The sequence below is a fragment of the Ursus maritimus genome, unplaced genomic scaffold (assembly GCF_017311325.1).
Source record: "Ursus maritimus isolate PB19 unplaced genomic scaffold, ASM1731132v1 scaffold_4, whole genome shotgun sequence".
NCBI lineage: Eukaryota > Metazoa > Chordata > Mammalia > Carnivora > Ursidae > Ursus > Ursus maritimus.
Genome location: NW_024426552.1, coordinates 16,317,566 through 16,389,654, shown reverse-complemented (window position 1 = coordinate 16,389,654; position 72,089 = coordinate 16,317,566). Strand labels below are relative to the sequence as shown.

Genomic DNA, 72,089 nt, shown 5'->3' with positions numbered 1-72,089 from the left:
CTATGTTCACCTAGAGGAATTTCTTCATATTTAAATAAATACAGATCTGCCTTCTTCATGAAGTGCCCCTGATTCAGTCAGAAAGAACTTCTCACTCTTTCTTCAAAACCCTTATCGATCTATTTTTGACATCTCCCATGAAGACTCCTATAGTTTAACTGTTATTGTAAGTTTATACATCGTGTCTCTCTCAATACAATATCAAGGTTGTGAGATGGGAGAATAGATCTTCATGCAGGGTGCTTTAGTTTTCTTTGCTGTATAACAAATTACCACAAATAGAATGGCTTAAAACAATTCCCACTTAATATCATATGGTTTCAGTGGGTCAGGAATCAAAGCATAGCTTGGTTGGTCCTCTTCTCAGGGATGCACAGGATGCCCTCAAGGTATCGGCTGGGCTTGGCATCTTATCTGAGATGATGGATAGTCTTTTACATTCACTTAGTCAGCAGAAGAATTTCTCTCTTGTGATTATGACTAGAAGCCTTCAGCTCCTAGAGGTCTCCTGCCATTTCTAACCACATGGCCTTATCCTCAATGACTATTTGCTTCTTCAAGGATAACAGGAAGCCTTCTTTTGTTCCTAATGTCTATGTCTTCCTTTACCAAACTCAACTGATTATATCTGTCCCACTCAAAGTAATCACCCCTTTGATCAACGTACAGTCAACTGATTAGGGACCTTAACTGCATTTACAAAATCTCATCACCTTTGCCCTATAATGTAACATAATCACAATAGTTATATCCCACAATCTTTGTCATACTCTGCTTAGAAATAAAATTACAAGTCTAACCGACATTCAATAAGAGAAGATTATACAAAGGTGTGAGCCGTTAGGTTTTATTTTAGGATTATATTTACCACAAAGGCCTATTTAGCCTAATGCTTCATTAATAAATGGCTTTGAATTATTGGATAATAATTGCAAAATTTACAAAGCAGCATTATGGTATTTTTTGTAATAAGTTAAAACATTTTATACATGGCAAATAGAAGCTTTTCGTAACTGAACATATTTAAAAAAAAACAAGTAAACAAAAATCTTTGTGAGCTTAAATGGATTCTATCACTCAAGTGCCACTTTTTTAAATGAATGGAGAGTTATGGCAAAACCAAAAGGATTTTAAAGCAAGCTGATGCTTAATAAAGGCTCTGTTCTAAGTATGATGTGGAATCACTCTATTTCATCTTCCAGCCTGCATTGCACAGGTGGGAGCAGTACAACGGACCCCACCCTGCCCTTTTTTGTGTGTTAGGAAAGCTACCATCTCTAAGGAATACTATTGCTAGTCATTTAGTGTTGTAATTTTTTCTCCATGTGAACATCATTCCATAAAGACTTCTAATTTTATTTCATAAGGAAAAGCACTTGATTTCTGAAAAGTTGACATGTTTTCAAATGTTAAGGCTATTAGTCACAAGCACACTGAGCCAAAGGAGCAACCAAGAGAAGAATTAGGTGCCTGTACAGGTGAAATAGTGAAACATCATAAAATGTTTGAAAATTAAACATCATAATGTTTGAAATTAAAACATCATAAAATGTTTGAAAAGAATTCTACTTCTGCTCACATTCTTTAAGGGACACAAACCACTCCACCTAATCCTTTTGGTTGTCATTCCAATTGATCAAGTTCTACAAGTCTGTGTAAGTTAGGACTACAGAATATAGACCCCTTCTGACCTTCTATTGCTATGAATTCTGTCTTAGCATTCCATTCTTAAAGAGAATTAAGGCTTTAAGTGGCTGGAAGTGACCAGTAGTGGCTTTATTGTGGTCTAATGGCATCGAGGTAGAAGAAACAGCAAATTTACAAAAATAAAACCAACTCTTCTATTTGTGAATAACAGAATCACTTTCTACAGAAACAAGATAGACCAAATTATATCGAAGTCATAGCATTTAAAAAGATGTTCAATCTACCTCCATGCTGAGGAATTAAAGACATTGCTGTCAGGTATAAAGCTGAAAGTCCTAGAACTGTACTGCTTACTAGTTTTGTAGAAGATCTTAAGGATACTTGGGCTCTAAGTCATATTGGATCTATTTATGAAACCTTCAGATCAGTCTTATGAGTGGTATTCAGTTAAATTGTATGGTTCAACTGATTGAATCTCCATCTTCAGAAACCTGAAGCATAGAGATGTTCAAGATATGAGTGATTTCTGAAAATTGAGAGTACTGGCAGTTCCTGGACCTCAAGAATTTAAAGAAAATATTGACTAACCATTTGCTATACACATGTAAACTTGTATAAAATCTTATTTCACCCTTCCTTCCGAATGAAATAAGAAGATAAATTAGAGGACATTTTACCATTTTACTTAACCCCAAAAAACTCCAGGTAGTTTCTCTCATGAAGATTACATTTCAGATGAAATTACTGATATCTTGAGGGGAGTGAAAATTCTCTGTAACTCTTCCTGCAGATATTTCATTTCCTAAGCAGTGATATTCATGTGTGCTGTGTCCCACATACACCCATTTCCCTTCTTGGCACAGGGCTTTACTGTGGCTGGATGAGGACATGTGACTATGTGACTATGTCTTGACAACAAACCTGGAGCACAAGTGATACAGGTCATTTCTAGGGTGGTAGGAGGCTAAGAGCTCTCTTTTATTCAGGCTTGGCTACCAGTAATATTTGAGACACTAAAACACTGAGGTGAGTATGGTCACCCTTCCTCTAGCATGCAATGAACATTAGCTTACACAGGAAATAGGTGTCTTAAGTCGCTCAAGATATTGAAGATACTTATTATTGCAGCATGAGGCAAACGAACCTGGCTGACGCAATTATTTATAGCAGAAACTTAAAGATTATTGTTAATAATTCTGATAATGGTGATGGCTTGGAGAAATAAAGACATGAAATATATTACATGTCTTACACATGCATGAGTCATACTAAAAAGCACCTAAGTGTTCTCCCAAGATTATAAATGTTGGACTGATAAAGTTCTGTCTTAACATAATCAATTGAAACTAAAAATCCATTAAATTCATCAACAACTTAGGCTCCTTTTAAATTTTCTTTACTCTTTCTGACATTAAAAAAAAGTGGATGAACATAATGATCTTTAGCACAGATTTAAATGGGACACAATATTTACTTAAACATATTAAAGTATATCACATATTAACAGAAATTGAAGTTTCATTTATATTAACATTGTTAGAATAATATTAAATATACCAATTCTCATGAAGCTATTCCATTCTTTGGAGTGCTATTATAGATTCTAAGTCGATTGTATAGTGATAAAAGATAAAATGAAACTGTTGAATAGAGCAAGAAAGATGTTTCAATAAGTCATATTACCTGAACCAATTTTGAAATAAATAAACTTCCTGGTGTCTTCAATGTCAGATTTCCTTCTCTTGATTCATTTGAAATTAGGTCTTCTTGAAATTGTAAAACTAGAATCCACAGCATGAATGAAATTCTTACAAAATGATATTGAAAATGTTATTTATGTCAAAATTTTACTATTTTTATTCAAATGCATCAGAAAATTTTATGTATGCATTTTTTTCAAAGGTTCCTGGCTTTATTGATAAAGTATTCTGAATGTCTATGAAAAGTATATAGATGTATATAAAAATAATAAATTTTCCTTTTAAATTGAAAGTCTTGGCTCCTTGCTTATTAGGAATTCAAGAGGAGTATATTTTCTCAGACCATGTGAAGTTTAATGCCTGGATTATTACAAATCAAAATGATACCACTTACGTACTACAACTCAGTAAAACAGAGGACAATAATAATATAATGCAAGTATTTTGAACACTTTTATGTTTATTTTTAGAATATTTTGATCTTGTAAGAAATCAGTAATCAACTAAAATTTATTTTGTGATTCCACACCTTTTTATACATTAGAGTACATGTCACAATTTATTTATATTTCATTATCTGAGTATTTAGAGGTCTCTGTGCTATACCATGAGCTGCTTTATGTCAATGACAATGTTATTTTAATTTTTTAATCCCTAAATCAAGTACTGTTGGATAACACTTTTTATTTATAAGCATTCAATGAAGTCTGTATAAAGAAAGATAAACCCTGAGGTTTCTTCCCTAGAATCTTATGACTAAAGTGTCTAGCCTTTCAGAAGGGCATACCATGTAGAAATGACCTTGCATTGTGGAAATAGGAGAAGTTATAATGGTCAGTAATGCATGGTTTCTGCTCAATTAGTACTTAAAATCTAGCAAGGAAGCAAATTTTTAATTTAAGTCTATGAGCTAATATGATAAGCCCTTTAATATAATGGTGTACTGAAAAGTTTGAAATTCAGAGAAAAGAGCAGCTAATTATTGCTTAAGTACTGAGAGAAGGCTTTATGGAACAAAGGGTTTTGCATTAAGCTTTATTTTTTTTAAAGATTTTATTTATTTGTCAGAGCAAGAAAGAGCACATGAACAAGCAGGGAGAACAGCAGGCAGAGGGAGAAAGCTGCTCCCCAATGAGCAAGGAGCCTGATGCAGGACTCGATCCCAGGACTCTGGAATCATGACCTGAGCCGAAGACAGATGCTTAACCAACTGAGTCATGCAGGTGTCCCTGAACTGAGCTCTAAAGAATTGTGTGGGAAATGTTCAAAAGAGAATGTTTAGTTTAGACATAGGGAAAAACATACACAAAGGTATAGAGGTGTGAGCATGGCAAGTCCCACCATACTCATTATTAACCTCATAGCTCTGTAGTTTGGTTATGTTTGTAGGGATTGAAAAGGAACAAAGAGCAGTGAACAATGAGGCTTCAGCACTGGTACGAAGTGGAAATGTGAAGGGCCTTATATTCACATTGTGGAAACATAATTTTTAACTCTGCAGACAGTTCTACATTTTAGGAAGATTATCCCTGTGAGAGTAAAGAAGTCGTTGAATGTGGTGAACTTAGATGCACAAAACACTAACTAGAAAACTGCTAAGTGTTTAGGTGAGAGAGGAGAACCAAAACTAAGGCAGAGAAAGCAGGAACTAATTGGATGTGTAGTTTCGTCCTCAAAGATTGGATCAAGGAAAAAAATCAAGAAGAATAGTCCAAGTGATTCAAAGGGAAAGTTTGGGCAACTCACTATACCATGAGAAGAAGACATTTTTTACTAGGAATGCCTATAACTTTTCCAAATAAAGTTAGATTGTGGGAATTTTGTAGAGGGTCAGAATAATAAAAAGTGAAGAATACTGACCTGACAAGTCTAACAAGTGCCATTGTCCCGTGAGTGTTGAGATGAAATTTTTAAGAGTGAAGGGTGTGAAAACATTTCCTAATTGACAATAGTAACCCTAAAGCTCATTCAGAGATCTAAGTGACCAAATTGATGAAGAGCTAACCACCCTTCCCAAGGAGACATTCTCAAGTTTTCTGTGCACCTCATTATTTTGTCATTTTCTGTAAAATCTAAGATGCTTTGCCAAAGATAGTGACTATTCCATTGCCACTTGTACCCACACTAAATGTATAATCTGTAATGATTAAGTCTTAGTAGAGTTTAATGGATATGTTGTGGTATTTAGTACAATGAGAAAACCTGGTAATAAAAAGAAAAGAAAAGAAAAAAACTTGGAAGATAAAATTTGGAACACCTTTTAAGTACTTAAACTGAAATTGAATGGAACTTTGATAAAATGCATAGCTGCATTGGTCATGAAGCTTGACCACCAGGTGCTAAGGCCAAAAAAGTTCCCCTCAACTTGGATGACCTACATCATCTACTCATGTAGACAATATTAGAATATTAACAAACATCATTTTCTTCTTTTTCTAAATTGAGAAAACTTTTTTTTATAAAATCATATTACTAAGGCATGCAGTGTATTTTTCAAAATCTACTGAGGGAAAAAAGTGAAAATAATAACCAAAAAAATGCTCTGAAGAATGATTAGAAGTCAGTAAAAGAATAATTATGTAACATATCCTACCCATGAATCAAAAATAATAAAAGTAGAAAATATTTATTAAGCACTTACTGTATATCGTTTAATATGTAATGCACTTGAGACACAGAAATTAAACAAGACTCTGTGAGATCAGTATTTACATGAGTGGTTTCATCATTTCATGATTTTACATAATCTAACATGAGATATGTGCACGTTTTTGCAGATTTTGCAGTATACATGAATTTGTCTTACAAATCCAACCTCATTCAAAGACTACAATTTTTACTTGAAAGAATGTTCAAAAATGTTACTTTCATTTGAAAGCATTTCTGTTAAATTAATAAATGGCATAATCTCATATCTAAATTCAATCTGTAATTTTATGGATTACATATGAAATAAACATATTACTTGCAGCTATTCTGTTAGGACTAATGTATATTACTTTATGGAGAAAAGCATTGTTGCATATTCATCCACAGTGATTAATTTGGTTATTTATTGGCAATTTTTAAAATAGTGACTGTGAAGCCTATCTCAAAGTATAATTTTTAAAAACATGAGAATAGTTTAAGGTTATATTCTACATCAATTCTATTTCAACATAATATTTGATCTGTACTTTTGGAGGTGAATCAAAAGCGAACTTCCTCTAATAAGCTAACTTAGATGAAATTCTAAAAATATTCCTTTAAGACTGTATATTACATTTTCCTTTTTTTTCTTTAACAGTTATTGAATTTTGGGTTAAAATTTTATCCTTTTGGTGTGAATGAAGAGATAGTTTTCACATAAGAACATGGAATATCTTTCGCTTATGAAAATATTTTAAAGTAAATTTGCTAATCCAAAGTTAAAGAGGTATATTTTAATAATAGTGAAATATGAATTAATGAGAATAACACTATGTTCTAGAGTTTGAATTCAGACTGTGCTAATGTAATTTGTTTAATACTGAAGTCAGTAATTTCAAATATTTTTTACAGAAAAAAAAGCATAAGTGTCCGATTACATGCAGTGTTTCAGACAATAGGTACTCTTCTTAATGTTTATCCATAGCTGAGTTCATGGAATTTAATCTATCTAGTAAGAACAAATCTTATAAACAAAAAAAATACAACAAAATTAATTCCCATATTTATAAAACATTCCATGAGTGACTATTATGTACTAAGACTTTTCCTAACCAATATAGCAATAAAGGTGATATTAGGCTTGAAAAAATAAATAAGCTTGAATAAAACATTATTCCTACAAATTTACAAGACATGGGAGAAGAACTTTATGGAGGTGAATTCATGGCAGTAACATTATCTTGTGATGTCAATTGCCATAGCAAATATCTATGAAAGCCACAAGAAAATTAGTGGTTTGGTAATAGTGAACGTCCATTTATCAATTAGAGTGTTATTAATGGTTCTACTTCTGTAAAAAAAAAAGTTATGGGATGATATAAAGCTATACAATTGTCTTAACTTGGCCTCTTTAGAAGCTGCAGAAAGAACATGACACAAATATTTCACTTTATATTCTTATAAAGAAGCAGAAGTAAAGGAACGGGAAGAGTAAACAAGGAAGGAAGACAAGCTAATGAAGGGTGAATTACTGAGTTAGTTACTATTGTTGGCAAATGGGATTAATTGTGCTACTAACCCTTTGAGGAACTCTGTAGAACATACCTCAGAACTGTTCTCCTAAACAATGGGGAGGATGGGCTTTTATTTCCTGATTTTGGGTTTCACATTAGTTGAGTTTTGTTCTCAGAGGCTCTAACTTCCTAGCATTTTCTGGCTGTGCCTACTCGAAAACTAAGCCTTTTTGAGCTTCCAAAAACATTGCATTACACTCACTGGAAGATCATTAGAAAATTGAATGCGAATAAACACCATGGTTTCACTGAAACTGGTGGACGAAGGAAGTGTGGCCCTGGGTACCAGGCAAGGTCTGTTACTATAATCCTGTTTAATGATTACATTTATTGTGGCCATTAAAAGTCATTTCAGGTATTACTTTATGAAATAAATAATATTCTTAAAAGCTACTATATTTGAAAGTTAAAACCAAGTTTTTAACATTATATGTCTCAAGTTTTATTTTCAACCTCTGTGACCCATATTATATATTAAAGTAAAAACTCAATTAATAAAGGAGTAACATTCCAATGACAAATACATTTTTTCAAACACAGCAAATCAAAACATATCTAGTCTAGTGTCCTAGAGGGCATTTTAGAGTATTAAATGAAGGGAAAAGAAAGAAACATAATGGTAAAAAATATATCATTAAATACACATTAAAATTTTTAAACACACTAAAATGTATCCCCCAAAAGTTGACAGAGCACTCTTAAAATATAAGGGGGGGGGGGAGCTGCATTATCATTTGGGAAGATGGAGAGAGGGACCAGAGAAAGATTGGTTCTCCTTGTGTTGAGGTCAGGGTGAGGGGGTTTCAAGTATTAAACAAACTCAAAACAGAAATTTGAATTCAGCCACTATCAGTTTGCACCAATCTCCCCAGGAAAGCACTGACCTGCCTAGGGAGTGAGGAGGAAAGACCCCTGAAATGGAAGAACCATAACATCATATATGTAACCCTTAAAATAAAATAAAATGAAGTTTTCTTTGAAGTTAACTATATTAGCAATTCTTAATTTTAGTTGACTTTCTGTCTTCAAAATATCTCTTATTTGGTTTGATACTTCTTTACAAATGTAAAAGATCTGTCATTTTATCATTAAATTTATTTCCTTGCAGGGTAAACACCACACACAAATGTGAATGAGCTACAAATAGAGTATAATTGGTTACCTAGATCCACTATGTCCAGATGTGAAAAGGTGAAATGAGACTAAAGAATCCTAAGATGACATCAAAAAGGAATATTCAGAAAGAAGAGGTTGCAAACAAAGGTTAACATTAAATCTTTAATATGTTACACTAAAGTTGACTTTAGAATCATGGATGATCTGAACCAAGAACTTCATTTGAAAGATGATAAAAAGAAGAAACACTAGGAGAAAAGATTATCAGGATCTTACATGTGAGTGTAGCTCAAACCAACACCAGATCCCAAAACCCCTTTTTCTTAACAGTATTCTACCTTCAATTTAACCAGGAGTGATAGACATCTTTCTGGGTGCATAATTTATCCACCCCTCCATCTCTCACTCTAGCAGTTATTGCTAATGCTTTTCTCTATCAATTAAACAAGATGATAAGTTTTTTTTCAAATTTTTATTTTTTAAGTATAGTTGATTAAAATAGTAGGTTTATTTCTAACATTAATACTTTGATTTATATATTACCTTTATTTCTTTGTTTTAAGTTTTTATTTAAATTCCAGGTAGTTAACATACAGTGTAATGTTAGTTTCAGGTATACTATGTTGTGATTCCACACTTCTATCCATCACCTGGTGCTCATCACAACAGGTGGACGGACTACTAAATTCCCATCACCTATTTCCACCATCCTCCACCCAGCTTCCCTCTGGGAACCACCAGCTTGTTCTCTATAGTTAAGCCTGTTTCTTGGTTTGCCCCTCTCTCTCTCTTTTTCCCCATTTGCTCATTTGTTTTGTTTTTTATATTTTACATATGAGTGAAATCGCATGGTATTTGTCTTTCTCTGACTCATTTTGCTCAGCATTATAGTCTCTAGCTCTATTTGTGTCCTTGCAAATGGAAAGATTTCATTCTTTTTTATATATATATTTATATATATATTTATATTATATAAATATAATATATATAAATATATATTTATTAAATTTATTTTATATATATATATATATATATATATATATATATATCTCTTTCCAAAATTGGGTATTGTAGATAATGCTGTTATAAACCCTGGGCACATTCACTTTCCTTTCTTATATAATTTCATATAAGATTGCTATCTCTGCAAATTATTATAAAGTAAGCATTCCTATTCTCATTTTTTGAATGGTGTACAATAAGTGAACAGCAGATAGGAGCTAGAACCACCACTGTGTAACTACTAAGACAGGCCCTTTATACTTTTTAATTGCACAATAATATAAGGTCTTATGGTGTCTTTTACTTTCCCCTGTCCCATTGACCCCTAAACACATTATTTAAAAGAACTATTTTTCACGTCTTTCCTAATAAGGGTTATTTATAATGTCAACACCTGCTTATTTATGCTAGAGGCTAAATCAGAACTTAGGGTTAATTTGGAGCACTTCCTGTCATCTTAGTGGTGGGGTGCCTTTCTCGAAGACAGAATAAGGCAACTTTTGATTCCAACTCTGCATACTGGGTAGTAGCTAATGATTTATTTTTGTGCCCCAGCTCCCAAAAGGAGGCTGGAGAACAGTGGAGCTGTTGTTTCTGACATCAGTGGTTTTGGCAATTATAGCATAAGAGAGAGAAATGGTCACAAGTTGAAAACACAAGCCAGTTTGCCCTTTTAAATACAGTTGCAATAAAAGAATTCACCTATTAATAATAATAAAGTGAGCCTAAAGTTAAAATTGTTTTTATAGCTTGATCTTGATATTAGTATTCTCTAAAGGAATGTTTTCCATATCATTCGCCAAAGCATTCTTTTCAAACATACTAAAACTTCCCTGTTAATTAACTTACGTATTTCCCCAATGACATTGAAGGGCTCCTGCTCAAAACTGGAGATGGGTAACAAGTTTGTATTGGTGAAAATGAAGTTTCACTGTTTAAAATATAATTTCAAAGACTATATGGGGAAATGATAAAAGTTTATATTAAAGGAATAGTTAAATAAAATTCTTTCAAGTGTGTTTTCTATTTTCTGGTTAACTTTAAAATAATATTTAAAAGTTAATGCAAAACTATGGTTTTTACTTTACTATATAATCTTACTCTTGGCCTAGAAATTGGTAAATGCTGATGAAATATAAAAATCATGTCTTGTTCTGTTGAGTTAGCCTTGGCTTCACAGCAGTGGTTTGCATAAGTAGTTGGAAGTGTACACTTTTCTTTTCCCCTAAATCTGAGGTCACTATTCAGCCCAACTAACTAAATTTAATGTACAAACCTGTATTTAACTGTTAACACCTAAATATACAGCTGAGTTTTCAGCCATCTAACAGTAAATATTAACTTCCCAAACAATTGGCCTTAACATCATGTTTTGAAACCAGAAAGAATAAAAACAGATTTTTTATTTAAGATCTTTTAATCAATATCCAGTGATAGCTTGTTTGAGAAAACCCAGATTCTGACAGTTCTTTAATATTATGTTCCATATGTAACTGAAAAACTTCATATTAATTGACAGAAATGTGTAAGTCCAAATGGACCTAATGAGAAAATTATAATTTAATGCCTTAATTGACAATTTAAAATAATTTTACTTAACCAAAATACTAGGTTTAGAAAAGTCTATTCTAGAAACAAAGAAAAACATAAGTTGTTTGGGTTTCTGATTTATTCTAGTCCTGCAATAAGTTGAATAATCTTCTATGCAACACTGGACCTCTGGAGGGCCAACAGAGCTCCTCTAAGTGAGAATGACTTATTTCAAATAAATTAATCCTACATGGATACAATCTGTACACACACAATTTGTGAACGTTTTTTAAAAAAGATTTTATCTATTTATTTATGTTTATTTTTTAATGATTTTTATTTTTATTTATTTATTTTTTAAAAGATTGTGTCTATTTATTTGAGAGAGAGAGAGAGATAGCGAGAGAGAGCATGAAAAGGGAGGAGAGGGAGAAGCAGAGAGCCCAGTGAGCAGAGAGCCCAATGCGGTGCTCAATTCCAGGGCCCCAGGATCAGGACCTGAGCCAAAGGCACACACCTAACCATCTAAGCTACCCAGGTGCCCAATTTGTGAACTTTGTGCTGATATTAGATACTAGAACAAATAGCACGTTATGAACTATCTGTCCAGTGTGAATGCCTTCATGGAAAAATTTGTCTGGAGCAATGTCTGAAACTGGGATTATCTCTATCATTTGAGATGCTAGGAAACTTCTGGGTGATTGCTGCTTTTGTGTTTTTTGGGGGGATGGGCTGTTGTGTCTCATGATTGGTAATGAGACTTACTGCTTGATCTGCAGATTTAGAACACATCAGAATACAAATTTTATGGTGATAAGATCCATTTTTTTAAGTGAGATATTTGACATTTGTTGAGCCAAATTAAACATTGATGAATCAACTATTGAAGGAAAAAAAGTGTATGAATGGTTTATACCTCGAATCTTGGGATTCCACCCTGGATATATCTCTAGATTTGTCTGCCCAAACACTGTATTTGTTGCTGCTAATGTGTCTCCTTGTCTTTTCCCATCAATTATTATCTTAATATTAGCAAATCTTTGATTTTCAGAAAGTCTATCATTAACCTGGTCATCATTATTTCTATCCTCATTTTATTTATTTTTCTATCCTCATTTCAAAAACTGGGGTTTTCATTGATAGTCATTGAATAAACACTTGTTAAAAACTTACCATATTTCAAACCCATTTCAAAGGAGATTCACAATGGAAAATATTGACTAATGAAGAAGGCATAGGGTCCTAAGGTATAGGGAGGCCCCCAGACTCTACTGTGGTAAGGGACTACATCTTTTGAGAAACAATAGGCTTCCAGTAGGGGGTTGGGATTTTCTTTTTGTATCCCCCCTTCTCCTTTTCTGCCTATACTTCAAAATTGAAATAATGACCAAAAATGGCAGAAATTGAAACTTAATTCTACAAAAAATAGCACTTAAAAAGAAGCTTCTATAGAACCTTTATTGAAACTAAGTGGCTGAACACAACCCAAATAGTTCTACTTAGAAATTAAGAGACAGATATGCTTCTGTATCTTGGTAACAGATGTCTACAGTTAACAGTTGACGTGACATGAATTGTACTTTCAGTTACTTCAGTGATGGAGTCTCCATCTTTTAAAGATTATTCTACGTTGGCACCTTCACACTAACTTGGCCTTGCTCCTCTAAATGTCCTTGGCTCAGTAATGTTTTACAATAAACTTCTAAGCCAATGCAGGCAGAATCTTGGCTTCTATGGAACCTGCCTCTGCCCACTTCAGGATATGTGTTATAATAAGCAGATGTACTGTTTTTTCTTTATTAATAATTTAACATATTCTTTCATGTTAATGAAACCTCAAAGTTTTAATTCAACTCATTTTGTAGAGTAAACTCCAGTTTGTTTAAACACCTTTTATACCTGGGAAGTTGGCTTGTCTTTAAAAGCAGAAGAAAAAAAGAAAAAAGAGCAAGAACTAGGTACAAAGGACTAAAATTACAACATTGAAATTAAGTACCCTAGCTTTTGGATAATATACTCTCTGTAATTTTTTTTAGGGAGGAATAGTCCCTCTTCCAATAACATGTATTATTGAATGATAGTTTTATGTAGTGTATTCCTTGAGATTTTTCCTTAGTCATGTTAGCAGTGAAAAAAATTAAATGTTAAATGACTGACTACTTGTTTAACATTTCATTTTCACTGTTTTATTTCTCTATACCCACTTAATCTCACTTTACCTTTTCTATCAACAAGACAATCCCCTTACTTAATGGAACTCCCAAGTATTAAATTTCTCTTTATGTCAACTAATTTTATGCACAAATGTAAACTCAGAAATACATACCACAGTTAGTTGTCATTTAAATCATGTTTGAATTATCAGACTATTCTTCTGTCTTACTGAATATGCATCAAATGATCCTGGACTTTGCAGTGAGGGTGTCTGGGCATCACAAATGTGCCAAGACCTGAGGGTTCTAAGGTCTGTGCAGTTGGAGAAAGCCGAAGCTGCCCCAAACCAATTATTGACCTCTTCTTACCAGAGAATATAAAGGAGCATGACGAACGCAAGAGTGGTCTGCTGTCCTAGCTTGTGAACTAAAGTTACCTAGGAAACTTTTAACATTTCCTAATGCTGAGTCCTATCTCCAAAGATTCTGAAAATTGCTCCTAAATTTATTAAGAAATATAATACTTGGAATACTCTCAGATGTATATTAAGTGTATTCACTTTGGGGAAGAATATTAAGGAAAGAATAAATCCTTTATTGTTATGCATTGAAATTAAAAGACAACTTCTATTTAGTGCTATTTTAGGCAATTTGATATTTTAAAGGGAGACTTGAAGATGGGGATAATCTGACTACATTTATAAACTTGGTATCCATGGTTAGTTTTATTTCTACAAAGAGTTAATCAGGGTTACCATTCCTGAAACTAGAAAGTGACTCTACTTCTGTGATTTGTAAGTACTAAGCATTTTTAATTCACTTCTATAGGATGAGAAAGTATAAATTAATAAAGATGAAATACAAGTCCCTGAGTCCACTTGGAGTATCTGTTATACTATATAAAGATGTACAGAAATGTACTAAAAATTTAAGGACAAATAATAAAAAAAACTGTTTTAACACTTGAAACTTGGTCAAAGATTGGTTAACATGGCCTTTCCATGTCATATTGGAGCACTGTTTAACAGTATTATTTAAATTTTCTAGAGAACTATGCATTTGACTTTGAAATTAACTATTTGATCAGAGACGAGACACTGTGAAAGTACATATGAACTTGGAGACTTCTGCCCAGAAAAGTATATATTGCTAAAGACTATGTATTAATGCTCGTTAGGACATTAGCCAATTTGCAAGTATCATGGTAGTCATATTCTAAGATTCTTTTCTCAAAATGCCTGTAAATATCCACTTCTTCAAAATACTCTTTAATCCATCTTTATCAACATACTGGTTCCCTTATTAATCAGTTAAATACATTTTTAACACATGCCCAGTAGATAGACATTATTTATAAACATGTAAAAGTGAAAATGATAGTTCTTAAAAATCAACATATAATATACATAGACATTTGAAAGAATATAATCTATTTAATTCATTTCTTTTTTAGTGCATTACTAAAAGCATGTTAGGTATATGTGCATGGGTATCTTATTTTTCATGCATTTCAAGCTCATTTTCAGCATGAATTTATCATTTTTATACAATACAATAGATTTTTCAGTCGCAAAGATGAGGGAGGAATCTTGCAGTCCTACTTGATAACTGATTTCTTTTATGCACATCTAAGAGAAACATTGCCAGGATCAGACAATAAACAATCAGTCAATTAGTACATCCATGGTTCTGCTTCAGGAGAACTAGAACAGTGGCCCAGATCAAGCAGGGAGTCAGAAGCAGGTGATTCATGACCTGCCTCATTTGGGAGTGGAGGGGAAAGCATTGTTTGACTGGGATCTCTACTATATTGAAAGCAGTATATTGAAATAAGTTTAAAAATATGTCCAGGGTCCTACCTGTTAAATTCATTGGCCTTTTGAACATTTTTCTTGAAGTGTTTCATGAGATGCAAGTACTCTTCCTTTTACAACCTCTACTCCCTGACCTTTCTTACATTTGTCTATCTTTGTTCTCCACCTACCTCTTCGCATGGCAGTAATCCCTATTTTGTGTCTCCATGCTCCCCTTCTGTTCTCTATATTGGTGGGGACCATCACAACGTCATGATCATCATCACCCTAGCTACCCCTAAAGAGCCCATGGTTGCGCTAGACCCTTTAAATATACTAAATTGATGGTTGACATGTCACTGCAAGATACACATATACATGTGAGTCTGAGTGTGTGTGAAACCCATCTTAGATGAGATAACAAGCTTGGAGAGATTAAACCACATGCTCCAGAGCACATTGAGAAGTGACTACTGCCCTATGACTCACAGAGGCTTCACAAAGGGGCCTGCTAAGGCCGTGCTTCTTAAATTTTAACATCCGTACTGGTAACTTTCAGATCTTGTTAAAACACAGATTCTGCTTCACTAAATTCAGGAGGCTGCCTGATATTCTACATTCCCAGCAAGCTTCTTCATGAAATGACTACTGCTGGTCTGTAGACCACACTTTATTTTTATTTATTTATTTATTTTAAAGATTTTATTTATTTATTTGACAGAGACAGATAGTCAGTGAGAGAGGAAACCCAGGCAGGGGGAGTGGGAGAGGAAGAAGCAGGCTCCCAGCGGAGGAGCCTGATGTGGGGCTCGATCCTAGAACGCCAGGATCACGCCCTGAGCCGAAGGCAGACGCTTAACGACTGAGCCACCCAGGAACACCCGTAGAACACACTTTAAAGTAGCAAGGTGCAGGGTAAAGATAGATGAGAAAAATTGCCTACGATTCAAACTTGAAGTATTCAGGAGCACACTGTTGTTAAGAGTTACTTGATCTTGGTTGGCACATTGTCAAAGATTTGAAAAGATCAAGAGTGTCTTGGAAGGTGTGCAATAAAGGGTTAATTCAGCATACCCAGGGAGTCCCAAACCCGGCACATTCTGAAGGTCTTCAGGACTGTCCCTTGACCTATGAGCTCTAGGAACATCCTGCCTGATAAGAGTCTTTGTACACCTGAGACTTTAGACCACACCAGATAGTTTATGCTAACAATGTTTATGCCAACAGTGTGATTTACTAGGAACATCTGTTTCTGTGTGCTGGGGCTTGGCTCCCTGATGTATCAATGCGACTTTTGTTGGGAGGTAGGGAGGCTGGAAATTGAGTAGCTATGGGCGCTCTCTACAAACATGCTGAAGCCCCCATAAAGCCTTAGACACCAAGGTGGAGGTCAGCCTCCTGGTTGTCAACGGTTCACACATGTTGTCACACATCACTGCAAAGAGAGTTAAGTGCCATCATAAGGTTCCACTAAGAGGACAGCTGGAAGGTCACATCTGGTTTCTTCTATTTGCTTTGCTGATTTTAATCTGTATTCTTTCATTGTAATAAACTATAACAGAAAAAACAGCATTTCTGAGCCATGCGGGTTCTTCTAGTGAATCATCAAAACTGAGGGCAGATTTAGAGATCCCCACACAGAATGCACATATTTGAAAAAGGAAAAAAATGGCTGTAACAGACACTGTTGATAACTTGCACTCTATCCCCGGGGTCCACTGGGTATACCTGAAATTCACCTGTATGTAGCTCATTGACAGCTTTCCATCTCATGCCTGCATCTTTCTGATTCTGGGTTTATAAACTTCTACCAGTTTATTAGTGCTGCTCAGTCTCAGGCAGGAGCAAAGAGCATGTTACGGAAAGGGGCTTAATGTCTCTTAGGTAACCTTTAACCAGTGGAAGATGAGAGTAGATAGGGAAATGTTCCAGTCTCCTTCTCCATGACACAATTTTGAAGTATGTTCTAGATGGACCCAGCAAGAGTAAGCACATAACAATGATCATTCACTCACATTGGCTTTTCTCCATTCTTTGTCTCACTTTCTCCACTTTCACTAATGCTTTCTGAGATTAATTTATGAATAAATACCTGCCCCCAAGTCTTTGTCTCAGAGTCAGCTTTAGACGGAACCCAAAACGTGGGCACTGGGTGTCACAGTCAGTTAAGCATCTGACACTTGATTTTTGGCTCAGGTCATGATTTCAGGGTTGTGAGATCGAGCCCCATGTTGGGCTCTGCACTAGGCGTGGAGCCTGCTTGAGTCTTTCTCTCTCTGCCCTGCCCCCCCACACACACTTGCACTCATGTGGGCTCTCTCTCTCTCATTCTCTCTCTCAAAAAAAGAAGAAACCCAAAACTAATTCAATAGTAATGGTAGTTTTGCAACTGGGCCGAGGGGAATCTGATTCCGAAGAAAGGGTATGTACCTACCTTAATGACGCCAATGGGAGAAGATTGCTTAATTAGGTAAATACCAAAAAGTAACATTGCTGGATTGTGTATAGGAAGCATATGTTTCGTTTTGTAATAAACTGCCAAACCATCTTTTACTTGGGCTGTGCCAATTGGCATTCCCACTAGCAATGAATGAGAGTTCCTGTTGCTCTACATCCTCGCCAGCATTTGGTGGCATCAGTGTTCTGGATTCGGGCCATTCTAATAGGTGTGCACCAGTATCTTGTTTTAATTTGCATTTCCTTCATGATATATTATGTGGAGCATCTTCTCATATGCTCATTTGCATATCTTCTTTGGTGAGGAACCTGTTAAGGTCTTTGGCCCATTTTTAATTCAGGATTTTTTCTTATTGTGAGTTTTAAAAGTTCTCTTATATTTCAGATAAGAGTCTTTTACTAAATGACTCTCACAAATATTTTTTTTTTCTCATACTGTGACTAGTCTTCTCATTCTCTTGACATTGTCTTCCACAGAATAGAAATTTTCAATTTTAATGAAGTGCAGCTCATCGGTTCTTTCATGGATTGTGCCTTTGGTGTTGTATCTGTAATTTTTTAAACTGAAAACAACCGTCAAATAATTTTTATATTACTTCACATATGGTTTAAGAACATTACAACGTTATATTTCTATTCTTCTTTCTACAGTTGTTAGTTCTTTGTTCTCTTGTTATCATATATTTTTTCTTCTCTATATTATAAACCTTGTAATACATTATTAGTTTTGCTATAGAGGTCAATTGCCTTTTAACACTATTTGAAAATAAGAAAAATCTCTTTTATATTTATTATTTCCAATATTCCTCATTCCTTTGTAAAAATCTATCCTTTTATCTCCTGTTATTTTCTTCTTATGTATCATTTCTTCTAGTGTATGTGTACTTGTGATGAAATCTGTCACCTTTGTTGAAAAAATGGCTTTATTTGACTTTATTTAAAATTTTTCATTTATTTTTTAATATTTTTATTTGAATAGATTTCAAGATTAACTTGTATGTTTGCTCATTTTGCTTTGAGTACCAAAATGTTGCTCTATCATTTAATGACATGAATGTTTATGATGAGAAGTATTTATTATATTAGTTTCTTTGTCAATAACATGTCTTTTTTTTTCTCATTTTTAAATGTTTTCTCTTTGTAACTAGGTTTCTCTAATTTGGTCACTATATTGATGCTGCTTGGAGGCCACAGTGTTTTTGTTTCTTGTTTTTTGTTTTCTGGTGGCTTACAGTTTTATCACGTGTGACAAAATCTCAACCTCTGCTATTACAAATACTGTTTGACCTCTGCCATTTTCTGAGATTACAGGTATTGTTAATCTGTTTGATACTGTTTTAAGGGCATTGATTTTTTTGGTTTATTTTATATATATATTTTTTTCTTTGTGCTAGATACTGGTGGTGACTACTGCTAGTTGTTCATATTCACTACTATTCTCTTCTATTGTTTAATCAACTACAATATTATCCAGTGTGTTTTTCTTTCCAGATATTATGCATTTTCTCTCTAAGTGTTCCAGTTGAATCTTTTTTTATCTTTCAGTCCCCTGCTCATAATATTTATGCTTTCTTTTAACATTTGTGTATTTTATAGTATATATAATAGCTGACAGATGTAACTTCTATTTCTTTTTTGCTAATTCAGTCATCTCTGTCATTTCTTCGTCTGTTTCTATCAGTTGATTTTTCTTGTCATGGATCATTTTTTCCTGCTTCTTTTCATTTCTGGTGATTTTTTAGTGTATATTGGTCATTTTGAATTTTGTGCTGTTGAGTGAAGGATTTCATTCTACTTCCTTAAAGAGAGATGGATTTTATTCTTATATGCAATAAAGGCACTTGGGATAAGTTGAATGATTTTTGTGCCTTGCCTGTAAGCTTGGTGGGTTCAGAGCAGCCTTGATTCTGAAGCTAATTTGTTACACTAGTTAGGTGTAATTCTTCTGAGAGCTCGACTTGATAATCAGTGTATCTGCCACATGTCTTTCCTTCTGGCCGGAGCAAAGGTGAAATCTTCCCAGGCCAATTGAGCTCCAGGAATTCCTTTGGCTTATTGCTTTTGATGGTTCTTTTCCTCTCTCATGCAGGCACAGATTAGTACTCACCCGAAGACTCCAGGGGATGTCTCTGTAGATCTCCACAGTTCTCTTTCTGAAGGCTCTTCCCTGCGTTAGTCTGTTTGCATATATTCAAGTGCCTTGGCTTCCCTAGACTTTGATCTCTGGCTCTTACGTTCAGCCAATCATGCTACTTCCTTTTGAATTTCACATCACTGTGCAGCAGGCTGCAAACAGCTTTCAGAAAGTAAACTGGCACAATCGAGGGTATAGCTTCTGATTTCCCACCTCTAATACATCACAGTCTTGTGCTGTCTGTTGTTTAATGCATGAAAACAGTTGGCACATATACTTTTTCCTGAATTTCTATACCCTCACAAGACTTCAGTGATATTGGAAGTCTCAGTGACTTGCTTCGACTGCCTACATGCCAACTGTGTCATTTCTTTATTCCTCAAATCTAGTAATTAAATCAAGGTCAGTCTCGGTGTTGACCATTATCTATATTTTTTTCTCTTAAAAGTAGCGTGCTAGTTTTATCTATAGATTCAGGTGTCCCTTCTTTTCTTAAAAATTTTCAATAGGTAATGTTTTCATTGTAAGTGCTTATTCCTGTTCTTTAAAACACCAATTCCTATTCTTCAAAACACCAGATGTTAAGTCTCCATTTTCATGTTTTAATATCTACCAGCATCTTATTAACCATCGCTATGCTTTTGTCATTTTTTTCTTTACTTTTTTTGATGAAGATTAATTTTTATGGATGATTATGTTGTACTTTGAGGATTGTGCACACTCTCTCCCTGCTCGAGTCAGTTGATTTTGAGAAAATGTGCTTTCACGCTGAGAATTCATCTTGTCTAATGAGTGATGTGTACATAGAGATTTGCCCTCATCTTGCTTCTCTTGGCCTTTTTTTATTCTGTTGTTTGCTGTGCTACAACCCTGTGGATGGATGGGATGCCATGAAAAATGTAAAGTCTGTGTAAACCACGTAACAGCAGGACAGCCTATTATGACTGAACATTTTCTTTTTCTCTAGCTTTATTGAGATTTAATTGACAAACAAAATTTATATATGTTTAAAGTGTACAACATGATGTTTGAATATACATATACATTGTGACAGGATTACCACAATTGAGCTACTTAACATACCCAGCATCTCACATGGTTTCTTTTGTGTGTGTGTGGTGAAAATACATAACTACTCTCTTATCAAATTTCAAAGATAATAAAAAGTACAAAAGATAACAGATGTTGGTGAGGATGTGGAGATAAGGGAACCCTTGCGCACTTGGTGGTGGAATGTAAATCCGTATGGAGCATTATGGAAAACAGCATGAAGGATCTTCCGAAAATTAAAAATAGAGCTACCACATGATCTGATTATCCCACTTCTGAGTAGATATCCAAAGGCAATGAAATCAGCATACTGCAGAGATACCTGCACTCCCAAGTTCATTTCAGCATATTCACAATAACCAAGATACGGAAATAATCGAAGTGTCCAACGAAGGATGTGGTATTTACAAATCATGAGATGTAATGTGAGATTTACATTCAGTGGAATATTATTCAGCTTTAAAACACAGAAAAGTTTCCCATTTACAACAACATTACTGAAGCCGGAGGACATTATGCTAAGCGAAATAAGCCAAACACAAAAAGGCAATGACTATGTGATGCCACCTATATGTGGAATCTAAAAAAGTGAAACACATAAAAACAGAGTCGAGTGATAGTTCTCAGGGGCTGGAGAGAGGGGGTAAATGGGAAACGTCATTCAAAGGGTATAAAGCTTCAGTTACACAAGATAAATAAATTCTGGATATCTAATATGCAGTAGGGTGACTATAATTAATATTACCATATCATATATTTGAAAGTTTGTCATTTTAATTCCATTTTGTGTGGTTTCTTCTATCTATTCACCATGTTTTTGGTTATAGTTTCTGGTGTTATGGTTTCTATGAATTTCTTTCCTGTAATTCCTTAATATTTTTACTTAAAGTTCTTTTTTAAAAGTTTTTATTTAAATTCCAGTTATTAACATACAGCATAATAATAGTTTCAGGTGTACCATATAGTGATTCCACACTTCTATACAACATCCAGTGCTCATCACAACAGGTGCATTCCTTAATCCTCATCACTTATTTTGCCCATCCCTCCCACCAGCCTCCCCTCTGACAACCATCAGTTTGCTCTCTCTAGTTAAGAGTCTGTTTCTTGGTTTGCCTCCCTCTCTCTTTTGTTTTGTTCATTTGTTTTGTTTCTTAAATTTCACATATCAGTGAAATCATATTGTATTTGTCTTTCTCTGACTGACTTATTTCACTGACCATAATACTCTTTAGCTCCACCCATGTCTTTGCAAATGGCAAGATTTCATTTTTAATGGCTCTGTACTATTCCATTATATATATATATATATAATAATTTTTTTAATCCATTCATCAGTCAATGGACACTTGGGCTATTTCATAATTTGGCTATTGTAGATAAAGCTGCTATAAACATTGGGGTGATTCCATTATATATCTATATAGATAGATAGATAGATAGATGGATATAGATATAGATACATAATCCATTCATCAGTCAATGGACACTTGGGCTATTTCATAATTTGGCTATTATAGATAACACTGCTATAAACATTGAGGTGATTTATCCCTCTGAATTAGTATTTTTGTATTCTTTGGGTAAATACCTAGTAGGCAATTGATGGATCATAGGGTAGTTCTATTTTTAACTTTTTGAGGGAACTCCTTACCATTTTCCAGAGTGGCTATACCAGTTTCATTCCCATCAATAGTGAAAGAGGGTTCTCCTTCCTCTAAATCCTCACCAACACCTGTTGTTTCTTGTGTCACTGATTTTAACCATTCTGACAGGTATGTGGTGATATCTCATTGTAGTTTGGGTTTGTATTTCCCTGATGATGAATGATGCTCAAACATCTTTTCACGTGTCTGTTGGCCATCTGTACGTCTTCTTTGGAAAAATGTCTGTTCATATCTTCTGCCCATTTTTGGATTATTTGTTTTGGGGGTGTTGAATTTCATAAATTCTTTATACACTTAGAATATTAACCCTTTATCAGATATGTCATTTGCAAATATCCTCTCCATAAGTGGCCTTTTAGTTTTGTTGATCATTTCCTTCACTGTACAGCTTTTTATTTTGCTTTTTATTTTGATGAAGCCCCAACAGTTTATTTTTGCTTTTATTTCCTTTCCTCCAGAGTCACATCTGGAAAGAAGTTGCTAGGGCCAATGTCAAAGAGGTTACTGCTTGTATTCTCCTCTAGGATTTTTATGGTTTCAAGTCTCACATGTAGGTCTTTATGTCCATTTTGAATTTATTTTTGTGTTCAGTGCAAGAAAGTGGTCCAGTTTCATTCTTTTGCATGTGACTGTCCAGTTTTCCCAACACCATTTGTTGAAGAGACTATCTTTTTCCCATTGGATATTCTTTCCTACTTGTAGAATATTAATTGACCAAATGGTCAATGTCAGTTAACTTCAGGGTTTTCTATTCTGTTCAATTAATCTATGTCTATTTTTGTACCAGTACCATACAGTTTTGATCACTACAGCTTTGTAATATAACTTGAAGTCTAGAATTGTGATACCTCCAGCTTTACTTTTCTTTTTCAACATTAATTTTCCTATTCTGGGTCTTATCTGGTTCCATACAAATTTTAGGATTGTTTGTTCTTGCTCTGTGAAAAATGCTGGTGGTATTTTGATACGGATTGAACTAAATGTGCAGATTGTTTTGGGTAATATAGACATTTTAACAATATTTGTTCTTCCAATCTGTGAGAATGGAATGTTTTCCCATTTCTTTGTGTCGCCTTCAATTTTTTTCATCAGCGTTTTATAATTTGCACAGTAGAGGTCTTTCTCCTCTTCGGTTAGTCTTATTCCTAGGTATATTATTTGTTGTCATTGTTGTAGTTTCAAGTAACATGGACTGTTAATTGATCTATGGATAAGAACTACTCAGTGCAGGTCAGTAACCAGGTCAGCCCCTACTCTGTTAGAGTGATGTCCTGTAGAGTCTTCAGGACCTAAGTTAACAGGCTATTTGCATGATTTCATGTCATCTACAGTACTAAGAAAACGAGGCGCTATATCAGTTTAGATGAAATGCACTGCTGGCAGTCAAATCCAGTCCCTTATATCCCATATTTTTTCTACAGCTCTCCTACTTTGTTGATGTAAGCTTTCATGGCATCTTCCTTGGAAGTCCCTTTCAGCTGATTCCAGGCATCCCACTTGGCCTTGCCTTTGAGATCCAACAGCCCAGGCCATTCTGTCTTTAGGTCACCCACAGTTGCTTGTTTGTAGTGGCTGTAGATGAACAATATCGCATCATCTGCTGGTTTGCAAGGATTCCAGAGAGTCCACAGAGGCAGCAAGGAGCAGGGAGCAATAGCCGATGATGTGACTCAGGTATCTTATTGTTTTTGGTGCAACAGTAGATGGGATTGATTCCTTAATTTTCTTTCTGTTTCTTCATTATTGGTGTATAAAAATACAATAGATTTCTGTACATTGATTTTGTATCCTGTAACTTTACTAAATTTGTGTATCAGTTCTAGCATTTTTTTTTGGTGGAGTCTTTTGGGTTTTCTATATAGAGTATCATATCATCATATCATCTGCAAATAGTGAAAATTTTACTTCTTCCTTACCAAATGGAATGCCTTTTATTTCTTTTTATTATCCGATTGCTGTGGCTAGGACTTCCAATACTATGTTAAATAACAGTGGTGAGAGTGGACATTGTTGTGTCTTTCCTAACTCTCAGGAAAATGGGGAAAAGTCTCCCAGTTTTTCCCCTTTGAGGATGATATTAGCTGTGGGTTTTTCATATATGTCTTTAATTATGTTGAGGTATGTTTGTTTCCTCTAATCCTACTTTGTTGAGGGTTTTTTTTTTTAATCATGAATGGTTGTGGTACTTTGTCAATTGTTTTTTTCTGCATCTATTTAAGTGATTTGTATCTTTTCTTTTATTAATATTGTATCACGTTGATTGATTTGCAAATTCTGAACCACGCCTTGCAACGCAGGAATAATTTCCACTTGATTGCGGTGAATGATCTACTTAATGAATTGTTGGATTTAGTTTGCTAATATTCTATTGAGAATTTTTGCATCCATGTTCATCAGGGATATTGGCCTGTAGTTCTCTTTTCTAGTAGAGTCTTTATCTGGTTTTTATATCAGGATAATGCTGGGCTCTTAGAATGAATTTGGAAGTTTTCCTTACTTTTCTATTTTTTGGAATAGTTTGAGAAGAATAGGTATTAACTCTTCTTTAAATGTTCTGTAGAATTCACCTGTGAAGCCATCTGGCCCTGGACTTTAGTTTGTTGGGAATTTTTCGATTGTTGATTCCATTTCTTTTCTGGTTATCAGTCTATTCAGGTTTTCTGTTTCTTCTTGTTTCAGTTTTGGAAGTTCATATGTTTATAGGAATTTATCCATTTCTTCTAGGTTGTCCAATTTGTTGGCATATAGTTTTAGATAATATGCTCTTATAACTGCATTTCTGTGGTGTTAGTTGTTATTTCTCCTCTCTCATTTGTGATTTTATTTACTTGGGTCCTTTCACTTTTCTTTTTGATAAGTCGGGCTAGATGTGTATCGATTTTATTGATCTTTTTAAAGAACCAGCTCCTGGTTTCACTGAACTGTTCTATTGCTTTTTTGGTTTCTATATCATTTATTTCTGTTCTATTCTTTATTATTTCCTTCCTTCTATTGGCTTTAGGCTTCATTTGTTTTTCTTTTTATAGCTCCATTAAGTGTAAGTTTAGATTGTTTATTTGAGATTTTTCTTACCTCTTGAGAGAAACTTACATTGCTCTATACTTCCCTTTTAAGACTACTTTTGCTACATCCCAAAGGTTTTGGACCATGTGTTTTCATTTTCATTTGTTTCCATGTATTTTTAAATTTCTTCTTTGATTTCCTGGTTGATCCATTGTTTAGTAGCATGTTTTTAGCCTCCATGTATTTATGGTCTTTCCAAATTTTTCCTTGTGGTTGACTTCTAGTTTCAGAGCATTGTGGTCAGAAAAGGTGCATGGTATGATTTCAATCTTTTTGTATTTGTTGGGGCCTGTTTTGTGAGCTAAAATGTGATCTGTTCTGGAGAATGTTCCATGTGCATTAGAACAGAATGTGTATTCTGCTGTTTTAGGGTGGAGTGTTCTAAATGCGTCTGCTAAGTCCACCTGGTCCAGTGTGTCTTTCAAAACCAGTGTTTCCTTGTTTATTTTCTGTTTAGATGACCTGTCCATTGATGTAAGTGGGGTATGAAAGTCCCCTACTATTATTGTGTTATTATTAATTAGTTCCTTTATGTTTCCTAATATATATATATTCCCATGTTGGGTGAATATATATATATATTCCCATGTTGGGTGAATAAATATTTACACTTGTTATATCTTCTTGTTGGATTGTGCCCTTTGTGATTACATAATACCCTTCTTTGTCTCTTTTTACAGTCTTTGTTTGAAAGTCTAGTTTGCCCAATATAAGTATTATTATTCCAGCTTTCTTTTGACATCCATTTGCATCATAAATGTTTCTCCACCCCCTCACTTTCAATCTGAAGGTGTCTATCAGTCTAAAATGAGACAGCAAATAAATGGGTCTTTTTTTTTAATCCATTCTGGCATGCTATGTCTTTTAATTGGAGTGTGTAATCCACTTACAGTCAAAGTAATTATTGATTGATATGTATTCATTGTCATTTTATTACTTGTTTTGTTATTGTTTCTGGAGATTTTCTCTGATCCTTTCTTGTCCTTGTCACTTTTGGTGTCTCCTTTTAACTCAAAGAGTCCCCTTTAATATTTCTTGTAGTGTTGGTTTAGTGGTCATGAACTCCTTTAGTTTTTGTTTGTCTGGGAAACTCTTTATCTCTCCTTCTATTCTGAATGATACGCATACTGGGTAGAGTATTGTTGGCTGAAGGTTTTTCCCAGTCAATACTTTGAATATATCATGCCACTCCCTTCGGGCTTGCCAAGTTTCTGTTGAGAAATCTCCAGCTAGCCTTATGGGTTTTCCCTTGTAAGTCAAGGACTTCTTTTGTTAGAATAGATATAGGTATTACCTAAGGGATACTTCAGGGAAGGGTGGTATGGGTATTGCAGTTTATATCATCTTTTATCTAGGTTTCTGTTATGGAATACTATCTCACTAATTTTTCTACACAGGGCAAATGCCTACTATTAGCATTCACTTTTCCAGAGATATTGTGACTCAGATTTAGTTTCCTGGGGCTATAGGATATTTGCACTATCAACTGTGAGTTAATGCTTTTCCTCTTCCTTTTACTTCTCTTTACCTCAGTGAGTTTCTTTCTTCTTAGAGCCCAGTGTATCTGAAATAAAAATGGTACATCAGCCTGGATTCTCCTTCGACTTCAATTTCCTTCCACTTTATGGTTACACAACACTGAGTTACTCTACAATGGCTTTCCTTCTTTCACCGTTACCAAACCATTCCATAAGATGTTATCATTTTAAGAAAAATTTTTTGAGTTACACTTCCCAGAATAGAGATAATGACATTTGGCAAAATGTTCATTCTGAAGATACATATAATATGAATGTGAAAGCATGGGGTTCCTGGGTGGTTCAGTTGATTAAACATCTGCCTTCAGCTCAGGTCATGATCCCAAGGACCTGGGATCAAGCCCTACATCAGGCTCAGCAGGAAGTCGGCTTTTCCCTCTCCTTCTGCCCCTCCCTCTTCCCACGCTCTCTCTCTCTCTCAAATAAATAAATAAAATCTTAAGAAAAAAAAATGAATGTGAAAGCACTCGGATCCTCCTTGTTTTACTTAAGATATCAGAATATTTGGCAAGGTTGCTCCACAGTTTGTGGTTTTGGGGTTATAATTCTTTCTCTGAAGATGTTATCTTTTCTTTTTCTAGTTTTGTTTTTGCCGTCAGTAAGTTTTAATAGAGAAGCAAGAGGTAAAATGCTTTATTCAATGCCTTATAGTGTCCATGTTTCTGAACACTCATTTTGAGATTAAATAATAATTGTAAATGTATGTGATTCATTTTCTACCCTTTTTTCTAGTCATTTGAATACATGAAAACCAAGTATAAATTTTTTTTTTTTAAAGATTTTATTTATTTATGTGACAGAGAGACAGCCAGAGTTAGAGGGAAGACAGCAGGGGGAGTGGGAGGGAAGAAGCAGGCTCACAGCGGAGGAGCCCGATGTGGGACTCGATCCCGGTACGCTGGGATCACGCCCTGAGCCGAAGGCAGACGCTTTAACGACTGCGCTACCCAGGCGCCCCAAGTATAAATTTTCTGAACAATAAATCAAATCATTTGTTGATGTTCTGATTCCTATAATTCTATCTTCCAGCCTACCTCCACTTCCTATGACAACTACATGAATGTGAAACAAATGATTGACTAAAATTTTAAAAATAAAAATAAGTGGTTTTAAAAAATAAAAATAAATAAAAAATAAAAATAGGCAGTCTAAAAATTTTGTTGGGATAAATAGCTAAAGATTTTAAAAACTGAGTTTTCAATTTGTTTAAAAAGAAAAGGGTTTGAGAAAGCATAAATTTTGCTATTTTCAAGATTAATTTATATCTCCATAGATTTCTTATTTATATGTATAACATTAAAGTAAAACTTATTTCAGGGCTATCATGTTGAAACCATTTACATTTGTGTGTGTGTGCGGCGGGGGGGGGGGAATGTGATTCTTTTTTCCTAGAAAAATAGTTAATGAAGAGGAAATAAAAAATGAAATAAGGAAATCTTCATAAATCATAGTATAAATTCATGTCATGAGTGATTCAAATCAAGCACTACACAGGAGAGAGAGAACTGATTCATCCAGCTCAGAAATATTTGAAGAAGGAATTTGAAAAGGTCCTTGCAAAGCACATTTTGTGTGGATTGATGAAGACGTCTGGGCTTGCATGAAAGTTATAAACAAAGGCACAAAAGAATCAAGTTGAACAAAGGAAGAAAAAATGAGCAGAGGTTGACAGGCTACTGAACATGTATCTCACTCATATAATTTTCTTTGAATTATCTAAGCACATGAATAGTTTTTTTCATAGATTATAAACACCTCAAGCAACATGTCTCAAGTAGGGATTACCTATATCTAAGTGTATTTAAGATGCAATTTGAGTATATTTAAACTGCAGATTCCCAGTTCACGTTCTATACCTATTGAATTAGAGTCTCTGGGCCTGGAATCGAGTTGAATATCTGCATCTTTGCACAAAAAATCCAAGTGATTTCTGCCCACTAGGATTTTATTTTTTTATTTTTTTTAAAGATTTTTTATTTATTTATTTGACAGAGATAGATAGCCAGCGAGAGAGGGAACACAAACAGGGGGAGTGGGAGAGGAAGAAGCAGGCTCCAAGCAGAGAAGCCCGATGTGGGACTCGATCCCGGAACGCCGGAATCACGCCCTGAGCTGCAGGCAGACACCTAACGACTGCGCTACCCAGGCATCCCTGCCCACTAGGATTTTAAAACTACTCATATCTTTGTGTCTACATGAGATGAGGAATGTTCACTACACTGATTGTGGAAACTGTTTCACAACATGTGTGAGCCCAGTCATTGTGCTATACACCTGAAATCTGTACAGTGCTCTATGTCATTATGTCTCGATAAATCAGAAAGGGGAAAATTACAAGCACTCATCCAAAGAGTAGGGCACAATCTCTTTAGTAATCTTTATTCAATCTCCTGTGCAATCTTCCTAAGATTCTAAATAAATATTTAAAAGTGGTAATGTTAAGATCTAAGATGTTTCCCAAGTGAAGCTGGTTTTCTTAGAAATGAGAAGTGTACTTGAATCTACATATCAGGAAAATGAAGCCCAAAACTCTCCTTAAATTTCCAAGAAAGGCAATTTTCTTAATCCATACTCCTTTTAATAGTGCATCGGCTTTGGGCGTCTTGTTAATTTTACAGCTAATAAATCTATCAATGAATCTACAAATCCTTGTTAATAAATGACTATAATTTAGCAACATAGAGGTGATGCAGGAGGAGAGGAGTTGTATAAGTCACAAAATGACCCAGGAGTTTACGAACAAGTTGAGAAAACAGAAGAAAATTTGTAAAAGTAGAGATATTTGCATGGTATTAATTTTAAATGTTGCTGCTCTTCAGAGGCTAAGGAGGAACAAGATCTTTTTGTAGTAAAGCCAGGTTTCAATAAGTCACTGGGCTAAGATCTGGATTTAAAAGCTGAATAATTTGATTTACCCATTACAGAAAACACCAAAATAGTCACTATCCCACAATTTGGGGGAGGGGATCAAATATAAAATAGCATTTGTCTCATAATAATCTAGTACTTGTCATTTAGCTTCTTCTAGTGTAACATGGATTTCATAGAATATTATACTTCAATAGCATTTCATCAAAATTTCATTTTCAGTAAATCCAATTTCCTCATTCTTATAAAAGTTCCCCACAGTGCTAAGAAAACAAGAAACTGGCCTCTAGATGATGCCTGTTCTTGTTCACATTTATTTTTAAATTTGACCTTTCTTCAGAGGAAAAGTTCTGTTGTCATATTATGACAATACAAGGGGTATCTTTAATTTGAATTTACTTAACATTCTTTTCTATTAGAATCTCACAATATTGCTAATTTTTAACATCATTTTAAATCTGAGAGCCTGAATACAGGTTTCTACAGTTTTATATTTCACTTTTATATGTTCTGTTATTATTTGGGGGCAGGAAGAGTTAACTTACACTGCAATTTTAGCATAATCTAGAATGCAGTTAAAGTAAAAAAAAAAAGTTGATACATGTGCTTATTTCTCCTTTATTTTAGATTGCAGACTTATATAGATTTAAATTAAGGCTTAGGAGTCCCCTTGATTCAGATTTACCTTTTCCTATTTGGTAATTTTGATGTATTAAGAACAGAAAATTAGGTAAAACTAATGACTAATAATAAATATGAAGATAAAGAGACATATTGTTGACAAATGGGGCCAACTTCAAAACTCATGCTCTTGGGACTGTTTCCTCACCTAAAAACTATATTGTAATTGATTGATCGATTTGGTTATAATTTTCCTTTCAATTATCTCCATTTAGCAATTGCATAGAATTGAAGAGCAAATGCATTACAATTGAAATTATTTCTACTACTACTTCTAATAAGGCAAACGCATTGCACTAAGTCCATCATGTATGCATGCAGTTACTCTAAGGTGTATTCAGGTAAATACCTCATGCATGAGTCCAAGGAAGGCAGTAGAGAGTGATGTTTCTCTATCTAATTCTCTTTTCTAGTAGATGCTAAAAGAAAACATTCTTATCACTGTGTATATGCCAGACCTAAGTGTTTGGGCATGTGTTTAATACAGGCATTTGCAGAAGTCCCTCTATCTAAGTCAAATAACAATAACTTCATTATTAATTCAAAATTATGTGTTTCACAGCATAGACTATTACTAAGAAGTTCCAGTATTGTATTTTAGACAGTAAGTAGATAGCCAAAATATTGGGGAATTCTAGGCTTGCATCTCAGGCATGGAAATATTTAGCAAATTTTTTTTAAAAGATTTTATTTATTTATTTGACAGAGATAGCCAGTGAGAGAGGGAACACAAGCAGGGGGAGTGGGAGAGGAAGAAGCAGGCTCCCAGCAGAGCATAGAGCCCGATGTGGGGCTCGATCCCAGGACCCTGGGATCAGGCCTTGAGCCAAAGACAGACACTTACCGACTGAGCCACCCAAGGCCCCATATTTAGCAAATTTTTGAGCTAGCCTAAGTATTTGTTCCCATACAATGCGCAATGATTAGGAAGCTTATCTTCTTAACACTGGAGAATCCCCAGGTGGTTCTCAGGACTCGGAAGCAGTCATATGACCGTGTACTCTCACCAACAATTTACAGAATGCAGCTTTACAAAACAGCAACATCAGTAAAGACACTGACCTTCTGAGGTGGGAAAAAATGTTAATTTTGGCCTGGAGTGTCTTAGCCCCTGGACAAGTCTTACTGTTTCCTAACCTGTAGTTTGCATACACTCGTGTGATAATTTTGACCATCTACACCCAGGAAACTTTCAAAAGATAGAGTCAGGAAATTACATGTGGAGGAATAATTCAATATGTACATTTTTAAATGACATTTTCTACAGCCTGTCTTCAAAAGTTTAACACTGAAGTAGAATGAGACTGATCCTTTATTATTAAACAAGCTTTACAAATAACAAAGGGAATTATGGCATCTTAGCTGTAATGATTAAGAGAAATGTGAATGCTGATTATTCACTGATTATCCATAGAATGAATCATGCTGTTGTGTAGAACTTTGGCATGACACAGCTTTCCCTAAATTGTCTAAGAAGGAAATTGTTAGAATTTACATAGATCAGCCCATAAAGGTATTGCATAATTTTATACCTTTATAATTTAAGTTAGGATATAAAACAAAATTGAATTAAACCGTGATTGATAATAGTAGAAAATACGCAGCAGTCTAAGTATACTTCGGAGTTTTACATGTTTAAAATTATCCTGGTTGTGTGGTAGATTTTTTAACTAGCTGGTCTTTCTTCATCCTTGAATAAAATTATCTTGTTGCCATAATGTACCAAGGAGCTTACCAAGATGAGCTCAAAGCATTCCAGGGTTTGCTTTCATGAGTCTGATGGACGTTCTTGTAAAACTAGTGTTCTCTTAGTCACATGGCCAGCAGGTGTGTAGTGCTTTGTTTTAGTTCTATTTCAGCTGCTGGTGTGTTGCTTATCTCTTTGAAGTTTTCCTTTGAGAACTTTGAAAGAAATTGTGTTTCTCTCAGATTTCTTGTAAATCAGATAATCTCGCATTCAGTGAGGATCCGAAGACAATTGTGTGTGTGTAGGCTGATTTTCCAGCTCTGAAGTCAGGCTGGCAGGGTTCAAATCTTGCTCCCATTTTCTTCTGATGATTAGTTTGTTTCCTTACACTCTCCTTGCCTTCTTTTGTCATCTGCAAAATGAGTATGATGGTAATAGTAACTATAATTTGTCAAGCGAAGGGTAATTTAACTAATCAACTTACTTATAGCAGAGGTTGGTGCAAAGCAAGTACGCAATAGGCATCATTAGTATTACATTATTTTATTTTGTCTGACGGGTCAGGAAATAGCTATGAAATGCTTAATCTTAAATAAGGAACATTAATAGAAATAGAAATTAAGAAAATATACTTATTGGAGCAACCTATTAAGAATATAAAGTTTCAATCTAATTGTTTCTTAAGTGGATTGGGCACATGAACGTATACATATTTTAAAATACATTATTACAGGTGTGCCTGGGTGGGTCAGTCAGGAAAGCATCTGCCTTCAGCTCAGGTCATGTTGCTGGGATCAAGCCTCATGTCAGGCACCAGGCTCAGCAGGAAACCTGCTTCTCCTCTCCATCTGCCCCCCACCCCCTGCTCATTGTTCTCTCTGTCAATAAATAAATAAAAAATATTTTTTAAATGTAAAAAATAAAAAAGAATAAAATACATGATTACATAGTTGAGGAGAAAATACTACCTCTTACAGCAATACCTAGCACATTAGTAAAAACTAGCAATTGAATACATCCTAAAAATTAACACAGATTATAGTTTACTGACCATAAAGAAAAAAGACAAATATAAGAAACAAACAAACAAACAAAATACATAGTGTCAAGAAAACGCCAAGACTGCTCACCTACTCTTTTAACTATTCTTCAAACTTAACATTAGTTTCAATTAAATGAGATAAACTGTGTTGAAATGCATAGAACAGTGTCTGGCATCTGGCAGGTATTCCAGAATGCTCATCTCTGTGCTTTGCTCTCAATTGCCTGGGTTGTAGCATTATTAAGACCAGTGACATTTTGGCACCACTAGGCTAATTAGGTGATAGTTTTCTTTTACTCACTATGGAATTTGTACATCCTGAAGTTAGTGCTCACCTGCTGTGTGGGTGGGTTACGTGGGATGTGCTAGAACGTAATGGTTAAAAGAGAGCATTCAGGAGCCAAACCATTTAGATTCATCAGATTGGATCATTTATTGGCTCTGAGAGGTTAGGCCATTTATTTATCTTTCTGAGCTCTCACTTGTGAGAATCAGAAGGGTTAATATATAAAGTATCACTTATAGATTCTCAGCTCAATAATTATAATGTTTGCCATGATTTTATTACTATTATCATTACCATCATTATTAATCACTTCAAGCATCCTTACTGGACAAAGCCAAGTAGAAGGACTGATATCCTACTACTCAAGGAAAAAAAAAATATGAGCGCTAAAAGGCATTTAACTCTTGACACTTGAGTATTTAAAAGAGTTCGCTTTATCTCTTTGCTCATATTTTCTTTATCATTTAGTCTTTTTTTTTTTTCCTTTACTCAGGGGTTTGGTGTTGGGTAGTGGTTCTGCTAGGCTGGTCAAGGTTCATACCACAGGCAGTGGATTTTATCCAGATAGTTCCTGGTTTCTTCCTTTTTTAAATAAATCAAATTCATGGCTGAGGTTGATAAGAGGGCCTCTGTCCATTGGCATACGGCACTGTAGCCACAGGCCTCTTATTAAAGCTTGAGAGAAAATGGTGATTACTAGTGTTTGTGGCCAAATTTTGTGCATGCCTGCCCACTGGGTTTGTTTGGATACCAGGAAATTATGGACTGTATGATTTGAATTAGGGTAAGATATTAAACCTTTGGAGCCATTCTGTAGCAGAAGACTGTGTTGTAAAAGAATATTGGACAGCACCCCTTTGACCAAGTCAGTGAGCTTAGCTTAGTCATGAGAATTCCAAGTGAGTTTCCTGACCTTGAGATGTAGACACAGTGCCAAGGAAATATCATCAGGAGACCAAGGGTAGATACTGATCTTTATTTTAATGAGAGGGTTTTAGTGCTAACGTAGTCATCTAACTCAACCCCATCATTTCCAGGCCTTAAACATTCTAGCTGCCTGTCTCACGAAATGGGAGAAGTTCCCTCAATATTATCATCAGAAATGTCATGTCATGCCTGTCCTTCCAGTTCAGCTACTTAGCTCATTTTCTTTCTTTAAAAAAAAATTGTTTTGTTGTTTTATTTCGTTTTCCAAAACATGTTCTTCAGTTAGTTATGGCTAGTAATAGCTCTTCATTGGGCTGGATGCCCGGGGTTCCATTTTCGTACGATTTCCACGGCAATGTGCTGATGCTGACTGTACTGCATCAGTATTACCCCCCACTCCTGGTGGCTTTGTTCTTCCTTTGTTAAACCACTTCCTGCCTTTTGTGGTTGCTTTGTTATCACCTAGCAAAGTAACTAGTGTCACCTGGGAAATTAATTGCAAGGTCAAAGTGCTTTAATGGCTTTAATCCTTAAAAGACATAAAATGTCTTTTCACAACGTTTCATGCGTGAGAGAAAGGACCACACCACCAGTTAACTCCATGGGTAATGAATTGTCTGTAGTAATGGGCAGGGCATCAAGAGAGCTGTGTGTCCTGCCATAGAAGTAAGAGAGCAGATGCTGAGGCAGGGCCCAGTGGTCCTTTTTCAGCCTATGTGGATTTCACATGCTAGAACAGCTATCGCCTGTTTTCTTAGGTAAAGGGTATTGTTTTATACAGCCACAAAGATAACTTTTACCAGGAGACTAAATACAGATCAGCTATTATCTTCTCTTATTAAGAGTGTACTACAAAGAACTTTTGATTAATTTTTTTGAGGCAGTGGGGTATTCATTCATTTATTTATGGTTTCATTAAGCTTGTGTTTTAAGATTTTAATAAGAACTTGATGAACTTCTTCCTTTCTTTTTTTTTTTTTAAAGATTTTATTTATTTATTTGACAGAGATAGAGACAGCCAGCTAAAGAGGGAACACAAGCAGCGGGAGTGGGAGAGGAAGAAGCAGGCTCCTAGCAGAGGAGCCTGATGTGGGGCTCGATCCCATAACGCTGGGATCACGCCCTGAGCCGAAGGCACGCTTAACCGCTGTGCCACCCAGGCGCCCCATGAACTTCTTCCTTTCTATTTAAGCCTTAACTTTCTCTTTAAAAAAAAAAATGATTTATTTCTTTATTTTAGGGAGAGAAAAAGAGCACGTGCAAGATTAGGGGGAGGGACAGAGGGAGAGACAGAATCTCAAGCAGACTCCATGCTGAGCATGGAGCCCGATATGGGGCTCGACCTCATGACCTTAAGGTCATGGCCTGAGCCAAAAGCAAGAGCCAGACACTCAACCAACTGAGTCACCCCGGTGCCCCTAAACTTTCTCTTTTTAAGTCCTGCATACAAGCCATAATCTCATGTAATGTCTTGCTGGATGGCTATACAGAGGATGGCTTATTCTTGCATGGCTTTGTGCTAGGATTCAGATGTCCAGTGCCCATTCCCAAATTATGTCTCAACCTGGGACAGGGCGGCCTTGGTAACATCCTTATTACTGTCCTTCATATGTGTATTCAAAGCCTTGGTTTCTCAGATTGTGAGTGAACCATGCTTGCTACTTGTCAGCAGACATAAGAGAGATTTTCACAAGTCAATGCCAGCCTGACATAGGACCCAGTGGTACAATACATTGTAACAGAATCCCATGGATTGTGGGTTTAGTATCCTTTGCAAAACATCTTTTTTTGACCCACTCACTGTGACTTGGGTAGTTCTCCTATGCCTGAGCAAGAATATGAGTGAGTGGATCCCTTCAGGACAGTTATTTCTATGTTTCTCTGTGTCCTTTCTTCATCATGAAAGCTACAAAGAAAACATCAGAGTAGGTGGGACAATGTGCGTTTGTTAGTTTGGTTCTTTTAATAATAAGGTCACATATCTAGTATATTAATTCCCTAGGACGGCCTTAACAAATCACTACAGACTGTGTGGATTAAAACAACAGATATTGACTGTCTTACAATGTCAGAGGCCAGAAGTCTGAAATCGGGGTGTTGAAAGACCATGTTAAAGTCTTATTTCCAGATTAAAAGCCAAACAGATAAAAAAAAAAAAAACCAAAAATCTTTTTGATATGAGTTGTCCAACCAAAGGCACAAAAGATCAGCACACTTTCTCCCATCTTAATTCTTCTCTCTTGATACAAAACAGGGGCCTTCCTAAAGCAAGCGGCTACCCACAGAATGGATACTGTCGATAATAAGAATACTGAGAGCGAGCCCCCTCAGAACAGGGGTCAGAGGCTGTAGAATCCCAACTTCAACTACTTTCATGAAAAATCAAAGAGCAAATATGATCTCCATGCCTAATCTGAGCAAGCAGGACATTCTCTACAGCAGCCTTCCTCCATCCATGATTGGGACTCAGACTTCTAATACGTCTTATGCAACTCCTAAGATCAAAAGAAGAGTCTTGGTCCTCTTAGCCCATCTCCGTAGGTTAGGGTGCTTCATATTTTCAATTCACTCTCTGTAACGCCATTTTTTTGCCTTGGGAAGCTGACTTTGTGGGCTGCCTCAAAAGGCAGCCTTCAAGCTGGCTTCCGATGGGCTTTAAGCTGCCCATAAGAAGCATTAGCAGCAGAATGGAGGATGGGAAGAGTGAGGGGGTATTTATTCCTCAAGTTCTCTCCCTTGTGGGTTTCAGTAGGCTGAGTGTGTTGCTTTACCAGAAGCCGCAGCTCCTGTCATGCAGCTCACTGGGCATAGTTTCTTTCTCAAACAGTTCTGTTAAATGTTCCTTCCTGTAACTTTTCCAGGCCAAGGAGTAACTTTTCCTTGCCAAAGTTTACTGGGTTGTCCCTATTTGGTTTCACTAAACTCTGTCATAACTTTGCGATTAGTCCCTTTATTAAATACTCATCAATTACCTAATTTAAATATCTCCTTTCTTTCCTTCCTGCACCCGGACTGATAAAGATTGCTAGACCAGAAGAAAGGGCTTTCATTTTATTGATTTATTCCTGCTCAAATGGGAGCTTATTACACATCGAGTCAACCACTTCTTTCTTTTTCCCCTTTATGTTTATTTAGATATAATTTACATTCCTTCAAGTTCACACTTTGAAAGTGTAGAATTCAATATGTTTAGTATATTTGCAAGGTTGTGCGTGCGATCACCCCACTCTCTACCCACAGCACATTTTCACCATCCCCCAAAGAAACTCAGTACTCACATTCACTCCCCATCCACCCTTGCCATAGCTCCTGGAAACACTAATCTACTTTCTGTAGATTTGCCTCTTCTGGACAATTCATGTCACAGGGTAATGGAATATGCAGCATTTTGTGTCTGGCTGCTTTCACTTAGCATAATGTTTTCAAAGTCTGTTCGTGTTCTGTCATGTATTAATGAGTACTTCATTCCTTCCTATTACCAAATGATGTTCCATTATATGGATATACCACTTTTTACTTATACATTCATCAGATGATGGGCATTTGAGCTATTTTCACTTTTCAGCTATGATGAATAATACTACTATGAACATTAATGTATAAGTATTTGTGTAAACAAATAGAAAAATATTGTCAATTTTCTTGGGTATATACCTAGGAGCAGAATTGCTGGCTCTTATGGTAATGCTACATTTAATTTTATTTAGAACTTCCAAGCTGCTTTTCAAAGCACCTTCATCACTTTACATTCCCATAAGCATTCTTTTTTTAGGAATATGAAATTTCCCAGAAGAATTCTCACTTCATCTAAATTACCATAAGAACACTCATAGCATTTCCTTATAGTTTTTATTTCTATAATTTCAATACTGATGTTCCTCCTTTCATTCCAGATTTTAGTAATTTGAATCTTGTCTCTTCTTATAATGGCCATATTAGCTAAAGCATAGTCAATTTAGATCATCTTTTCAAAGTATCATCTTTTTGGCTCTGTTGATTTTGTATCTTATTTTTCTATTTTCTGTTTTATTTATTTCCACTCTAATCTTTACTGTTTCCTTCCTTCTGCATCCAATAATTCAACCAGTCTTTGCTAAGGGTCTTTGTATGCAATTGGGGCACACCTCCAACACCCAGCCAGGCAGTTGAAACTCTGACTTCCTCTTCATGTCCTGCTTTCCCAGAGCCTCCTGGTCAGCCGGTGGTGAGAGCATAGGCCCTTCTCATATCTTCTTGAAAATAGGTTCTCTGCTTAGAATGTATGCCACCATCTCTCTGTATGTGGATTTTTAGATCCTCAGTAACGTCCCACAACTTTTGAAAGCCCTTTTGAAGGTATCTGGGTGGCTCAGTCACTTAAGTGTCTGCCTTCTGCTCAGGGCACGATCTCAAGGCCCTGGGATCAAGATTCGTAACGGCCTCCTTGCTCAGCGCGGAGCCTGCTTCTTTCTCCCACTCTGCCCCTCCCCCTGCTCATGCTCTCTCTCTCTCAAATAAATAAATAAAATCTTTTTTTTTTTAAAAGAGAAAACCCATGTTGACATCTCATTCTATAACTTTCTCTTTTAAGCATTATGGCTACTTATGATTTGTTCTAACCATTATTCCTTGCCTCGGGCTTCCATAACGTTAAAAAATTGCCTCTAAATATTTTCAACAAGTATCCCAGAGAAAAGGCTTTTCACACTGGGTAAGCTCCAAGTTAGGTCACATGAAGATAGAATTATAAGTGGGGTTTCCCACTGAACCACCTACCAGGTCAAATAATGACAGTTCTCTGGGAATGACACTTGTGGTTGCCAGACTGCCAGTAGTCATGATTGAGAGCTCTTTGTTTTAAGTCTACCAGGGTACTATAGAAAGGGACATGAGAATAGAGCAAATTAAAACACCACAAAGCTCACAATTCTTTCCGATATTAAGCCAACACACACACACACACACACACACACACACACACACATGTCTGGAGTCTTGAAAGCACTTGGTTAATTTCTAGAGTTTAAAAAAAAATGGTTCTGAGTGTTTCTGCCAGTTATTTCATCGCCTGTATGAAGGAAATAATTTTCAGATGCTCTTTCTCTACCACTATCTCTTTCATATCACAGTAGAATTTAGTATCACTAGAAATGAAAATATTTTTATTAGCCCTTGCTGGTAAGGACTAATTATAAGATAAAAATAAGATTTCTTTCACATATATGATTTAAATCCAATTTATAGTTAAGACTTAATCTCCAGCTTAACATCTTAGGAAATGATCTTCAATATTCATAAAGCCATGATATTTTCCTAAGTAACATAATTTAGCTGTAACTAGATACAGTTCTGATCCTTAACTGCTTTTCCTCAATTCATGTCTTTCCCCTAAACTCCCTGATAATTTAAAATTATCTGACTCCTATGATTATCTTCTGTTTGAAGTTTAACACTCCAGCATATAAGTATTTAGATGTAAATCTCCTGTAAATGAGGATGGCGGCCACATGTTAATCTATGAAGCTGAAACAGGATTCCTTTCTCTCTCTCAAACCTACAGGTTCCTGGTGAGCATTTAAGTGATGGCGTTTGCTTTGGCTACATCACGTCGTACTAGTTTCAAGTCTTTTCTAGGGTATGATTTCTGAAATTGCATATTCTAAACCTAGAAGGCAATGCTCATATGCTCCAAAGTGGATTCTGTGCATATTTTTTATTTGATAAGCCCATTTTAGTAATGTATGTTTTCCTTTCAGGCACTGGTCAAGAATTTAAAGCCAAGATTTTCATGAAAAACATATCCATGTTTAATTCCTGGTGCGTTTTTGACAAAAGGAAAGTAGTTTCTGCAGATGAACATCTATGTCATTATTTTTCCATAAGCACCATCAAATGTCCTATTTCATCATTTTTTAAAGATTCCTTTAATTATTTGAGAGAAAGAGAGAGCACAGTGGGGAGGGGCTGAGGGAGAGGGAGAGAGAGAACCTTAAGCAGACTCAGCACTGAGCATGGAGCCTATAGAGGGACTCAATCTCAAAACCCTGAGATCATGACCTGAGTTGAAATCGGGAGTTGGATGCTTAATGGACTGTACCACCCAGGTGCCCCTTTTCTGGCATTTTTAAATTAGGGTTTTCCTAGGGAATTATCTTCTAAGAGCAATATGATACTGACTTCCCCTTTTCCCCTTAACCACGGAGTGCGATAGAATTTTCAAACTTCCTTATAGGAATTAGTGAATGACTAATTATGCTGTAACTATCTCAAAAGAGAAATTGTCTGCCACTATCACCACAACATATGGCATCCCTGCCACCGGCATTACTATGATAACTACTAAGAGAAAAATTGATTCTTTTATGTCAATAATAGCTGCCTAAATGATAATCACTCGTTTGATAAACATTAGACTATCAGCCCCATCTGTTTCACTCAGCACCAGGTTGCCAGACCTAAGCACAATTCCTTATGCATAATGGTGCCCAGTAGCATAGGGTGAAATGACTCCAGTGCTCAAACTCTATTCCATTAACTCAAACATAATTTGCCTCTTGTGCAAGGGATCACACTCTCCTGTTTCCATGTTTTTTCCCATTTAACAGTAAATATCTGCAAGATTTTGCGATTTTCAAAAAGAGTTAAACACTCAATTTTCCCGCCTGAGACTCTGGTAGTCATACTTTCTTATCATAGCTTTATTGATAATCACATTTAGACTTGGAGAACTTGAGTGGGATTTATCCAAGAGTCACAAGGTGAGAAAATGTGAAAAAGAGGATTCAATCTCAGGGTTTATGACTCCGGAGGCTTTGTGTATTTCAATCTACCCATATGTTTTCAGTAGCATTTTTCAAAATTTGCAATGTGTCTTCCTAATATTTATCTTATATGGTCCCTTGATTTCTGCTCGTTTTCCAGCTTTGGATAAAGATAAGGTTTTGCTGATCTAATGTTGCATAGTAAATCACTCCAAAATTTATAACTTAAAAAAATTGTAAATATTTTAACACACATGAACTGAGTTGAGCTGGGTATTTCTTGCTTGAGGTATCTCCTAAGTTGGCACTCAGAGAGTCATTTGAATGTTCCACTGAACTGGACTGTCCAAGAGAGCTTCCTCAATTACATGCCTGACACTTTTGGTAAAATTTCTGAAAGAGCTGATGGAAGAGCTTTCTTTTTCATAGCTTGTTTGAGTTTCCTAAGAGCTTGGAGTGTCAGAGTAGTTGAATTTTTAAATGGCGGCTGGCTTCTCATAGAGTACACATTACAAGAGAGCAAGGAAGAAGCATGTCACATTCTATTGTCTATGCGGTACCAGGTCTGGTTCATTGTGGGTGAGGACCATACAAACATGTGTGAATACCGAATGGTAAGGTTTATTTAGGACTCTCTCTGGAAGCTAGCCATGATAGGCAGCATAAGATAATGATGAACATATGTATCTAGAGCTGCGTGACCACTTTCCTTACCTGTAAAGTAAGTTTAACTTATTGGATGACCTTGAGAAAGTTACTTAATTTTTCTTGGCCTTAGTTTCTATACCTTTTGAAAATATAACAATTACTTCCTTATAAGGTTGTGTCATATTTGGATGAGATAATCAACAAGAATAAACTGCAAACTGTAAAATGTGACCTCATTTTTTATTAATATTGGCATAGGATCTTGGCTTCTCCTCTTTGAAAACCAACCCTTTCTTTACTGATAATTTCTCTATCCTCAGAGATGATAAACTTTAGGTCAAATTGCATCATGTGAACCCACAGTCCACCTCCACCACCACTGAACTCCAGGATCACATGTACTCAAGAGACAGTTTAAACAGCCAATTCACTTTCCAAAGCAACCATCTCTGACTAACCATCTCTCCCTCCCCTTCTCTATACCAAATATGCCTCAAATCTGGTAAAAAAACAACAACAACAACAACAAAAAAAACCAACCAACCTAAGACCTTGCCTGGACAAGGTCGTAGATTCACCACCTTTACCTAAAATCATCTCAAGAATTATTCCATAAGCTTCTTTTTGGGTCCACATCTTTGAAGTAGGTAGATTCCAGTAACCTGAGTAGGAAGTGATACATATTAAACAGCTAACACAATCACAGGAGTTGGTTTTCACCCAATTCTTTAATTATCATTATTGTTCACTCTCCATTAAGGGAAAATGAGGACCTGAAGGGATAGAAAATAGGACAGTATCAGGTACATTTATTAGGAGGAGAAAGGCAGAAAAATGGAGGAGCAATGAAATGCATATGTGGAAACTTATATTTTGAAGATAGTAATATAATAGAATAAAACTCAGTATAAAAAGAACTTTTATACTCTGAACCAATCCTTAAGGCAAAAGTTAACCATTGCTTTTCTTTCACTCATTGCACTAAAAGAGATATCTGAATCATAGCTCCTCCTTTGAAACCAATGCAGATGGGAATGATTCAGTACAGAGAGAAATCCTGGGGAAGAACCCAGAGAGACTAATCTTTAGGAAAATGTTCTCTAATAATAGGATGGAAGTGTTTGGTCTTTGGTAGGAGCACTGACAAACTAACCACTCTCAAAGGAAGGAAGCCAAAGGATGTGACTTCAGATGCAGATATGTTGATAAGATTGATGGTGGAAGCATCAGTAAATTCTCCTTTGATTGATTTAATTTTCTTAGTGAAATGAAAATGCAGGCCATCATCAGAGAGAAAAGGGAAGAAGTGTTGGAGGTTTAAAGAAGGAGAGGAAAGTGTAAAATTCTGATGGATATTGATGTCAAAAGGACCAAAAAAGGGGATTAGTGTGGATGGTGGGAAAAAAAAAAGGGTTTTGCTTTTCTCAACTCTGGAATTACATGCTACACTGGCCTGGAGCTGCTAATAGCCATCTTTCCAAACATGTGGAAAAGTGTGACTGAAAATAAAGCCAGCACTGAGAAAAGCAGCCCATATATAGAATAAGGGATATAAAATTCTCACGATACCTTTCAAGGACATGGAAGCAGCCAGGCTTGAATACAGAACTCCTCCTGAGCTTGTCTAGTGTATGAGTGCACAAATTCTTTCTTTGATTAAGTTTGTTTGAGCTTTTTGTGCTTTGGGGACTAGTTGTGGGTTTGTTTGTTTGTTTTGGTCGTTGTTTTTTGGGTTGGTTTTTTGGGGGGGGGGTCTCTTGCAGTTAAAAGAGTACTTAATATATCAGATAATTGAGGAGTACTAGGTCTTAAAAATAAATTCTTAAAATGACAAAAAATGCTGTATAAAAGGATAATCTAGCAGCTCGGTTATTGGAGTGGGTTTTAGAGTCAGAAAACTGCATTTGAATCCTGGCTGTTGTCCCTCTTAATGAGATGTGTAAACTGTGGATTTGCTTAATCTCTCTGAACTTCACATCTTCATCTGTTAATTGAACATAATGATGGTAAGAACTACCAAGTAGTAAGTCCCAAGCATTATACCAATGCTTTATTCACATTATCTTAATCAAGTCTTCCAATTCTCCAGTGAAGTGGGTATTATTATCTTGGTTTTACACGCAAAGAAAGTGAGATTAACAAGGTCAATAATTACCGTAACATCCACAACTCGTAAGGTGGCATTGAACCCATAGTTATGCTGCCTCAACCCTAGAATGCCTTTCACTTGCAAAAAAAAAAAAAAGTCTTAGCTTGGACAATAAACTATATAGTCACTGTTGCAAGTTGGATTTCTCAAGAAGCAGGCTCTGAGGTCAGAGATAAGCTTGCAGGAAGTTTATTGGGGAATTGTCTCTGGATCTCTACTAGACAGAAAAGGAAAGGAAGCAAGATCAGGCAGAGAGAAGAAGAACAAGAGCCTCAGGTAATCCCACATGGAACTCCGAAGCTGGAAAGGCCCTTTGGAGTTTTTATATCTGGAGCAAGGGGGTCTAAGCTGTCATAGCACCGCACCATCCCACTCAGTGCATAGGGTCCAGTCCCCAGAAGGGGAGTGATTTTGGGCAAGAGAGTACTCTTTACCTGAAGACAATTTCTTGAGAGACCTGACAGCTGAGAGCTTTTCTGCTGGCAGCATTCCCAATAGCGGGGGGAATAAGTCCTTCAGGAGAAAGGCCAGACTTCATAACAGGATCCATCACAGCTGTAAACGTTCCTTACACATGAAGCACTGCTTCCAAGCTTTTCTGAGGATTAATGAAAGTATACCTACCCTGTCATTAAGAGCACATGGTATATATTTATGTATATGTATATATACATACTTATGTACATATATATGTGTATATATACATATTTGTATTATTCAATAAATGGCAGCAACAATTATTTTATTAAAAATATTACAGTACATTTCTGGGCACCTGGGTAGTTCAGTCAGTTGAACGTCTGCCTTCAGTTCAGGTCATGATCCCAGAGTCCTGGGATTGAGCCCCACATTGGGCTCTCTGCTCAGTGGGGAACCTGCTTCTCCCTCTCCTGCTGCCTGCTTGTGTTTGCTCTCTCTCTCTTTCTCTGTCAAATAAATAAATAAAATATTTTTAAAAAATAAAAAAATAAAAATTATGTAGTACATTTTATAATGCACTATCTGTGGCATATAATATATTACAATAAAATGAATAGTATTATTATAAATTTATCACTTTAAAACAAGAAGTCTGAAATAAATAAGAGTTTGTGTGAGTGGGCAAGATGTATGGCTATCAAATTCACTATTGAAATCTATTATTGTCATACTCCAAAGCTTTTGAGACCATCAACCTCTTTAAACACAAAGAGGGGAAAATGTTTTTCCCTTACCTTATTGTTGTCTTGTTTAAGAACAAAACCCAAAATTGGGGTAGACAAGAAGAAGGTCTATCTGGGAACCCCATTAAACAACTTGGCTGACCATGTCTGTGTTCTTGCTGTGCTATTTGTTAACTCTACTCCTAAAAATCTGTGGGGATAACCAGAGACTTTAACTAAGCATATTAGTAGTAAAAGTTAAAGTCCCTCTCCAATTACTCTGACCTGATTTCAAATAAGAACAGCCCATCCCTCCAGGGGCTAGGGCCATTGGAGTATATACACCCAGAACCACATACTTGGGATTTCCAACCAAAAAACTTTAAAACTTTTCCTTAGCATCTTAACATCCTTCCGTAAGGGGCATCTTAGGCACTGCGTTTGCTAACGACCTTCATGTAGTAGCATCTTCTGGCAACAGGTCAAACGTTGGCTGCCCCTCCCTTGCTCCAAGTGTGCCTGGCTACTTCTGTTGTCTCTTGAACTTATGCTAAACAAGACCATCAGATTAGTTTTTAGAACATAGGTAACTCTTACAAGTTTGGAAGACCTAATTGAAGTCAATTTATATACTGCATGAGTAAGTTTGAAAGAAATGTAATGTTCAATTAGCAAATAATTTATTGATTTTTTAAAAAAGATTTAATTCATTTATTTGAGAGAGAGAGAGAGAGAGAACCCGCATGTGTGAGTGGGGGAAGGGAGATAGGGGAAGGGAGAGGGACAAGTAGACTCTGCACCAAACCCAGAGCCCTTTGTGGGGCTCAATCTCATGACCCTGAGATCATGACCTGAGCTGAACTCAAGAGTTAGATGCTCAACTGACTGAAACTCCCAGGCACTTCTGGCAAATAATTTAACTATTACTTAAGTTTTCATTACTTGAACTCACATGCATTTTGTCTCAATTTTAATCCCTGATTTACAAATTTTTCAGTGGTTGCTTTGGATAATAGGTATGTTTTGGAATGTACATGTGAGTTTTCCAAAGGAAAGTAAAATGAAAGGTGATATTTTTTTCTTGGAGTAGAATTCATACAAGTCATGTATATAAATAAAATTGATATAAATTTCCATATTAGCTCTGATTGATGGGGAAAAGATAAGATATTTTCAAACCTACCTTAAAAATACACATACAGTGGATTTTACTCTCAGGATACCTTTTCATGATTTCCGTGCCTGGGAGAAAACATGGCGTTATTAATCCTTGTGAACCCTTGACCCTGGTTCCTATAAAGACAGTAAGAACAAGTCTCGGTTATTAAAGAAATCTTGACATAGACACATTCTTTCTTTTATAGTGAGAAATAAAAAGGATTTCCTTTACTCTAGGGGGAGGCTATTAAAGCTTAATATTACAATGTTCTCTAAGGGGGGAGAGAAGTTCGTTTTTACACTCCAAGGGAAGTGTACGGTTCACTCAAAATTACACAAAAAGTGTAGTTTTTTCACATAAATGCACAATATGGAGGCTATTTGTGATGTTATAAAGAGTAATAAAAAGTAAAAGCAAAACACGTCTGCTAAGAATACAGACTAAGTACTCTTCCTATAAAAGAAAAAAATGAGAAAAATTCTTATTAGACTAGCTTCCAAAAGTTTATTATTTTAATTATTGTATGAAGGTGTCATTTAATGTTATAAAGAGTAGAATTTAGTCAGGTAACAAACCATTCAAGCATGTATAATACATCCAAATAACTTATTTTACTACAAATGATGACAGGAACTGACAGACAGATAACATTTACTATCAATCTTTACTTGAGGAAGTTTAATATTGGGATGTTGTAAAAAGTGACGGGTAAATGTTATTTAAGAATGTGTCTTTGCTTCTTCCTGTGGTTTTACATCCAAAGATATAAAAAATCATAAATGCTGAATTTATTTTGTTACTGTAACACAACTATGTGTCATGACATGATTGTTTTGCTATTAATACCAATTAATCAATCCATATCTTTTTCATACTCCAAAGCCAACTCAATATCACAAAATATTTGTTTGCCAGACTACACTTTGTTTTTCAGACACAGCCTTCAGAATTTGCTGATTTATTGTTTGATTATAGTTTTCCAAGAGAAGAAAGAAAGAAAGAAAGAAAGAAAGAAAGAAAGAAAGAAAGAAAGAAAGAAAAGAAGAAGGAAGGAAGGAAGGAAGGAAGGAAGGAAGGAAGGAAGGAAGGAAGGAAAGAAAAAAGGAAGAAAAGGAAGGAGGAAGGAGGGAAGAGAGAAAGGAGAAGGGAGGAGAGATAGAGGGGGAGACGTGGAGGGAGGGAGGAAAGAAGAAAAAGAGATGACCTAAATCACTAACGAATAAAAATCCTGGTATTGTATGTGAGTTTGCCAGCTATAACTGGGAATCTAATTTTTAAAATTATTTTTGTAACTGGGAACTTAAAAAATATAGTATCTCTCAAATTCAGTCCAAAACTACTGACTAACACTGTTCTAGAACTAGACAAGGTGGCAGACAATTCTTGGGAGAAACTGCCTTCTTGTACCTATAAACATGATATTTAAAAATAAACAAGTAAATAAAAATCTGCAAGTGAAATTTTATTATTCTTTGGAAGCGAACTTCATCGTGACGTAACAGCCATCCCTGGCTTCCTCTTTCAGCAGGGTTAGTTCTGTATTACGCAGGAGAATGAATGCCATGAAGAAATACATTGGTGGACAACAAAGTGGGAACTGAATTGAAGGGATACTTTAGAGTGATTGGTTAAGACAATCTCGAACTCCTTAGCATACTTCTCTTTTTTCAAATTCATATACCTTAACATTCAAAAGCAAAAAAAAAATAAAAATCTTTTGGATTCGACATTAGATTTAATTATGCTGCTTTGCTGTGGAGGGTCATATTTTAGTTTCTGTCAGACCAAAATTGATGAAGCGAAATTCTAAGACTCACATGAAAAAAATGATCCAATGTTCCTATATAAAAATAAACCTTTTTCTTTTCTTTTTTTTTTAGTGACAAAGAGAAATACTCATTTTCTGAAAGCAGAGAGTCATGAAACAAGCAGAACAGAATGCAACTTTGTATTAAACCATTTTGTAAGTATCATATGGTCAACAATGCTTTTAGGTGTGTGGGGGGGGTTTGGTTTGGTTTGTTGTTTTTTTTTTTTTGGTTTTTTTTTTTTGGTCATTTTAGACAAGTGTGCTTTAGCTCTCTTTTGCTGACCTTGCATCTAATGCTTCTTTCACCTACCTCACCAAATGGAAATAGAAAAATCGTTTAGCTAGGGATGCCTGGGTGGCTCAGTCGGTTAAACTTGGGTCATGATCCCAAGGTCCCGGGATCGAGCCCTGCATCTCTTCTCCTTCTCCCTCTGCCTTTGCCCCTGCTCGTGCTCTCTGGCTCTCTCTCTCTCTCCCTGTCGAATAAATAAATAAAATTTTAAAAGAAAAAATCGTTTAGCTACTGAAAGGTACATAGAGAAAAGGAAATAACTACTCATTATTAACCTTGAACCTTCACATTGCTAAGTCACCAGTTATTGGGGATTTGGTTCTGTAATATATCTAAAATGCTTACTTTTTTTTTTCCCAGAGAAGAAAACCTTTTGAAACTGAGATATGGTACACTGGCACTAAACTAGGATTACATTTGTTGTTTCTGTAATAGCATTTTACATTTGACATTCCAATCACTATTTTTTTTCTGCTTGGAGGTGGTTTACTTAATCATTTTAGGCGATTAGCTTTCATAAGAAATGAAGGCCTGCCAGCATTTATGTAGTTTCCCAAGTTCATTTTGGCCTCAGGCTTGTATTTATTCTTATTGAACTCCCTAGCTGGGATACCAGGTGAATACCTGGGAGAAAGAGAAAATTAATTCAAAAAGCAATAAAAATAAAATAACTAATAAAAACACAGAAGTATGCAGCATACTGGGAATCTTGTTCCATGAAAAAGCCAAGTTGTTCCTCTCCACATGGATGAGTTTTAGCATTTCCAACAATTAAATGAGTGTCATTTTTATTAGAATTTCTGTCCTCTGAATTAGGACAAAAGTCTTTTCTCCAAGAAATATTTGGCTCTATACATCGGTTTTGGCATACACTGTAATAAAAACACAAGAACAAAATGCTTTACCCCATCATTACAAAGTTTCAGCCTTATTTCTTCCCATATAGACACCAGTATTAAAATGGTGAGGGCTCGTATACTCTGTGGTCTCTTTAGTCTTAGAGAAGTTTAAATAAATTACATAAAATTCTGTGAAAGGATCATTGGTAATTATACAAACAATCTAACAAGAAGTCAGCAAGCCACAATAGTGGTTCTCTATTTCTTTTTTCCTTTAAAATCTATATAAACAAATTTATAATATCCTTTTGGAGTCTAATTAAGGGTTCCACCCCATTACAGGCCAGAATCCTTTTACTGTGAAGAGGTCAAAAGCATTTCTCTCCACTGTGGCAAATGTAAATTTAATTACCTAATGCTAAGGAAGATTTGCTGGCAAAGATCATCGATATGCTGGTAAAAACCACAACAGAAAAGACTCTTCTCTCCATAGTGGGATTGGAATAGCTACATCTCCATTACTTTTATCTTTTTTTTTTTTTAAAGATTTTATTTATTTATTTGACAGAGAGAGAGAGACAGCCAGCGAGAGAGGGAACACAAGCAGGGGGAGTGGGAGAGGAAGAAGCAGGCTCCCAGCAGAGCAGGGAGCCTGATGCAGGGCTCGATCCCACAAACGCCTGAGCCGAAGGCAGACGCTTAACGACTGAGCCACCCAGGTGCCCCATACCTTTATCTTTATATGTAACCTGTATCTATCCAGGTGCAAGTGCTTGAAACTGAGGAATGGCGAGCGGCCCACAGTCTCAGATTATAGGTTGCATTTGGCCAAAAGAAAGACTTAGAATGGCAGATCTTATTTTTCTCTTGATACTCTTTCCATAGGCTTGCATATTGTCTGAAAGGTTTGCATATCTCTCCTTTCATGATATTGATATTTAGGGAGTTTACATATCCCCAGTTCTACCACATAGACGCAAACTCTTCACATTTTCTACGTTTTTTTTTTTTTTAATTCACTAGTATTTACCTTCATGTTTCCAAATAACCTTTAAGAAAGGTTTAACTCAATGGTTACTCAAACTTTTCACATTTCCAAGAAATGCCCGTATTGAGCACTGCCCATTGAGCAGCTCTTGAAAACTAAGCCCTGGGCCACTGTGAGTAGGGGAAATAGGGACACTCGTATTTGTTATCCTTTGCCTCCTAGACTCATATACTCTGTCTTATTGGTTAAATGACCATGGGGCCAAGTTACATTCTGCACCTCCAAGGACAGTACCCAACCCATGAATATTATCTTCAAGTTTGAGCTTAGCTTCATTTTTAAAAGTCTATCGCAACATTTTCCCGGGCCACCCTTTTTTGAGAGTTGTGATGTTTAGTATGGAATGGCTTGAGTCCATTTTTATACCATTCACCATGAACTTGTTTTCATTGCCCGACGTTTTATAATACAGAATCCCCTGTCAGTATGACTTTAACCCTCCGGTTAGTGGTACTATCTTGGGCACTTAGGTGAATGAGGAAAGCAAACTTTTACATGGGTCCTGCTGAGGACCCCTGCTGACAGTTGTCGTGGAATGAGTCTAAAGTAATCAACTTGTAACTAAGTGGTTGGTCGTCCTCAGGAAAGAAGGTTCCAGCATAGCCTCTGGTGATGGCAGGAACAATCACCTGCAGCAGCAGTAGCCGTATCAGCTTCGTGATGGGGAACCCCTATCAGTGGGCTTGCCGGCAGCCGCCGTGGCTACCTCCATCACGAGCCCATTGTGCATGTGGTTGGCCAAGGAGAGCTGCTGGCTGACATGTGCTGAACAAGTCATCCTATCCACCCAGTTATTTAGGGTGTACTCTCAGTCTACTCCCAACTTCTGATGGGCATTGATGTGAGATAATAATTCACACACTTTAGACCCAATCCAATGTGTTTATCTACATGATTTTTCCCCCCAAATCAGGGAAATCAATTTAGTGAAGACCCATGTCTGTTCTACTCTTGATTCTCATTCAAGTACTGCGACTCTACCATGGCTCTTTCAGCTCAGAGCACTGTGATTCTTCCCTTGAGCTAGGAGAAGAGTATTTCAGACAGAGGTAACAACAAGATTAGACTCTGAGATTATATATAGCTTTCCTGGTTGTTTGAGTAACAGGAAGGCTAGTGTGGCTGAATGGAGTAACTAAGGGGTTGAGCAGTAGAAGGAGAAGCCAGAGAGGAAATGGGGCATAGTAACTCACTACTCCTGGCACTCACTTCCTCTCGTTCCAAAATCCATCACAGAATTATGCTGACCATATAAGGCTAACTAGAACTGACCTAAGTTGTCACGTGACATGCAGTGTTTCTATTCTTGCATCTAAATCGGGGGTCTGCAAACTACAGCTCAATGGCAAAATCTGGCTCATCCTCCTGTTTTTGTAAATAAAGTGTTATTGGAACACAGCCAAGACCATTCATGGACAAATTGTCTATTGTGATAGGGACAGTGTGGCCCACAAAGCCTAAAATGTTTGCTCTCTGACCCTTTATAGAAAAAGTTCCCTGACCCGTTGCCTACATTACAGACAGTATGCGATCCTCTCATTAGTAGAGACATAAAAGGCAGTACGATTTTGTAAATTTGCCCTTGGCCTCAGTCTTATGCCTTATGTCTGAGGTCCTGTTTTCGTAAAGGGCGGAGCATGCCAGCCTCTCCTTTTTCTTCTTAATCGCCAACTGATGCTTGTGAAGGGACTTGCTTTCTATCTGTGGCCTTTTGTTCCTGGCAAATACTTTCTCCCTTCCCGAGTACTCTACTCTCTGCCTCAGAGTTTTCTGAATACTTACGTGGAATGCAAACTTCTGTTAAATTTTGGCTTGCTCTGCTTTGATTTTTAAAAGGCCCGTGTCTGGCCCTACAGTGCTTTCTGCTCTACGGGGTGTAGGCTGATTTTGATCTCCGGGTGTTTTCCATCCGGGCTTGTCTTACTACAGGTAATCAGGCAACAACCCAAGGTACAACACAGACAGTAAGTCTGCTTTGTTTAAAGACATTATTCTGTTCCTATAAAAAAGACCTCATTAGAGCGTAACTTGGTTTTGGTTTATTCTTGACAAGTTAATCTAATCGAGAGCTCTTCATGCAGATGTGCTTTCTGGTTACTGTCTTGGCTCTTCATGCAGTTTTGTTTTGTTTTTTAACAACTTTCCATTTGTACTGGCCGACCTCGGGGTATGATCAGTAGAAACCACAGTTTCTTTGTTACTTGCGAAGGCCTTGGAAAATTTAGTGACAGTTATAATGGGCTCATTCATACACAACATGCGAAGGAAAAGGAAGCTGAGCAGTCGTCCACAGCTGCAAAAGGAACACAGAGAGTCTCTGCCGTTGTTTGTAATCTGTGACCTGACAGTTCAGTCCCAATCGTCATCAGCATCAGGGTCCTCAACAAAGCCACAAGTTTACTCGGTTTCAGAAAAAGAAAGCTGATAGCAACTGAATCCTTTGAAACCCTAGTTTCTGATCATATTGATCTGGCTTTACAACCTGTATCATGGGGTGCCTGGGTGGCACAGTCGTTAAGCGTCTGCCTTCGGCTCAGGGCGTGATCCTGGCGTTATGGGATCGAGCCCCACATCAGACTCCTCCGCTATGAGCCTGCTTCTTCCTCTCCCACTCCCCCTGCTTGTGTTCCCTCTCTCGCTGGCTGTCTCTATCTCTGTCGAATAAATAAATAAAATCTTAAAAAAAAAATAAAACCTGTATCATAATATTATCAATTTTATATAGATAGTAGTATTAGTCTGAAACAGTCTTCACAAGTAATGGAATGAGGGCTCGAGGACTGTATTTGTGAGAAACAAAGACAATGTCCCTTGATAACTTTATCGTATACAGTTATTGGCTTCAAATCTGAACAATTTCCATAAATGCCCCATTTTGTTTCTTGAAGATACAACAAAACCTTTGCTTTACAAACATAGTCATCAGATTAACCCACAGTCCTCAAATTAAACATACACCATGTAACTGTACTGCATAAGCTGTGTGTACACACATTTTCACTGAAATCACCAAATAGAAAAACATATTTATTACATTAATGGTTTTTATTAGTTTCTTTACAGCCAAGTATCAAGATGTTTCTATAACCCAACATAATAGCTAAGGGAGAATAGTGCTACTCAGAAGTTTCTGCGTTGCCTCAATAAAGTAGATGTGATGAGAAGAAAGAAACTTAAATTGCTAATTCAAACTTAAAAAAAAAAAAGAGTCTCGAAACCCCAAACCCTTTCATGCAGACCATGCATTTGTTAGTAGGCTGTTTTTCAGTCTGGGGAAATGATTAATGTTTTCTCCTCGGGTGGAGGATTTCCATTACAACTACATAGGAACTCTGGGGAAGCCTCTTTTCAATGCCAATATTGTTTATTTTTGGAAATCCTTATACATTCTTTGCTATTTATGGAGGGAGAGATTTAAGTGAGTAGGGAATGGTTAACTCTTGCAAATGAGAAGTAGTTTTGTTAATAGTGTACCTTTGCTTTGTGAGGCTTGTAAAAGTTTGTAAAGCAAAGTGTGAAATGAATGTTACTATTTTTCCATCTACAGATACGTGCACTTGTATGATGTTACGTTAAATTAGCTAATGTTTATGTAGAATCAGTTATATGCCAGGCACTTTACACGCATCTTTATTTTTTCCACTTAGTTGATGTCTTATTCTTAAAAAATAAAACCTAATGTCCCTATTTGACCAATAAATAAATCATGGTTGAGGTTCTTAAGGGAACTACTCAAGTCAAAAGAGTAGTAGAATCAGACATAACTGAGACTACAAAGCCTATGCCCTTCTCCCAGACTAGGGTAGGTATTAAGTATTCTGTCCCAATTGCTTAAATGTGGGCATGAAGTCCAAAGTATATAATAATTTTAGTTTTTGTTCTCACATATTTGAAACCCAGTTAGTGCATTTCCATAACTGAGAGCATAATGGTAAAAGAGAAACTTGGAATTTTCAGTTTCCTTTGTATTGCTGACCTAATATCATTTTACAAACAATCTGAATTTACCAGCATGTTGTATACTCAGTAATTATGTTTTGGTACAGTGCCTTTTACCTGCAATCTACATTTTATGAAGGACATTTTTGTAAAACGAAGGAGGTTTTAATGAGTAAGCTACACAGAAATTTTCACCTCACACTTAACAATGAATATTACTGTTCTTATAATTTGCACTTCTCAGTCATAAGACATCCCTTTGTGGTTGTCATAATTGGTCTAATGAATTTCTAAAAATAAGTGAAAGTCTAATTTGATCCGGTGCCCATGAACAATCCACTCATTCACTTCTAAATCACTGACCTGATTTGTAGACGAATCATGCCAAAATGAAGTCATGCTTTTCTATTAAGTGTGTTGCCTCAGTGAAAGCTTTTGAATGGCCTGTTCTTAGGGTTTGAAGTGGGGATTTCCAGTGACAAAGAAACACAATTTGATCTCATAACCCTGGACACCACAGACTTATTTTAAATGATAGAAATCTAAGACTGGAAGAAAATCTGAGTCAACATCCAGGCAGTGTTGTTTGCCCAAAGAGAAAATTATTGCTCACCTTCATTTGAGCAGTTTGGGAACATGACAGGATACTCAACAGGGGGCAGAGGTAAGCATTCAAAGAACTTCTCTAGCTGGGCAAAGATCAATACATCTGAAAGTCTAACACTCCTCATCACAGAATTATTCATCCAAATGTTCCAGGGCAAATATTCCTTTATGTTGAAACTTTCTACATTGGAAAGTGTTAAAGACCTTTAAGGAAGGGCAATTTTAATTGTATTAAGACGCTAATCTCTAGCTGGGAGTGTGTGCGAAAGATGTATGGAGGGACTTGTAATGCATGTTCAAATGATGAGGTTATAAAGAGAGAATACTCCCACACCGTCTGTATTTTTCATGGCTCCCTGAATGGCAGGTGAAAGTAAAAAATGTCTTTAATTTCCATATTTCATCTTTAGCAATCAACATACTGGTGTCATAATTGGGCATCAACTATCATATTGATTATGAATACTAATTGTACTGGTATAAAAGATGAAGAGTCATTGAATGTTTCCACTTAGGATAAACTTTTCTTACACCAGTCAGAATTTTGTCAACAATTTCCAAAATCAGATTCTGAAATCTGACACTCTCTCTATATATATACACACTCGCCCCTCAAAGCCCACAAGAAGGGATGATGTTAAGATTAAAAGATAAAGCATAATAAATATAAAAAGTTAAAAGATTTTTTTCTTGACAGGTTGGAAATAGAAAAATCCCACGTTTTTTCTTTGTATTAATTAAAACATATCTCTAATGACAGGAAGAGTTATAAGAGAATACTATGAGCAATTATGCATAAAAAATTAGACAACCTAGATGAAATGGACAAATTCCTAGCAACACATAAATTACCTAATCTTACTCAAGAAGAAATAGAACATCTCAACAGACCTATCATCAATAATCAAAAACCTTCCAATACAGAAAAGTCCAAAATAAGATGGTATCACCAGTGAATTATAGCAAACATCCAAAAATTAATTAACACCAATTCTCCTCAAATTCTACCAAAAAATAGAGAAGGGGATACTTTCTATATATGAGGTCAGTGTTATCCTGATATCAAAGCTATATAGAGACATTGTACCAAAAGTAAATTAAAGACCAGTATTTCTTCAGAATGTAGGTAACAAAAAGAAAATTAATAAGGCAATCTCATTTACAATATTATTTAAAAGAACAAAATATCTAAGTATAAATTTACCAAGGAAGTGAAAGAATTGTACAATTAAAACTGTAAGGCATTGCTCAAATAAGTTAAAGAAGACCTAAGTAAATAGAAAGATTGAAAGATTTAATATTGTTAGTATTCTAGTACGAGCTGAAGGAAATAAAACTGAGAGTCCAGTGATAACAATGGAATAAAACTGATAGTCCAAAAATAAATTCATACATATCTGGACAATTAATTTTCAACAAGGGTCACAAGTATAGTCAATGAGGAAAGAGTAGTCTCTTCATCAAATGGTGCTGGGACAACTGGATTTTCCCAGGAAAAGAATGAAGTTGGGCTCTTGACTCATCCATATCAACTATCGATTCAAAATGAATCAATGGGGGCACCTGGGTGGCACAGTCGTTAAGCATCTGCCTTCGGCTCAGGGCGTGATCCCAGCATTCTGGAATCGAGCCCAGCATCAGGCTCCCCCACTGGGAGCCTGCTTCTTCCTCTCCCACTTCCCCTGCTTGTGTTCCCTTTCTCGCTGGCTGTCTCTCTCTGTCAAATAAATAAATAAAATCTTAAAAAAAAAAAAAAAAAGAATCAATGACCCTAAATATAAAATCAAAATCACAAAACTCGTAGAAGAAAACATAGAAATAAGTTTCCTTGATTTTGAATTTGGCATTGGATTGTGTGGTATGATGCCAAACACATGAGCAACAAAAGAAAAGATAAGCAAATTGAACTTGATCAAAATTAAAAATTTGTTTGTATCAAAGGACATTATCAAGAAAGTGAAAAAATGACTTAGAGGATAGGAGAAAATATATGCAAATCATATATCTAATAAGGGTTAATATTCAGAATATATAAAGAATACCTACCACACAGCAAAAAAAAAAAAAAAAGACAAACCAATTTAAAGATTGGCAAAAGACTTGAATAGACATTTCTCCGAAGATATATAAATAACTAATTAAGCACACAAAAAGATGCTTAACATCGTTAGTCATTGGGGAAATGCAAATCAAAACCCCAATGAGATACCAATTCACACCTACAAGAATAGCTATAACTAGAATAAAAAGAAAAATTACAAGTGTTAGTGAGAATGTGTAGAAATTTGAACCTCCAGATATTGCCGATGGGAATGTAAAATGGGGCAACTGATGGAGAAAATAGTTTAGCAGTTCCTCAAAAAATTAAACATAGACTTACCATGTGACCCAGGTGTTCCTCTCCTGGTATATACATAAAATAATTGCAAGCAGAGGTTCAACAGATACTTTTATGACATTGTTCATATTCACAACAGTAAAAAGATGGAAGAAACCCAAATGTCTGCCAAGAGATGAATGTATAAACAAAATGTGATATATACATAAAGTGAAATATTATTTGGCAGCAAAAAGAAATGAAGTTCTCATGTATGGTACAACATGGACAGATCTTAAAAACAATTTTATTTATGATAACATTAAAAAGGAAAATGTGCTTTAGGAAGAAGTCTCATAAAAGAAGAAAAGGCTTATACTCTAGAAACTAAAAAAAAAGAAATCATTGAAAGAAATTTAAGATGGTCAATAAGATATCCCAGATTTATGTATTAGAAGATTATTATTAAAATAGCAAAACTCCAAATTAATCTACAGATGCAATACATTCCCTATCAAGATCCAAGCTTCTCTTTTCAGAAATTGACAAGGGTATACTCAGATTCATGGGGAATGTGAGGGACCCCGAATAGCCAAAGTGATCCTGACAAAGAACAAAGTTGATAAGCCCACGCTTCCTGATTTTAAACTTACTACAAAGGCATGTTAAATAAGACATTTTGAATTAGCATATGGATAGATATGTAAATAAATGTAATGCAATTTAAAATCCAGAAATAAATTCATGTATTTATATTCAGTTGTCTTTTGATAAGGTTACCAAAGAAAGGGAAAGCAGTTTTTTCAACAAATAATGTTGGGATAAGTGGAGAACCACATGCAGAGTAATGAAGCTGAACAGCAGCTTCCCATCATACCCAAAAGTTAACTCAAAATGAACCATGGACCTATATGTGAAAATGAAAACTATGAAACTTTCAGATGAAAATATAGGTTCTAAATCTCTGTAGCCTATGTAAGCCAATGACTTTTTGATGTAATACAAAAGCACAACAAGAAAAGAAAAACAATAGATGAATTAGACTTCATGACTATTAAAGTTTTGTGTTTCAAAGGATAACATCAAGGAAGTGAAAAGACAACCCACAAAATGGGAGAACATACTTGCATACTGTATATCTGATAAGTGTCTTTTATTTATCTTATAAACAACTTTTAACATTCAACAATGAAAGGTAAATAATCTCGTTGAAAACTGGTCAGTTTTAAACATTATGCTATATGAAAGAAAAATTTTTGGATTCATCAGTATAAACATAAAAGTTAGAAGTAATGACTACTTGTATTAATCAGGGTTCTCCAAAGAAATGGAAACACTATATATCTGAGTGGAAAATGTGAGGGGATGGAGAGTAAAGAGAGAGATTTATTGGAATTGGTTCATGTGATTATGAAGACTGAGGAGTCCCAGTATCTGCCATCTTCTATCTAGAGACCTAGGAAAGCCAATGGTGTAATTCCTGTCCAAGTTCAAGGCCAAGGGAAGCCAATGGCTTAAATTCCAGTACAAGGTCAGGAAAAGACCAACATCTCAGCTCAGGCGGTCAGCAGGAAGATAAAGAATATTTCTTCTACCTCTGCCTTTTGTTTTATTCAAGTCCTCAACAGATTGGATGATGCCTACCTTCATTGGAGAGGGCAACTTATCTTACTGAGTCTCCCATTTCAAGTGCTCATCTCATTCAGAAACTCCCTCACAGCCATACCCCAAAATAATATCTAATCTGGGCATCCCATGGCTCAGTAACATTCACACATAAAATAAACCATCACACTACTGAAATCTGATGAATTCACACATTGTAAAGAATACCATCATCATGTTAAAATAATTCAGCCTAAAATTCTGAAAAACTCTAAGACACTAATAAGATTTTGGAATATTTCAATGAAGCTTAAAATAGTGTATCTCATTTTATAGTTGCATATTGCTATTTTTTTTTAAATGCCATGGGTTGGAAATTCTATGCCTTGTGTTTTAGTTTGCTAGGGATGCCAGAACAAAGGATCACAAACTGAGAGCTCAAGCAAGAGAAATTTATTGTCTCACAATTTCTGAAACTAGAAATCTGAGATTGATGCATTGGCAGGATTGATTCCTTTTGGGGGGTGTGAGGAAAGAGCTTGTCCCAGGTCTCTCTCCTCGTCTTTTAGATTGTGGTCTTCATGTTCACATGGCATTCTCCCTCTACTGTGCCTGTGTACAAGTTGTCCCCTTTCTATAACACATCAATCATACTAGATTAGGGCCTACCCTAAATGACCTTATTTTAAATTAACTAACTAAAGTTAATTAACTTATTTTAAATAAACTATTTCCAAAGAAGGTCACCTTCTGACTTACTAGGTGTTTGGACTTCAATATGATTTCGAGGTAGGGCACACAATTCAAATCATGACTTGTTGTTAACGTAATTTGTCAGTGTTTTTCCTCTCTAAAGGGTTCCCTCCACTTTCAGATCAAGCAGCAGATTTTTCTCTATTACTTTATGTAATTACTTGTGTACTTCTAAGTGCTTTTTTTCCCCTGTTGAATCCCTTTAAAAGTGTTTTCATATTGTATAAACATACAATTTTCACATAGCACTCTCCTCCCTATTTTCTTCCTTTATACTAACATTGGGAAAAACTAGAAGGGTGATTCATTCAGAAGAAAGTCAGCGTCCCAAATCTAAGAGGTAGTGTGGTATAACAGTTGGCAGCATGTACCCTCTGCAGTCATGTACCTTGAGTCTGAATGCCAGTAACAACACTGCCTGGATGTGGGACTCCAGGTAAGACGCTTATCTCCTCTGTGTTCTATTTCTGTCATCTATGAAGAAAGAAAGATACGACTAACTGTAAGATAAACTGGTTTGGAGGAACAAGTCAGTTGTTATATGAAAAGTGTTTAGAAAATGTCTGGCTTATACAGTGCACTCAATAAAAGTTAGCAATTATTTTAAGAAAGCACCTATTACTCCATTCACATTTCCTATAAAATTAATTGAGCCTTATTAAAATTCAAATACATATACATAAACACATTTCAAGGAAGCCTGGGAAAGACTATGTTTAAAATTTTGGATCCTTAACAAGGAAAACCTAAAGAAAGTATTTTAAGCTTGATATATCTTAGCCTAAATTGGACCTTAAAGTAATTCATGTGGTACAATCTAAAAGCAAATAGCCCAATCTTTGGAAAATTTGCTGATGTTATTGGGTTGTGTCTTTTGGGAATCACAGGGCCAGACTAAGGACTGGAGTACAAGCTAAAGTCAATGATGACTCAAGGGTCAATCATCCCAAAAGATGTCAATGCGGCGTTAACAAGGGGGGGAACTATAACTTGCTCCTCTCTGAGGATAGCGTCCCTTCTCTGAAGAGTGAAGATGCCTCAAATGCAGCCAGCGGTGGTGAGCAAGCTTGCGCTGGGCTTGGGAAGCCGGTCATAAGCCAAAAAGCAGGCCTGGGAAAATGCCTAAGGATCATTCTATACCTGGAGAGCCTTCCTTCCTTCATCACTGGTGTGCAGGTTACAGATACTCACCCGGTGTTTCCATAAGCTATCAGAGCATTTACCACACTCTCTAGATTCCTAACTAAATATTTTTATGGGTGTGTTCCTAATTTTCCACTCTGCTCTAGGAATGTCATCTCCTGAGAATAGGGGCCATGAGTGTCCTGTTCATCATTTTATCCCCTGAACCTAGCACTACACTTAGGATATCATAGCTACAAAAAGTTTCTGCTTATTGACTCATCATTGGATCTAGGAAAATCATAAAACAACTGTTATTCCTACAGAAAACATGAATTAATTGATCGGTCATCAAAAAATGGCCAAGGACATAAGAGTTAACATTTTAAAATATCCATAATCCATTTGGAACTATAACTAAGTCATCACTTTAAAGGGGATTCTATCCTTTACAAACATATTTCTTTGATGTGTTTTGATCACATAACGCTTCTAACATATTAGAGAATTTGATTTATAAAAATTGTTTAATTTTTTGATTTTATAAAAATATTGATAGGATGTAGTTACGTATGATACAATAGAAAATATGTTTTTACACATTTATCCACAATTTTGATAACAAATTCAACACAATAAGTGTGCTGGTACCAAGAGTTTTAAAAATGAATATATTTTATGAAAAGGTAATGCTTGCCCTTAGCAATTAAAAGACCATAAAAGCTGACAAGTTAAAAATAAAATTCTCTTATTTTTCTCCCTCAGCTAACTTAGCAGTCAACCATGTCACTAGCTTTGTGTATGCAGGTTTGCGTATGTGTCATTTATGGATTTTTCCATAGAAATCCTGTACATGTAAAAGAATTTTTTTATACACATTTGCACGTAGCATACGGATTTCTGAAACTGTACCTTACCCTCTACTTTCTATCAAGTGAACAATGTATATTAGCAAAACTTACATATTTACATAATATTAGAGTATTATGCTATTTCATTATTTTATATTGCACAAAAATTATAATTCTCATTGAACGGGTGTGACAAACTTTTTTAACACAACTGACTTTGATAGATGTTTATGTTTCCAAACAAGGTAGTAATGCTTTTAATTTTTTAAAAATCACATTTCCATTATTATTAATAGAAAAAATATGGTAAGAGTATCTTAATAGCCTTCTCTAAATCTTCATCCCAAATGGGGATCAATAAAACATCCTGCTACCTACTGTAATAAAATTCATTGAAATAACTAAAATTTTGTATTTTGTGGTTTTATTTACTTTGAGGTTTCTGTAATAATTTGATCTCTGCTCCTTGCATAAATAAGTTAGATTTTCCAAATACTATCATTCCATTTTACCTATTTTCACTAAAATACTTAAACACTCTGAAGGAAGTATCTGGGAATTTTATTTGCTAAATTATTTCTTATGTTTATGTTCTCCTGTTTTCTTACCTTCTTCATTTTTCAATCTCTGATTCTCTTAATTAAACTCTTTTATTCCTCATAATTATACTCTCCTTTTTCATTAAAACGTCTTATTTTTAAATTTTGATAAAAAAAGTTATGCCTAAAGTCGATCTCATTGAAATTCGGAAGACTTGGGGGCGCCTGGGTGGCTCAGTCCTTAAGCATCTGCCTTCGGCTCAGGGCGTGATCCTGGCATTCTGGGATCGAGCCTCACATCAGGCTCCTCCGCTGGGAGCCTGCTTCTTCCTCTCCCACTCCCCCTGCTTGTGTTCCCTCTCTCGCTGGCTGCCTCTCTGTCAAATAAATAAATAAAATCTTTAAAAAAAAAAGAAAAAGAAAATCAGAAGACTTAAACAGTAAAACAAATAAAAATAAGCATACTGTTCACCCTTTACAGTTCAGATTGGAGGGAAAAGGTCAGAGGAAATGGAAAACATGAAAACAACACACTTTCAGGCTGAATTTTGTATAATGATTCTGTCAAGTTTCTTGTGCCATTTATAAGTGGAAAGTGTGTTTTAGTCCCACACAATGCTGAATAGAAGCTGCAAAAAAAGTACAGATGTGCCCAGGAACAAACACATGCTTGTTAGGTTTCATTCACTTGTATCTATTCTTCAGTGCTCTTTGTCTTCTGATAGTCTCAAACTCAGGCTAACATTTTATAACACCCCTTACTGGTTTACAATGGACTGGCTGAGTTAATTCTAATGTGTTAACAGTAATTTACATGAAATGTCTTTGGATAAACAATATAAAGTATTTACAGCGTATGAAAGTCTAATTAGCTAGGTTAGCTTTGCTTTATTAAAATGTGGCATTTAACTCAATATACGCAATCAGTTATACTGGATGACTATATGTATATTCATAGCATTGGCTGATTTTTTTTTAAGACATCTGAACGTTTATTAAGCTTTTACTATATGGTTCAAAGTTACACACTCTTCGATCACAGCACTCTTTTTTTCTGTTATCAAAGAAGAAAGATCAGTCTAACTTAAAATGGAGAATTGCCTTTTAAATCATTGCTTTTAAGTCATGGCCTTTTGGCTAAGACTATGTGTGAAGAAGAATTGTTTTGTTTATATGCTCAAATGCTAACTTCAGGGGCGCCTGGGTGGCTCAGTGGGTTACGCAGCCAACTCTTGATTTCGGCTCAGATCATGATTTTGGGATTGCGAGATAGAGCCGTGGATCTTAAGTGGGCAGCCTACTTAAGATTGTCTCTCTCCCTTTCCTTCTGCCCCTCCCCTGCTCATGCGTTTCATGCTCTCTTGCTCTCTCTCTAAAAAAAAAAGCTAACTTTAAGTTACACCTTGAATTAAAATTAAGAACAAAAAAACTGTAAAATTGTAAAATTTTCTGCCAATACTTTAACATCTTTGGTAGTGCAAGTCATAAAACATATATCACAAACGTGCCTATTAATGGATGTTAAAGAGCATCTTGTTGTATCTGTTAAGGAGTTTACTGACACAAAAGGAAGGGTTTTTAATGAGATACACAACATGATTCTGCCAAAGAAAATAGTTTTATTAGGACCAAAAATTTCTCAAGGCTGTCAGAGATATAGAGCTGCCTCTAAGCCTATCTAAAGATCCCCCTGTGACTCTTTAGCAATCACTTCCAAATAAATCAGGGAAGTAGAGTCATCTGTCCCATTCCGATAAGGCCTATTCTGCCTTAACCACCACATAGCCATATTTTATGAACAAATATTGCTATTATTTAAAATTGCAAATGATTGGAAAGTAGTTAAATAGCCAATGATTTGAAAAGTAATGTCTAAATTCAGCTACATTTAAATATTTAAATATTGCAATATGTTGTAGCCATTAAATGTATGTACTAAAAAATATTCCCTGTCCCAGAAAGTATTTGAAATTATGGTGTATCAATAAGTCAAAAAAACAAAAACAAAAATAAAAAGTCCATACACCACACATGACTGCTGAAAGAGTCTAGAAAGCCAATGGAAAAATTAAACTATATTCATTAATCCTAATACAAAAATACTGAGTGATTTTAGTTTTTACTTCCAATTTTTTTTTTTTTACAAAATTGTCCTGAATTAATGTTTATCACTTTTCTATAGAATTTCATTTTAAAAGGTATGCCTCATGGATAGAACACACTATCTAGAAACATTGATCAGGCTGAAGGAAAAAAACTATGCCAGAGTTTCGTTTCTTAGGAAGACAGCTCAGAATAGGTAACCTTGGGCAAGAGATATATAAAGCCTGAGGCTTGATCTGAAACTGAACTTTTTGTCACATGCTTTACCATTTCACTAGTCACTCACCTAATACAGTTATAAGGAAGATATAAGAATGATTGAACTTTCCTCTCTCCATTTGCACCCACCACTGTTTCTAAGAAATAAAGCTACAGTGTAGCAACTGACTAAAGAGAAGGCCGTGGCAAGGTTTTCTAGAAAAGCATTTGATTCTGGTCTGTGTATATACAGAAATGCCAGCCTGAGTTTCTCCACGATTCCCTTGATATAAATATGCATCCCGGGATTGGGAAGTCTCTTAAGGGGTAGTTAAGTCATGAAGACAGAGGTATACTTTGAAAGCTTTAAGTTTCTAAATGCACAGAGTAAGCTTTTTTTTTTTTTTTTTGGAGAGAGAGAGAGAGAGAGGCACGTGAGTGGAGTGAGGGTTGGGAGTTAGTAGGGGAGGGGCAGAGGGAGAAAGAGAGAGAATCTCCTGGCAGACTCTCTACTGAGTGCAAAGTCCAACTCAGGGCTCCATCTCCTGAACCTGAGATCATGACCTGAGCTGAAGACAAGAGTCAGATGCTCCACAGAGTCAGCCACCCGAGTACCCCCAGAGTAAGCTTTTTAAAGAATTACTCTCATTCATGTGACAATTGAGATAACACAACAAAGGAGCTAAACATTCATTAAAACAACTAGAAAACAAGTCTTCTTCCTTCCATATTTTCTGATGAGAAGTACACTACGAGCTTATCCTTGTTTCTCTCTACCTAAGGTTAATTTATTTCCCTCTGCCATCTTTGAGGATTTTCTCTTATATTCTGGTTCTCTGTAGTTTTAATCCCATGTACCTAGAGTTATGTGGGCATTTAGGACTTTGTTGTTTTGTTTTGTGTTTATCCTGCTTGGTATTCTGAGTTAATTTGAAATGTTGATGGTGTCTGTCATTACTTTTGTAAAGTTCTTAGTCACTACTACTTCAAATATCTCTTCACCCATTTTCTCTCTTTCTTCTTCTGGCATTCCAATTGTGAATGTGATAAATTTTTTGATATTGTTCCACAGTTCTTTTGCATTCTGTTCTATTTTTTCTACTTTTTTTTTTCTCTTTGCATTTCCATTTGGGAAGTTCGTATTCAACTATCTTCAAACTCCCTGAATTTTTTCCCTTCAGCCATGTTGACTCTCCCAATAAGCCCACTAAAGCCATTCTTCATTTGGGTACAGTGCTTTTAATTTACATTTCCTTTTTTTTTAATTCTTTTTTATACTTTCCATCTCTGTGCTTCCATTCTTCATATTTTCTTGCATGCTGCCAACTTTTTCCATTAGAATCCTTAACATACTGATCATAGCTTTTTAAAAGTTGATTGACTGATAATTCCAAGATCTGTGTCTTATCTCTGCCTGGTTCTTAAGATTCTTTTGTTTCTTCAGACTCTCAGTTTTATATCTCTTGTCTTTTACATACTTTGTAATTTTTTGTTGAAAGCAAGACATGTTGTATTGGATAATAAAAAAATGAGATAAGTAGGGTTTTAGCATTAAGGCTTATGCTAATCTGGTTTAGTATTGGACCGACTGTATTAAGTGTTTGCTGTAGCTGTAGGTGCCAGATACATCAAATTGCTCTAGTGTTCTTGTTTTTAATTCCAAATTGACTTGGAACTTCACTGAGTACTCCTCCTCGGAAGTCTGTGTCTTCCAGATCTTTCTCCTATACTCTATTTCTATTACACTGAAGACTTATTGGTGTGGTAAGGTGTGGCGGAGGGAGAATAATCTTCCAAATAAACCTCGGTCTTTTAGTGGACCTGTGTCTTGGGACAGTGACCTTCACAAATTTCTGCCAGTTTTTTTTTTTTTCTCCTGTTCCCCTATTTTCTTCCCTGGTTTGGTGTTCCCAATACATTTCTTTAAAGTTATGAATCCTGTTAACACTCCCCCCCACCCCTCACCCCCCATCCTTGGTTGAAGCAGGAAGGCTTGAGGAGTTTGGCTCGTGAGGAATTCTGCCTCCCCATTCTTGATAATGTTCTAGCAGAGCACTCACCTCTGGAGCGTACCTTTTTGTTGTTTCTAAAGAACCTGAGTCTCTGTCACAATAGACTCTGCCCCTACCTTTGCCAGAGCCATGGAACTTTTCTCAAATCTTCATGGTAAGACTTGGATAGAGCCCTTGGAGGTAAATCCATCAAAGCTAAAGAAGGGGCTCCCCAAAGAGTGAGGTCCCCTGAGAGTTTCCCCTGATACTACCAAATTCAATCCCCAGCATTTTGCCAGTATTACCACTTAAAGTTCCTATCAGTTTCCGGTTCCATCAGCTATTTTTTTTTTTTTTCAGATAAGTATATACTGGTTGTATCTCTCTGGATTTTGGGGTGGTGGTTTGCCTTGTGAACTCCGTTTTCTGATGGGCCCAAAATAAACTGTTACATCTCAGTTCTTCCAGCTTTTCCTGTTGTGAGGTTAGAGTGATGTCTTATAGCTCTTTACATACCAGAGCAGAAAGCAGAAGTCTTCTGCAGATTTATTTTTAATCATCTAATAATTTTTTCTGCAGTCACTATGTATCCATTCTGAAAATTCCATTTAGCTTTTCATCAAGCTGCTAAATAACTAAAGAATTATTTGCTATGGAATAGATATGAAAGTAATTATTCTCAAGTGCTCCTGATACATTCATCTTCTTAATTGTTTTCCCTTTAGCCCAGAATAATGAGGAAGAGAAATCAATTTCTATTCCTGTAGCAGTTTTCATTATTTGGACATTGCTATGTGCTGACTCACCACCATCCAACCTCACTCCAGTATGAAACACCAGGATGATGTATCTCTTTCCCCACCCCACCTCAAATCTCGGTGCTTTTCTTCTTTTTTCCAGCATATTTCTGAATGAAAAGATCTACTTCAGCTTTTATCCCTTAATTGGTTATACTGACCCACAACAAAGAAATTATCTCCTAGTACATTTCCTGCCCATAACGTCAAACCCAATACAGCAGATCTCTTTATTATCCCTCACTAAGCTCTCTTGTTTCCTTCTGCTAAGCATTTTAACAAGATGACACTTCCTTGGGGTTGCATCAGCCCCTGATAAATATGCATTCCCAACAAAATCCATGTTTTAGAGAATTCTGTTGTCTTCAGCAGAAAATTCTTTCTTTGACACTCAGTTATGTCTCTTGATATTGATTGCAGTTTTTTTCAATCTCCTTAATATTATTGTCATTTGTTAGTTTATATGTCACTAAACTGCGACCTAAAGAGAGGATAGTTTTCTCCTCTTGCAAATGTATTACATTAAAAACTATAAACTAGATTCTCAGCTTGCCATTTCATATTTGATGTAGGACCCATTTAATGGCACCTCTCTTCCCTGCTTAAAACTAGAACCATTTGAGAAATTAAAAAAAGGGTTAAGGCATATCAGGGGGACTGGATGTTACCTTCATTACTGATCAAGCCTATATTGAAGAATGTTGTGTATATCTCTAGGCAACTGCTTTCTGAAGTGAACCTTGGCATTGAACAAACATTAGTACTCAGCAGGCCTTTTAAGCTCTGTGGCATGAAGAAGAAAAAGAAAGACTGCCATCTCCTCAGGAGCCCAACTCAAAGAAAGGAGGAGGAACAGGCTGGTAACTTCATTTCTCATAAACTCACCCAGCAGGTAAGTTATTCTACCTCTTCTAAAACACAGTGAGCCAAGGAGTTCTTTCCACTTAAAAGGAAAAAACAAAGCAAGAGTGTCCCCATAACACAATAGTGGAATTAATTTAAACACCTATATATTGATATACTGACTTCATCAATAGAAAATTTAAAAATAATAAATTTTATTATAATCAAAACAACAAAAATAACAAATGTGATTTCCATTCTTACCATCCTGTAGGTATAAATAACATCATTAATAGAAAGAAAGCACTGATTCATGACCCAACCTACATAACACAGGACAAGAAGCTTCTGAAGAGCCCAACTCCTAAGTATTCTGGGAGTCCTCCAGCTGTGAATTAACACGTGCTCATAAATAAATCCATTCTGACTGTGGGCTTCTGCTATCCACCAGTCATTGCAGCTTCCCCCCCAACCCCAAGTATCTATGGTCTGCAGGCCTCTGCTGCTGTCCCATTAAGACAGCAGGGTCTCCACTGAGGATTGGCTTTTGCTCCATTTCCTTCCAGATGCTACAGATTTTCTAAGGACCACCATCTGTTGGGTATCACCATCAGTTTGCATCAATGTTCCACAGTGTTAGCCAGGATAGAGTAAGGTCAGGCTAGGTCCTGCTGTAGTAACAAACATCTTCAAAGTTCCAGGTGTTTAATATTATGCCATCTATTTCTCATCCACATCACAGACTGATACAGGACTTGGGATTCCAACTCCCCTCCCTCCCATGATGTGGCTTACCTCCAAAATAAAATGATATCCATTAAAGGGAAAGNNNNGTATGGGTGGTCATGTATGGGGTTTAATGACTACTTATGGAGTCACATGAAGCCAGTGGTGTGTTGGAGCCAATGCAAACTGGTTTTCAAGGGTAAATTTTGTGTATCTCTTCCCAACTCCAAGTTTACTGATATCACATTGATAGCTCACTATAGGCCATTAAGTACTTACACCAGAAAAGTTGACAAATACTACAAGCAATATCTTTTTTTTTTTTTTGCCCTTTTTAAATGTTCCCATGTTGCAGGTTTACCAACTGCTACCACACACATCATTTCCACTCTCCTATTGGCCAGAACACAATCACATGGCCTCACTTTAATTGCAAAAGAGAGTGAGAAACGTAGTGTTTCTACATGCCCAGGTTAAAGAATGGCTATTAGTGAACACCTGACCAGCATTTGCCATAGTGCCTAAGCTGTTAGATCATTTGTGTTGCAATGAGGGAGCAATGTATTCCTGTTGGTATGTTTCACTGTCCTAGGATATATAGTTTTCTATGGAGTCTGTTCATGCCACAATGTCTTACAGACTTTGTAAATGAAACAGCCCTTTAAATTTCTTCCTATACCCCTGATTCATTGAGAGTTCAATAAAGAAAACAAAAACCATTTGTACATTTTAAGCAAGAAAGAACTCAGTAAAAGTAATTAGGTGCTTACTAATTCATTGGCTAAAAGAGTCTGTAACTCATTGGGGACAGCCCATAACAGATAGATCTCATGAGCAAGCCACCATAACTGATCCAGAGAGAATTAAACTAGAGCTGCTATCACTGCCATAATAACTTTTATTGGACACTTGTAATGTAGAGTCAATCACAGAAATTTGCATATCTCTTCAAACAGTAGTCATAGTGGGAAATGGTCTCCCCGTCACTTCCGTATTCAAATGAGATGCCAGTGGATCTTTTAGCAAACTGAAAGTGTATCAAACAATGTAGCTATCAGATGATCTGGGAGATGTAGTTTTAAGCTGTCTAGCTTCCTAGATACACTAAGGAATATAGAAGGAGGTAAGAATGAAAGTAAGCACCATTGTACAATATTCAGCATAAGTATTCTTTCATCCAGTTTTAGGCACCAGTCAGAAAAGATGTTGTCCCTTCCTTATAGCCAATCAACACAAAAATAGATTCTCAAGGACCGCCTACTTAGATTAACTATTTAAGTAGGCTGTAGGCTCAATGGCTGCTGTATGGATTTCATTATTTATTCATCAATGTCAAATTCATTTTTAATTTATAAATACACGATATTTAAAGTCTACCTTACTCCAATATCTAATTGGTGGTGGCATTCCAAAATACATACAATGAAAGTGAAACAAAGGGGGGAAAAAACCAACAGGATTGAAGAAAATATACATAGAAAACAAAATGGTATCAAGGAGGAAAGTTTGCTTTTACATATATGGCTCATAAATTCATAAATTATTATTAATGTTGGGATGCAAATTTCACTCTTAGTTCCATAGTAACTAACATGAAAATGAAAAATGATCATCTACAGATGGTACATTGTCTATGAAGGTCCATCCAGGTCTACAACATGATTTGCAGAGCCCAGTGCAAAATGAAGATACAGATCCCTTTGTTCAAAAATAATTTAGAATTGGAAGACAACAACAGTAAATCATTAAAACCAGGAGTAAAGCCCAGCTAAGGTGGAGCCCTGCCCTAGTGCACAGGTCACAGGTCCATGAAGCCAGCTAGCCCTGGAGCTTATCATTTCCCCCACAGGAACAAAGTTCTTCCTAATGTTTATAGCTAAAAAAGAAACTCTCACAGCAGTTTCCATACAGACACTTAACTAATACAGCGACTAATAATAATAAAAGCAACCCAATCGTTCCTAAGAATTTGCCATATTCCAGACACAGACAGTTCTAGAAAGCATTCCCCAACTTCTCAGTGGAAATCAAAGTAAGTCAAGGCCAGTACCTTAAAGCACAGAGCAGAGATACCAGTTCGAGAGCAAAATCATATGGTATATCTGACTTTCTAGTTTCAAAAGCAAGGATCAAAACCTCAGCTACAGAAATGGAACTTCTGCCAGATTTCCCATGGTCACTCCTTTATACACAATTTCCAGGGGTCAGAAACCATAGCCCATGTGCCAAGATCTGACTCTGTTCTTGTTTTTGTACGGCCCACAGGCTGAGAATAGTCTTTACATTTCTCAGTGATCACCTTTTAAGTGGTATTGTAAAAACTTACATAATATCCTCACTGTGCCTCTTGGCCTGCAAAATCTACTATCTGATTCTTCACGAGAAAGTTTGCTGAGGCCCCTGACTTATTCCATTGGACTATAATTAATGATGTGTTCGTTTTCACTCTATACACATATTGCCATTTTTATACTTGTTCCTTTTATGAAAACTAACATTTAAAACTTCCCCAAGTCCAAACCACTCAAATGTTTTATTATTACTGTTATTATTAGTTATTGTTATTATTACAATTATTATTATTTAAACTGTCAAAATATGCTATGTTTCTAGATCATTCCCAGACATTTTCTTATTTCATTTTATGGCTTATTAAATTTTAAGGCTTTTCAATAAACATCCTTATATTATTATACACTCAGATTGCATCTTTTAGGTATAGGAAAGTCCTGGAATTTAAATCAGGAAATATTAGTTCATGAAGTGAATTCAACTTTAACATATTAGGTCTTGGGGTAAATCACCTCAAATCACTTGATTCTCCATTTTTTCATCAGGAAATTAGGAATTATGGCATAATTTAAAGACACCCTAAGCTTTGACTTAAGAGCTATGTATCTGAATAGTTGCTTCTTTTTTTTTTTTTTAAGATTTTATTTATTTATTTGACAGAGGGAGAGGAAAAGAGTGCACAGCAGGGGGAATGACAGAGGGAGAGGTAGAAGCAGGCTTCCGGCTGAGCAGGGAGCCTGATGTGGAGCTCGATGCAGGGGTTCGATGCGGGGCTGGACGAGGAGCTCCCAGGACCCTAATTCATGACCTGAGCTGAAAGCAGATGCTCAACTGACTGAGCCACACAGGGGCCCCTGAATAGCTGCTTCTTCCTGAGACTCAGATCTTCCTACAGGCTTATCAAGTTGTTCTAGTACATTCCATCAAGGCAAGTAAAGCAGATTTTATTTTATTTGGTAGGCTCTCAATTGTTATATTATGGATCAAAAACAGTAATAGATGTGAAAAAGTCTTTTTTTTTAAAGATTTTATTTATT

The 72,089-nt window shown here is 35.9% G+C and overlaps 1 pseudogene; it reads right to left on the bottom strand.

Moving 5' to 3' along the window:
* Positions 1–23,848: 23,848 nt before the first annotated feature.
* Positions 23,849–51,148, bottom strand: LOC121100449 (annotated as a pseudogene).
* Positions 51,149–72,089: the final 20,941 nt, after the last annotated feature.